This window comes from Takifugu rubripes, chromosome 3 (assembly GCF_901000725.2).
Source record: "Takifugu rubripes chromosome 3, fTakRub1.2, whole genome shotgun sequence".
NCBI lineage: Eukaryota > Metazoa > Chordata > Actinopteri > Tetraodontiformes > Tetraodontidae > Takifugu > Takifugu rubripes.
Window position 1 is genome coordinate 8,399,152 of NC_042287.1, and position 60,948 is coordinate 8,460,099.

The 60,948-nt window shown below is 44.0% G+C and overlaps 4 protein-coding genes and 1 long non-coding RNA gene across 27 annotated transcripts; 2 read left to right on the forward strand and 3 right to left on the reverse strand.

The window, feature by feature from the left end:
* Window positions 1-5,323: 5,323 nt before the first annotated feature.
* On the reverse strand, window positions 5,324-8,976 carry ciroz (ciliated left-right organizer protein containing ZP-N domains). The gene is made up of 12 exons (XM_011602423.2): window positions 8,944-8,976; window positions 8,612-8,680; window positions 8,458-8,534; window positions 8,250-8,348; window positions 8,006-8,130; window positions 7,768-7,908; window positions 7,659-7,697; window positions 7,438-7,572; window positions 7,258-7,342; window positions 6,936-7,132; window positions 6,740-6,857; window positions 5,324-6,445 (listed from the first exon to the last, which is right to left on the reverse strand). Exons 2-12 carry the CDS (start codon window positions 8,638-8,640, stop codon window positions 6,078-6,080), a joined length of 1,413 nt encoding a protein of 470 aa, XP_011600725.2. The 5' UTR covers window positions 8,641-8,680; window positions 8,944-8,976; the 3' UTR covers window positions 5,324-6,077.
* LOC115249081 (uncharacterized) lies at window positions 6,327-7,638 on the forward strand. Of its 2 annotated transcripts, none has more exons than XR_003887787.1 (3): window positions 6,327-6,447; window positions 6,799-6,966; window positions 7,500-7,638. It is a non-coding gene; the product is annotated as an uncharacterized lncRNA (long non-coding RNA). The 2 variants fall into 2 exon arrangements; XR_003887786.1 differs by having other exon boundaries at window positions 7,432-7,558.
* A 216-nt stretch (window positions 8,977-9,192) lies between the features above and the next one.
* tardbpa (TAR DNA binding protein a) lies at window positions 9,193-12,925 on the forward strand. 8 transcript variants are annotated; one of them, XR_966402.2, is made up of 7 exons: window positions 9,194-9,956; window positions 10,095-10,306; window positions 10,413-10,553; window positions 10,682-10,840; window positions 10,920-11,040; window positions 11,712-11,857; window positions 12,308-12,925. XR_966402.2 is itself a non-coding variant. In XM_003963127.3 (6 exons), exons 1-6 carry the CDS (start codon window positions 9,716-9,718, stop codon window positions 11,804-11,806), a joined length of 885 nt encoding a protein of 294 aa, XP_003963176.1. In that variant the 5' UTR covers window positions 9,193-9,715; the 3' UTR covers window positions 11,807-12,925. The 8 variants fall into 8 exon arrangements, 7 of the variants coding, with proteins under 7 accessions (XP_003963176.1, XP_003963175.1, XP_029689228.1 ...); XM_003963127.3 differs by having other exon boundaries at window positions 9,193-9,956; window positions 10,143-10,306; window positions 10,920-11,004; window positions 11,712-12,925; XM_029833368.1 differs by having other exon boundaries at window positions 11,712-12,925.
* Window positions 12,926-14,361: 1,436 nt separating this feature from the next.
* Window positions 14,362-18,747, reverse strand: pgd (phosphogluconate dehydrogenase). The gene is made up of 13 exons (XM_003963125.3): window positions 18,603-18,747; window positions 18,133-18,208; window positions 17,878-18,057; window positions 17,719-17,784; window positions 17,519-17,637; window positions 17,329-17,398; window positions 17,115-17,249; window positions 16,835-17,024; window positions 15,947-16,077; window positions 15,719-15,852; window positions 15,187-15,286; window positions 14,934-15,056; window positions 14,362-14,847 (listed from the first exon to the last, which is right to left on the reverse strand). The coding sequence occupies exons 1-13, from the start codon at window positions 18,608-18,610 to the stop codon at window positions 14,728-14,730; spliced, it is 1,452 nt and encodes a 483-aa protein (XP_003963174.1). The 5' UTR covers window positions 18,611-18,747; the 3' UTR covers window positions 14,362-14,727.
* Window positions 18,748-19,243: 496 nt separating this feature from the next.
* kif1b (kinesin family member 1B) lies at window positions 19,244-60,694 on the reverse strand. Of its 15 annotated transcripts, none has more exons than XM_029833351.1 (51): window positions 60,415-60,694; window positions 59,120-59,273; window positions 49,745-49,821; window positions 49,465-49,644; window positions 49,289-49,357; window positions 48,821-48,999; window positions 48,171-48,282; window positions 47,984-48,061; window positions 47,827-47,892; window positions 47,656-47,673; window positions 47,273-47,348; window positions 47,000-47,078; window positions 46,775-46,917; window positions 46,518-46,559; window positions 44,690-44,901; window positions 43,956-44,035; window positions 43,454-43,529; window positions 42,270-42,349; window positions 41,554-41,660; window positions 41,342-41,425; window positions 41,069-41,249; window positions 40,907-40,979; window positions 34,349-34,454; window positions 34,238-34,255; window positions 33,251-33,399; window positions 32,896-33,074; window positions 32,636-32,773; window positions 31,644-31,895; window positions 30,116-30,234; window positions 29,787-29,872; window positions 29,500-29,629; window positions 29,129-29,279; window positions 28,891-28,981; window positions 28,686-28,804; window positions 28,503-28,558; window positions 27,275-27,383; window positions 27,135-27,201; window positions 26,926-27,010; window positions 26,563-26,668; window positions 26,200-26,226; window positions 25,388-25,502; window positions 25,159-25,292; window positions 24,981-25,042; window positions 24,747-24,892; window positions 24,397-24,648; window positions 24,216-24,287; window positions 22,938-23,059; window positions 22,679-22,831; window positions 22,282-22,474; window positions 22,015-22,133; window positions 19,244-21,928 (listed from the first exon to the last, which is right to left on the reverse strand). In XM_029833351.1, the coding sequence occupies exons 2-51, from the start codon at window positions 59,223-59,225 to the stop codon at window positions 21,886-21,888; spliced, it is 5,517 nt and encodes a 1,838-aa protein (XP_029689211.1). In that variant the 5' UTR covers window positions 59,226-59,273; window positions 60,415-60,694; the 3' UTR covers window positions 19,244-21,885. The 15 variants fall into 15 exon arrangements, with proteins under 15 accessions (XP_029689211.1, XP_029689218.1, XP_029689214.1 ...); XM_029833358.1 differs by having other exon boundaries at window positions 44,690-44,823; window positions 60,415-60,580; XM_029833354.1 differs by lacking the exon at window positions 47,656-47,673 and having other exon boundaries at window positions 47,830-47,892; window positions 60,415-60,580.
* Between the last annotated feature and the right edge of the window lie 254 nt (window positions 60,695-60,948).

Genomic DNA, 60,948 nt, shown 5'->3' on the forward strand with positions numbered 1-60,948 from the left:
TTGTTGTATTTCTTCTTCTTGTTTTTTAAACGCAAGCTCGTTTTTCAGGCTTGACTGATTGAAAGTGGTCCGACTACTCAAGGTAACAACTAAGTGTGTGTGTGTGTGTGTGTGTGTGGGGGGGGGGGGGGTCCTTTTCTTTCCTTCTTGTATAATGCAGTCTTTGGCAGGCTCTCCCTTTGTATCAAATACATTAGGACGCAAATGCGCGCTAACTTAAAAATGCTCATGTGAAAAAACACGGAATGTATTAAATTAATGGTCTCTTTTGCCTGGGGGCAGTAATGAAAAGGGACCCCCAATGAGTTCATTTTTCACGGCTTTGGTTATGCGCTCAACACTCTAATTGAATTTCAATGTAAGTTTTACAAAGTCTTTATTACGCCGACTCTTGATGTAAATCACATGTGATCTATCGCGGGACGTCGGCCCATTAAGTCCTTTAATTGTGACATGCACTTCCTGCGCACCTCATGCTTTTATGCCTTTTCCTCCTTATCAAAATTGTCAGTTTCGTCTGTTATCCGCGACTCTTGAGCGCGGGTGGAGGGAAGGGGTCGCCGTGCACTTCCATGAGAACAGCGCCTTAAAAGAAGTAATTGCTCATCTCCCCCACGGTGGGAGAGGGAACAGCAGCCGACAGCCTGAGTAGACTCACGGATACACCAGTCAGAAGGATTTGCCAGATGCTGGCAGACGGCTGCACGCTGCAGTTTTATTTGGGAAAAGTGTGTTATTAGATCATCACGAGAGGAGGAAAAATGACTTCCAAAGACCCGATGGGAGGCTTTTAGACAAATCTGCTCTGCGTTTCCAAATAAAAGACAACACATTCAGGGTTTCCTCCATGCTGGGGAAAAAACCGAGGAGGCTCCGGGCGGGCGAAGGTCTCGGTCACTTTTCTACGTCTCCATCTAGTGTTTCTGCCTCTCGAACATCCTGAGAGGAAAATAGGAAACCGCGACCTCCCTTTTCCTCCACCCTCAAGGAGATAAGTCTAAAAACATCAAACACACGGATGGACGGAAATCTGATTCAGTGTCTGTATGTTTTTCATCGACAGCGTAGCTGCGTGTGGGTGCGCACGTGTGTCTGAAGTCGCGGGGCTGAATCGAGCTGATCATTAGAAAGGGGAAGAGGCTTGACCTGATATTTCCTCTGTTGTTTGCTCAGGAAAGGGACGTTATTGTAAAAGGGCCGTAAAGATAAATAAGCTCGCCATTTCCATGGCAAAGGCACAAACAGCGGCCGCCGAAGACAAAAGAGCAGAGGACAATAAATCCAGCACTGTCAATTTTGTTTAGTTTTCGGAGTGTTTTTGAGGGAAATATGGTTTCAAAACAAGAGGCCACATCCATTTTTCCACAGGGAAAGGGAAATCAGATCATTTCGCTGTGCTTTTTTTGTCTGACGGAGCCTCGGTTCGGTCGTGTACATTACTTTCCAGGCCGCGCCGTCCTGATTGGTAATAGGAATATCTGACACCATTTTGCCTCCGCTTCAGGAAGCTCCTTGTACAGCTGTATACATGTTTTTATAGCCTCTGAAAGAAAGGGTATTGTCTTTAAATTCCTAAGAATACTCTGTCCAGCCCTGAAATTTTAAGTGGAAAACCATCCCAGGTCCTGTTTTTTCACAAGCTGAACAATCAAGAGTGACCCTCCCCGGTGGGGTCAGGAAGAGTTCATCTGACCCCATCAATCCATGAGAAAGCTACCATGTTTATTACCCCCCCCCAAAAAAATAACCATCCACTTCAGTTTTTGACATATTGCTCAGTGCTGGATGTTTATCATGGAGGAACTGCCCCTCGAGAAGGTCTCATCACTCAGCAGAGGTACAAAAGGTACCAGAACACCATACTGGTGGCCAGTACAGCTCCACAGGACCTTTCCCATTGACATTTTTAGGATCCTAGATAACCTGGATTGAAATAAACTCTTCTGTGGTGTGTCCGCCTCATTTTTCCAGATAATGCATTGAAGCCACCGCTCTGGTCCTCCAGCATCGTACAGACCAGTTTATGTCTCCTCAGCTTTTCACAGGTCTGTTTCTGTGTGTGTAACATCCAGCCCCTCTGGTCTCTGCTGTTCTTCCATCGATCCAAACACAGATGAAGGGAAGCTTGTTGACATGAAATAAAGGGTCCTTCAGCCCACATCCCCACTCCTGGAGAATTCTGGAAAAGCTGAATCTTTCCTTTTTTTTCATTCAAATTTGGGGGTTGAGAGAAAGTTTTACTCTGGTTATTTCGGTGGAAAAGCAGCAAAGTTTTCCAACATCTTGATGATGAAGTTTCTGTGGTGGGAAAAAAAGGGTTTCTGCATGAGCAATGCTTAAATATGGCTCCCCTGCACCACTTTTCGTCATTCTTCATTTTAAAACGTTCTTCCAGGATGTTAAATAACATACTTACTCAACCTGGAGCTGTGTTTTAGATATCTAACCCCTTTAACTACTGGCCGCTCAGTGAAACGTGTCACCTTCATGCACACTGCGCTTTTTTTAAAGGAGCAATCGAGACCAGAGATTAAGGCTGAAATTCATAGATGACGAATTTCTCAATGAGGGAGAAAGAATTGATGAGATTCCTGTACTTTTGTGGAGGTTTAAACCTCTTTTTAATGTAGGAAGGCTATCAGGGATTCCACAGCGTCATAAAGCAAAACCTCTCCGTCGCTGCCCTCTCCGACAGCTCGCCCTGCAGTCTCATCGCCGGGGGAGACGAGCCCCCCGTCACAAGTGAGGTGTGATGAGGGACCGGCCTTATCGCTCCAATACAAGAGCAAACAGGGGAGTCTTTCCAGCACGTTGTCTCACAGAGCCGGGATCACTGCCCTCCACAAAGCCCCGACACACCGCCAATCCCAAACACAGCTTTATCTTGACAGTTTGCCGCGCTTTGTTTGCCTTTTCTGTGAAGGCCGGGGATGAAAGCGCCGCCTCTGTGAGCCGTGTGTGATGAGATGTAATTGTTAACGTTCCCTGCCTCTTTTTATTAGCCAGGCATACACAGGCGGCAGGTACGGGCCTTCGCAGTGATGTGGAGGACTCTCCCCTCGCTGCTCCTGTGTGTTACTCAAGTACTAGTTAGCGCTAAGGTGGCAGGAGTGGAGCCCCGAGCTCGTTGACATCGGCAACAACAACAACAACAACAAACAGGAATTGATGGCGAGTGTTTATTATCTGGTTTAATTGCTCCTCATTTGGAGGATCTGACAGTTGCGGTTAATGAGAGAGGGAGAGGAGGCATGTGCTGCTGGCAGCGAGCGTCATGGTGTACGACATGTATACATGCACTCGCGTGCCCGTGTGTGTGTGTGTGTGTGTGTGTGTGTGTGTGTAACAGGAACACAGGAATGTTGAAAGTGTTTTGTGAATTATTAAAACAGACCACTGAATCAGGATTATTTAAAATCCAACCAAGAAAGGTCTGAACTTGTGACATCTCACAAGTCAGTGTGCTCACGCACACACACACGCACGTGCGCACACACACATCCACACACTCCTGCAGGGCCAGATCTTTGCTCCTGCACAGGCCCAGACCCCAGAGCCAGAGCAGAACAGCCAAATGGAGCCTCTTCCTCGCTGTTTCATCTGGGCCACAGCAGCTCTGGCTCTGCTCCAACTAGGGACCTCCCTGACATCGTGCACTGTCACGCACACCCACACCCGATCACGACCCAACAGGGAGAAGCATCAACGCCAGCAGGCCTTGTGGTGGGAAGCAGAACGTGCATTGATGACATGGCCAAACGAAAGCGCCACCTCCGGCGCCATCTGATGCTCTTCTCCCCCTCCATTCATAAATTGCTGTTGGAGGAGGACGGACCGAGTTAAACGGGCCGTACCCGGGCCTTTTACTGCTCCAGCTCAGTGGGCCCACGTGGGAACAATTATCGGTGTACGGGAGTTTGGCGAGGGCTCCGTAGCAACGTCTGCGTCTGTTTTTGTTTACCTTTGGCTGCTGCTGGATAATGTCACCAGCACATCTGCTACTGTGCAAGGCAGCCGTGGTTACATGCGTGGTTGACCCGTGATTCTGTAATTACTCGCCAAACGAGATGAAGAGGTCCAGCAAACCACTCAAAGCTGCACAAAGCCTTCCTCCCCACCCCTCCTCTTCTTCTCTCCAGTGGCATAAACCCCCCACCCCCACCCTGAGAGACGGAGGGCTGGCAGCCAGCAAGCAGAGGATGCTGAAGTGGCATTTAATGACCCAAAGTTGTCCACAACAGTAATTCTGACTTCATTTCGGTGCCATTAAATTGTCAGTCAGTTAACGATGCTCTCTTCCTATTACGCGGGATCAAATGTGGTTATTCTCGAACGAGCCGAGATGAGACGCACTTATCAGGTTTCCTGATCTGATCTGGTTGCTCGTTTGCGGTCACGTGGCAGCTCGGTTTGTCACCCAGGGCCCGTTCACCCCGAAGACGCCCACCATTCTAAATAGTCCATCAAAGCGGCCCCGCAGAGGGAGACGCCATAAGAGGGGTCCGATCGGGACAAGCATGCCGGGCCCACATGGATTTATAACAAGACAACATCTAAAGACCAACAGTCGCGTAAACAGGGCTGCAGTCGGTGACACGAGACAAAAACCTTCAAAGTTGATCCTCTGAAAGTTCCAAATTATTGAGCGTTTCTTTTTTTTTTGTTGTTCCGCAATCAGAAGGAGGGCAATCAAGACCGAACTTGTTTATAATAATGATGAGTAATTATGAATAATAACAATGAAGACCATATATGGATCACTACACAGAGGCGGCGTGTGCGGGGGCTGGGTGCCACCATGCTTAGCATCTCCCAGATGTGCAAACCATATGTTCTGAGAGAAATTAAAAGAAAAAAGAGAAGAAAAAAAGACAGACATGAAAGGAATTTGCAACTTGGAAAAAGCAGCAAACAGTCAGTACAGATAGCATTATGGCCAAAAAGAAGCCACATGAAAGACGCTATTTATTTAAAAAAAAAATTGCACCACTTATTCCATTTCCTGTTCATAAGTTCTCCCAGCAGATGGTGACCAAAGGCACGTGGAAGTTTGGAGTTTCTGCCTCACAGCCCGACGTATATGATGCATGTAACGGCGTGAAGCGGCGCCTTTATCATTTACAGATGCTTTGGTGCGTACCAGGAGGTCACTACAGCAGAGGTGAACAAAAGGGTGGAAACAAAACCGAAACACGCCATATTCAGTTATTTTAGTAAAGAGGATCTGTTTCAAATCTGCGGTTTCGTATGGAAAAGTGTTTATTTCAAATCACAGCTGGCAAAGATCCCACTGTATAATCAACAGTAACATTTAGATAACCTCTTGCAAATTACAGCATCTTGACAATTAGGTTCTTGTGGCTGCTTATTTTTAACTAGGCATGAGATATTTGTGTTTTTAAGGTAAATTCATGCCGAAGTTAAGGTTTGTTGGGACAACAGCATTGCAAATATGTATTATTTATTGTCTTTTCTGAATAAATCATGTTTCATCAGGCACTTTGCTTCCATGTGATTTTATGAGCTGCATATTGTGGCAAGTTGCCCACCAACTAAAACAGCCTAACAAGGTCAAATATATTTTGTTATAGTTAGTAGTGGTGATTCGTCAAGCATAATTCCTTTTGTCCCCCTTGTTGTTCACTTCTCATTCCCCAAACAAATAAAAAAAACTATTTTTCACTCATAACTACAAATAAAATCAGTGTATGTCCAGTGTTATTGAACGTAATGCTGTTGGCAGACGAAAAGAAGGCCATTTTCATCGCGAAAATAGATCAAATGTGTTAATTTCCAACATCTGCAGACAAGCTGTGGGTCCATCTTCAAATAAGACGGAAAACGCGTTGAACGCTGCCCTCTACTGTCGAGTCGGTGTACTGCAGCAGATACGCGAAACTCAAGGGCAAACGTTAACAGTTGTAAAACAAATGCTGGGAGTCTTTTTTATGATAGCATAAAGACATTTAATTGGTCAGCATGGCTGTCTTTCTATGTCTTATTAATACTATGCATTAGAATGTTCACAATAAAAGAGGTGTAACTACATTGCTGCTCACTCACTCAAGTTTCTAATTCTACCAAATGAACTTCAGCTGCTGCTGATGGTCTTTGTCTCCACTGGATGTGGTGAATTGTCGGTATTGCGGCTCAGCTAATGACTCTGAACGTTCGGCTGCGGTCGGTGGCCCGAGCAAGGCCGGCTCTGCATTCATGGTCGCATTTAGAAAATCCAGCTTGGTTCTTTCAGTCGCATTATTGGAGGCGGCGCCGTCGCCACCAAACACCACAGATGCATTTGCAGCTCGCCGCGCAGACGTAGCATCCATGTGGAGGTCAGGAGTGCTGTTCTCCAGCTGCACGCGCGTCTCTTCGCGTCTCTTGAGCAGGGGCCCATCTGAGGGCCCAGGAGAGGTCATGACCCCGTGTGACACAACAGGCCCAACTGTGAGTATAAAACATCAGATAGATAGATAGATAGATAGATAGATAGATAGATAGATAGATAGATAGATAGATAGATAGATAGATAGATAGATAGATAGATAGATAGATAGATAGATAGATGCAGCTTAACATTAAACAGCTTTAATGTGTAAAGTTAGATGATGACAGATCGACCGAGCAGCAAACAAAAATAAGAGTCTGGCATGTGCAGTAAAATGGCCATTGGATGAATCATATCCTGCAGTAATTAATCACCACTTTAGTTTTATGTGTTAATCAGCAGCAGGCTCACCTGTGCATGGCAGTGTGTTCTCTATGCTCCACTGCATTTTGTGATTTGTCTCTTTGAAGGAGAGCAGCACACCGACCCTGTAGAACGGCTGCAGGAGGCGTTTGCTGTCGGGGCAGGCCTGTAAAACAAACCCCCGGCTCAGGCTCGGACCCTTATTGGGGAAGATGCAGTGAAAACAGGAGCCCGTCCTGCTGACCTTTGTCTGGAGTATTTGGGCCGAGGGGATGGTGAGTGTCACAAACTGGCTGGTCTCCTGCACAGTGAAACGATCCGTCTGGTTCACCGACACGCTGCTGACTGTCAGCGCTTCGGGGTCATGGCTGCCTCGTTTGGTCAGACCCACGTGCCTTTTGAGAATGTGCAGCACAATGTCCTCTTTAATGGAGGTGGTCACTATAATACAGGGCAAAATGTCCTCAAAAGTGTGTATATTTATTATAATACTTTTTTTTAAAAAGTATTAGTATTAGTATTAGACAGGTTGTAGTTTCTTCTTGCTACTAAAGGCAGCAGATTACCTGTTGGACATATGGCTTCCATACTGTAGGCATACTGGCCGCTGACTAGCTTCAATGCCAGGAATTCTCCTACATTTCCCAAAACCTGCATCAACAACAAACAGGGCAAAATTATCCAACATCCGTTGCGATGCGTAAACAGACCACTAGATGGCGGAATTGAACGTGTTAAAGATTTACATCGACAGGGCTCAAGACCTCCGTCCTCCTGCCCTGAACTGAGACGTTCGTCCCTCTCACAGCGGTGCTCATCTGGATCAGGCTGGCATCCTCCAGAGCAACAATGAAGTCGCCCAGAGACAGAAACCACTGCAGCTGCGTGACCAAACACACGCTCAACAAAGATTTACCTCCAGACGTCCAAGCAAATAAAGGATTGAGGCATCAAAATAAATTAGTACCTCATTTCCCCAGTTGACATTGGGAACTTCTCTGGTCACCTAATGATGAGAACAAACCTGATCAAAATCTCTGATTGAAATGATCCAAATACGACCATGGCATGCTTACCTGGATAAACTCTGGGTCACACTGGATTTGCTCTCTGCAGGGTAGCACAGAAACCACAGGACACTTCATTATAAGCCTTGGAGACCTGCTTCTGAAGCCGTTTATCCTCTTCAGATTCAGTACAAGTACATGGTATCCACGCTGAATGAGAGCCAGAGATGTACCAGTGATGAAGCTTGGCCGCAAATGTCAAAATCTGTGAATGCAGACTAGAAAATGCTCCGACAGTTTGACAAACCTGATGCTGCACCGAGCAGCCAGAGTAACTGGCTCTAAAAAGGAAGTCATTGTTTGAGTCTTTGTGCAGTGAGAATCCACAGGCAGACAGCTGGAGGTTCAGGTGATCCAGAGAGGCAAGACTGACTGTTGGGAAAAAACCTGATATTCAGCTTGTCTTCAGTGTGTGTGTGTGTGTGTGTGTGTGTGTGTGTGTGTGTGTGTGTGTGTGTGTGTGTGTGTGTGTGTGTGTTGGGGGGAATCACCTTTGCTCTGTAAGGTCTCCGACATCCAGACTCTCAGTTCTTGTGCTCTTGCACTGTGGATCGTCGTCTCCATATATTCAGAAAAACACGTCACACCTTCTGAAAAGACAAAAATACAAAATACAAAAATGCACCACATCCTGCGAGAACACCGGGAGCAATCGTGTCAGTCAAATAAATCGGTTCAATAACATATACAGTAGATGACCTGATGATGTCGGCGTCTCACTCAATTCTCTTTTTTGGACAGGAGATGCATCCCCCAGAATAAAACGCAGTACAAAACTGTAGAAAGAACCCTAACGTGAGATGTTATATCAATAATAATAAATTTGATGATGCTTAAAATGTATTGTACTCACACAAGTCTGCAGAAATGTGTCTTGTCCATACCGCTTGCCCTAAAAGAAATGCCCGTAAGAAGTCTGATCCTGTATTTGTAGGCAGGTGGGGAAACAGGTGTGTTTGCGTTGCGTTTTTATGTGTAAGTGACAAAAACTTCAAAAAGAACCATCATTGTCTCCAAAAGGTCTTTAAAACGATTTAGCTGCATCTATTCACTTCCTTAGATCTTACTTCTTTTTTTTACACCCACATTCCAAAGGAGAAGAATTAGGTATCATAGTCGTGCACTATAAAACATTTTATTCCATTTTTAGATGTTCATTTATTTAACATTATTCCCAATGCATACTTTTGTTTGGGTTCAACGTTCCGTTGAGCAGTTGGGGGGAGATCCAACAAATTAATCTTTGAGGGTTGAAGGATTGAAACGCTCGTTCAGCAGAGATAATTGTACAATATTAGAAAGTAAAAGATTTAGCTATATTACAGGTGAATACACCCTTAAAGGCAAACTACTAGTGAAATTTATTTTTAAAGTAAATTTCTCCACCCCTACCAAAATTCACAATGTACTCTGCCATCGGCATGATGTCATCTGTTGAAGCTGGCCGGCCATTTTGTTAGCTAGCGTGTGGCGATAGGGTTAGCTTTGCAGTCACTTTTTTCTGATGCTTCTGCTGTTATATTGCCGCAAATAGCATTCCCTATCGACATTTGTATTTGAGGGTAATTTTCGACAGCACTTTGTTAGACAGGAGCACTATTTGGGTGTTTGATGTCAGTAAAAACGCGTCAAACTGGATGGTCATTCATTTTTTCCAAGCTGTCTTGAGTTTGCTAGCTTGTTAGCGAGCCAGCTAACTTGCTTCAACGTGCTACCAGTGACGAATTTTAAAGAACTTGTAAGTTTTCATGGCCGCAAATATTAAACATTGGGGCAATCGGTGGCGGTGCGTCTTCTGCGTTTTATAAGATTTCGTTGTCTGCCTTTGAGTGCCCTTGCAGTTGAGTTGCGTCACCTTGCTAACTGGAGAAACTTCGCTAGAAACTCGCGTGCATCGTTACAGTGTTTACTGGTAACTTGAGCTCTAGCCCGGACCGGCCTTCAACCCCCTGGAGTCATGCCGTATTTATACATTCGTGTGGCCGAGGATGAAAATGAAGAGCCCATGGAGATCCCATCGGAGGACGACGGAACGGTCCTCCTGTCATCCGTGGCAGCGCAGTTCCCAGGGGCGTGCGGGCTACGGTACAGGAACCCGGAGACGCAGTGCCTGAGGGGGGTCCGGCTTCTGGAGGGCGTCCTGTACGCACCGGAGAACGACTGGGGAAACCTGGTGTACATCGTCAATTACCCAAAAGGTGAGACCAGGTTTGGTGGCCGGGACTTTGTCTCTTTCCAGCTTAACTTGAAATATGTAGCCTAGACAAGAGTGTTCTCATGAAGAATGATTGCTTGTTTCTACGGTAAACCTTAATAATTCATATTCTTTTCTTCAGTTTCACCAACATCTGATGCATCTGAGGCCGCGTCGATTTATGTTTCAGATAATAAAAGGAAGATGGAGGAAATAGATGCTGCCTCTGCAGTGAAAGTTAAAAGGGGCTTTCAGAAAACGTCGGATCTCATTGTTCTTGGGCTGCCGTGGAAAACGACAGAACAAGATCTGAAAGATTATTTCAGTACCTTTGGAGAAGTCATCATGGTACAGGTAAAACATCCTCATGCTGTTGGATATTTTTAGACCGCTCATTTGAGGATGTGCAGCTTGATTTAGTTTTTTTTTTTTTTTTTAAATTGTATCTGTTTCGCTCCAGGTCAAGAGAGATCTAAAGACCGGCAACTCCAAAGGCTTCGGCTTTGTCCGGTTCACCGACTATGAGACGCAGATTAAAGTGATCGCTCAGAGGCACTTGATCGATGGTCGGTGGTGCGACTGCAAACTTCCTAACTCAAAGGTAGGCCGATAATGATGGCTGGGATTCAGTTGGGAGTGTTTTTATTTAAAACGGAAAATTGTGAAAGTGAAAAATAGCAAGATTCCACAGCGGCAGCTGATCCCCGGCTTTTGTTGTCTGTCCTGCAGGCGTGTCCCGATGATCGTAAAGTCTTTGTTGGCCGCTGCACAGAGGACATGACGGCCGAGGAACTGAGACAGTACTTTATGCAGTACGGCGAGGTCACCGACGTCTTTATCCCCAAACCTTTCCGGGCTTTTGCGTTTGTCACGTTCGCGGATCATCAGGTGAGAGTCTGGAAAAGCGAGGAGCAACTTTGACCCGTTTGGGGTTCCGATACTAACGGTGCTGTGATTTGCTGTCCAGGTTGCTCAGGCCCTGTGTGGAGAGGACTTGATCATCAAGGGCGTCAGCGTGCACATCTCCAATGCCGAACCAAAACACAATAATAGTAGGCAAATGACGGAAGGAGGGCAGTCCGGGGCTGGTGGGTTCAGCCAGGGCTACGGCAGTAATCGTTCTGGGGCTAATTTAGCGGGGATGGGGCTTAACCCGGCCATGGTAGCCGCTGCTCTGCAGAGGAGTTGGGGGGTGATGGGCATGCTGGCTAACCAGCAGGGTCTGACCACAGCGGCGGGCACAGCCAGTACCACCCGTGATCAGACCTTCAGCTCTGCCAGCACCAGCTACAGCGGCCCCGGCTCAGCGGGCGTCAGCTGGGTCCCAGGCACTAACGCGGCCTCTAGTGGCGGCTTCAGTCCTGGGTTTGGTAACTCTGCAGAACCCAGCAAGTCTTCCAACTGGGGCATTTAGAACTTAGCATTAGCCTTTTCTTTAGTCAAGCTAGGTCAGTCTGGTAAGTATAACTACAGGGAGAACTCTTTGTACCTTATTTGAAGAAAATATCGCCTTTTTATTTTGTTTAAAGAGAATTTATATGAGACGTTTGAGCAGTTTTTGTAGTTGCACACTGAATGTGTCGCACTCTGTTAATGCGCATTTATGTTACATGTTGTGATCATGATCAAAAGAGCCCCTTTTCCCCATAATTCCTCATGTGTATGCGCCTGAAAGCATCATTTATTTTAAAAAAAAAAAAAACTTTTTTTTTTTGGTTGTCATCTTTTGGAACCGACCTGATGAAAATCTCTTCTGCAGTTCATCAAGCGTTCCCCAATTTCCCGGGAGGAATGGCCACACTGGCAGCAATGTTCAACAGATCTCAGTATCAGTTCCCCTCTTCCCATGTGTAAATGCTTTGACATCAAAGAACACAACTTCACTCTGCATTTACTGTGTGGACGGTGGGTGTCGTCTCCTTTCCATCTCCCCTTTATTAGGAATTAGTGTTTGGAGATCAGTGGTTGGTGAGAATGAGCCGTTATGAGAGCGAGCATGCGAGCGTGTGCTTGTCAGAGGAGACGAACCTGTGGATTTGTGCGGGCGCGGGCGCATCACGCCGCCGCTGTTGCCACCAATCCTCTGCAAGGTTCAAGCGCTGCGCCCGTCTGTACCTGGTACCTCTTGACTGTCTGAGTCTGATGTGCGTGCTGGCTGTCTGTGCTCCACTTCCTCCTCTGCTCTGTGTGGAAAGGCGACTCTGGAGCGAGCTCGGAGGATGGCGTGTTGAGTGCTTGTTCCTCTGTGGAGGTTGTGTTTCTGACTCTGATTTGTGAGGAGAATAAACAGAACCTGACGTATTTCTGTCTATGTGGATGACACTGAACTGCCCGCACTTTAATCCACATGTGTAGGGGCCTCGGACACGGACAGCCCAGGTTTTCGTCCAGGTTGGAGTCACTTGCAGAGGAGCTGAAGATGTCGGCGGGACTTCCACTGGAATTGTTGCATGACTGCCTTATTCCTGAAAAGGACCATCTTCACTTCGCTAGCAAGACCCCCTCTCTCGCTCTCTCCCCGCCCCACCCGACCACAGCGCTAAGAAAATTCTAGCGGACCGAACCCAATTGGGCCGAAGGCATTTGTCTCCACCCACAAACGCCACAAATTGACCCAGACTCACTCCCACCTCCAGCATCGCTCCGACTTGTGAAAGACAAAACCTGCCTTAAATTGAAAACCCTGCATCTCTGTCAGCGAATCGTCTCTCTCTGTCCTGATTAATCACCGATAACAGGATCGTATTTACGGCTTGGTTTCCCTTTGGTGTGAATCCTGAGGAGGCAGCGTGCGTCCTTTTTTTTTTTTCTTTCTTTTTTTGTTTTTGTTTGTTTCCTTTGTAAAGTGGTTCGATGTACGAACTGAGAGGTTATTAAATGGATTTTAACAACCAACCATGCCAGCAGGAGATCACTTTGTGTTTTGAACTATTTTAGTATTGGAGTGTAAAATAAAAGTTGAGTTTGTAATCACCTGGTTTGTCTCAGTCTAGATGTGCATACACATACACAGGAGAGCGCGGGAGGACTTTATAAGTTTATTTCTTTTGTGTAGAACCCTGTCCATTAATAAGAAACAACACACATATATATTCATTATGATAAAGCTGGAAAAGTACATTTGATCCTACATACATTAGTCTCCCTCAATGGCTTAATAAATAAGCTTATTCTATCTCATTTGCAAGAAAAGGCCCTTTATTATTATTATTATGGAAAAAGCATTCAACGTTTTTAAATGTTAAATGCTTATTAGATGAGACTTTCCGCGTCTCAACATTTAAAATCTTCAGAGAAGCTGCTCGGACCGCGTCCGTCGTGACCACGTGATTCCAATAAAGATTTGTCATCAAAGGAAACCTTTTAGCTTTTCTGGCACATCAAACATCCCGAATTAAGCTCCAACACCCTGAAATGGGCTACGTCGTTTGTGCTGTAATGTTTTGGGGTTTTTTTTCGGGGGGAAGGGGGTCGTCGCAGTCGCCATAGTTACTGTTGCGTAGTATGACGTTATTGCCCCGCACGTGACCCGTTACACATTATTATTCAGACTGATCAGCTAAATCCAGATAAATGCGACGGCTGAAGAGCACCGACGCGCAGGCGGTTGCGCCAGGTGTTAAATGTGAAGGTTGAAGGTTCTGTGGCACGTGCAGCGATATGAGGCTTTGTTTGCCGTTAGGACGCAGGTGTGATTTCCCATAATTCCCCTCGGCATCCGGAGCCGACTGTCTCAGCAGGGATCAGAGGGCTGAGCGTTACGTTTTGCGTCTGAAGCCCTCATCAAATACAGTAGGATGTCAATGAATTACTGTCTTATACCTCTGCTCATTACTATAGCGGACAGGATCCATATCAGACTGTCATATGTTTAGAATTACAATAAAAACGAAATGTAAAAAAATGCATTTAGTAAGTTGTACTTTTAAAATGATTCAAATTCTCAGCAGCACCGATTGTATTATTAAGCGGCAGTGCTGTTTTGGTGTTTGGCGCCATCTGCCGGACATCGTGTGAATTGATGTAATTCCCGATGTCCTGTCATAAAGGTGTAAACAACTTTTGTTGTAAGTCTGGTCTTATTTTGGTGCACTTACTACCCCGATGACAACTCATATAAATTAAAGCTAAATTTTAAATGTTAAATGCTTATTTAAAATGATTTAAACATGTACAGGATTGAGAAATCTATATGCTAAACATAAATGTAATCATTGAATCCTGTGAAGCAGGAATTTTAAGTTCTCCGACTGTATAATTACTAGTTTATTATTTAATTCCTCGAGTACTATGCCAACTTGAATTTAAATGCATGAGAGATTTTAATCATCTGTTGCCCAAATTAGTGTCACAAACAAACAAAGAGTAAAATCCTGTTTACAGCAGAGAGTAAGGACCACACAAGCTAATTATAAAGGGATTAGATTCTTTATTTAGCCTAATACAGCACAGTGCACTGGCTAACTATAATCCAGTGTTACCACGGTGAACCCAGGGCCCACGGCACGGTTTGGCGTTAGCCTGAAAACCAGCATAAACATCAGGGTCTTCCTGATGGATCCAGCAGCGTCTCCTCCTGTTTCCATCATCATCGAATTTGCTACAGTAAATCTTTTACAACACACATGATCTATCAGTCCTCCTGGTGATAAATAAAGGTGGTTTTAAAGGAGTAGAAAGTCTAATTAAGGTAGCTGAGGTGGGTGGCAGAGATATTTATGACAGTATCTGATGGGTCATCTCGTGGCTCCTTGGTCTTTGGGGTGGCGTGGTCCTCATGCGTTGTAGGAGGAGGAGGAGACGTTTCCTCCGTGGCCGGTCCAGTTGGTGTGGATGAACTTTCCGGGGTTTGACAGCAGCTCGTACGTGTGCGCTCCAAAGTAGTCCCTCTGTGCCTGAAACGCAGAGCAACCACACTCGCATGAGACAAGAACAAGAGATTTGATGTTGTGTTCAGTTCCAGCGTCTCCGTCTGTCCCACCTGGAGGAGGTTAGCGGGTAACTTCTCGTGTCTGTAACCGTCGTAGAAGGACAACGCCGTGGTGAAACAGGGCATGGGGATCCCGTGCTGGACGCCCGTGCTCACTGTCCTGCGCCATGACGCCTGGGCAGGAACAGAAAAACAGGCTCATTTCATCAACAGAGGTTAAATCAGGAGAAGAGGAAATGCTTTGTTTCCTCGGGTGTGTGTTCATCTGGGTCTTACAAATGTGCGTTTGGACACTTCCTCATACCTGACAGTCCTGCACAGCCTGGCTGAAGAAGCTGTCCAGCAGCAGGTTCTGCAGCTCGCCGTCTCTGTCGAACGCCTCTTTGATCTTACCCAGGAAGACGCTACAGGGGGAGGGAGACGGGCGTTCAGCTCGTATTTCAACTGTGGAGTACGGCTCATTACCCAGCATGCTTTTCAAGCCGCCTCTGGTGGGTTTAAGCAACAGGCGTTTTCCCCACATTCAGTCTTCCTCATTTTACTTTTAGTCCGATTCGCACAACAGTTTCAGAGTTCATCACGTTTCTCATTCAAAGACGCGACAAAAAGGAAAGAAATGACAGGGTTAAATTGAGGCTTAGCATCAGAAAATGCACTGACAATATTCTGACACAACGGTGGACATGAAGAAGACTTTTGTCCTCGGGAAGTTCGTGCTGAACCCGACCGCATGTCTCACACTGCTGGTGAAAGATGCGTGTTGACATGTGGGAATATTGCACCAGGGACGGGTGGGGGGGGGGGGCATGTTCTGGCCACGTGAGGTTGAGGCGAACCTTCGGATGATGCAGCCTCCCCTCCACATCAGAGCGATGGCGCCGTAGTTGAGGGACCAGCTGAACTCTTTGGCCGCCTGGCGCAGCAGCATGAATCCCTGCGCGTAGGAAATGATCTTGGATGCGTAGAGAGCCTGCGGACACAGACGCACGCAGCCTTTTACGTCACTATATATTTGCCCCGAGACGGTTGATTGATGTTACTGTCTGTGTATTGATGCTTTTTACCTTTCTGATGTCCTCCAGGAACGCAGCCTTGTCGCCGCTGAATTTGACCCCCTGCGGCCCTGAAAGGCTGCGGCTGGCCTCCACTCGCTCCTCCTTGAGAGAGGACAGACATCTGGCGAAGACGGCCTCCCCTGAGACAAAGAGGAGAAGGGAGGGAGGAGAGGGGGAGGCGGAGGAAGGGAGACACCTTAAACCAGTGAAGAGTAACACAGAAACAGAAATGATCGCCGAGTCTCACAAACATGACTCAGCAGTTTTTTGGGTTTTTTTTAAAACATAACTAAGGCAGCAGGAGACAATGAAAATTATTTTGGCGATGTAGCGCTGAGACCAGAGGTGATGGGGGCAATCGGACAGAACGTTGTGTTGTCGTCCACCGTCCCCATAAAGAGTGCTTTTTCCTTTTGAGGGCAGAAAATGCAGCCGAGCCCACTGGTCCCTCCTGTCCTCAGCTCAAACAGAGGAGCCTTTTGTAAAGTCCCTCCGACATCCTACCGTCATCTATTCTCTCTCTCTCTGCGAGTGAGCAAACAGACCCCGGCTCTCCAGTGTCCACAGCAGTTGCAACACTGGGCGTTCTTTCTTTGACCTGGACATTGATGAGGGTTTTGAAACCATCATGCAGCCAGAGCAAAGCTCAGAGCTGCAGAGAGCGCACAAATCCCCCTTATGTCACTTGACATGAGCAGACTGAGAGAAAAGCCTTCAAATCTTCTTAGCGGCTGCGCATTTACCGCGTTCAGTCGAAGACGCCTCGGGGACAAGCTAAACAACTAGCCTCTCATTTCTGGAAACCATGTGGAAATCTCCCCGTGTGTTGTGCAACGGTTTTTGCAATGTCATTGTGACGGCAGAGGAAACCCGACACTTCCTCGTCTGTGACATTACCGATCAGAGTGACGGGTGTGCCGTACTCCAGGGCTGAAATGGCCGTCCACTTCCCCGTGCCTTTCTGCCCGGCGCTGTCGCGGATCTTGGGCAGCAGGTGTGTGTTATCAGAGTCCTTGTACTTGAGGATGTTCGCCGTGATCTCAATCAGGAAGGAGTCCAACTCCGTCTTGTTCCAGTCGTCAAAAGCCTGAACACGAACAAATAAGCTCGTACGGATTACCAACGACGTGTGTAAATAAGCAAACAACAACGACGACGCGGTCGTCAAATCGCTCACCTGTGCCATCTCATCGTGGTTCATTTCCAGGACGTCCTTCATCAGGTGATACGCCTCACAAATCAGCTGCATGTCGCCGTACTCAATGCCATTGTGGACCATTTTCACAAAATGCCCGGCGCCCTCGTCTCCGACCTGCAGCGTCGAGGCCGATCATTGTGAGGCGGGAGGATGATAAACACACCAAACCCCGAACCAATGAGGTGTCGCTCACCCAATCACAACAAGGCTCTCCCGTTCCAACCTTGGCCGCGATGCTCTGAAAGATGTCTTTGATGTGCGGCCTGAAAAAACAGAGAAATTTAACTGTGTATGCTTCATCCTATGGCAGCTCCGCTGTCCCCGACAGGTCGGGGTTTCATATTAGCAGTTTATGATGCATCAGAGAGTCTGTGAAGCCTCACCAGGCCTCCTTGTGTCCTCCTGGCATGAGGGAGGGTCCATAACGTGCCCCTTCTTCTCCGCCACTGACTCCGCTGCCAACAAACAGCAACCCTTTCTCTTTCAGACTCTTACAGCGCCGCTAAATGACAGAAACACCAGAGCTGAGAACAGCCTCTGTTCCGTAAGGTCCGCTGGTAAAAAGCGCTTCTCTGTCACCTACTGTTGTATCTCTGTACTCAGAGTTGCCACCATCGATGATGATATCCCCGGCCTCGAGTAGGGGAACCTCAAGGACAATACACGCAGCACAGACACACCAGTTAGGACGGCAGGCCTCATTCACGAGTGATTTTAATGCAGCCGAGGACGCGGGGCCTACCAGTTTATCAATGAAGTCATCCACCGCCTGGCCAGCTTTGACCAGCAGGATGATCCTCCTGGGCTTCTTCAGCTTGGACACCATGTCCTCCAGAGATTCGGCTCCGATCACTTTGGAACCCTTCGCCTCATTCTTCAGGAAGTCGTGCACCTTGGACACGGTTCGATTGTAGGCACAGACCTGCAGAGAGAGGATTGCTGATTACTGCGAGGGAAAGCTGAATTACCAGGAGCGGTGCACCGGTCATGACCTTACCACAAAGCCGTGGTCATTCATGTTCATGATGAGGTTCTGGCCCATGACAGCCAAACCAATCAGTGCGATGTCTGCTCTGTGGAGAGAATGGGAGAATTTACATTCAATGTTCCGTGGAGCACCGGGTTACAGCCAGAACACGGCAATAGAAATTCCCCACCATTTCCTCCATTGTTGACATTCAGACTGTAGAAACTTTTTTCATTTAGAACGTATTTTCAACGTTTAACAAGCACAGTGTAAACTAGTCAGAAGCTGCTGCTTATCGGTTAAGCAGCTAAACCATACATCAAACGGTATCACTTTTATTTACTAAAAACTAAGGTAGATTAGCTTGCACGCTGCTAGCTCAATATACTAAACTGTCTACCCCAAATATTCACGCGGAAGAAAATCGACAAATTCTATATTCTACAAAGACCACACATAAATCATCACAAACTCTCTAATTCCCGAATTTTTAAACTTACTCAGCCATGATGTTGTACGTGTAAAACTACTGTGAAGTAACACTGTTCGAATGACAGTCGAGCTCACTTCTCTCCACCTCAGATTTCTCTCACTTCCTCATTCTCCTCCCAGTGTGACGATCAACGGCGCTCGCGCACACCCACGTAGGGTTTCCACCAATCAGAGAGCGCTGGTCAAGCCGTCGCGAGCGGTTTGCGGATTGTGATTGGTCCATAGACCTGAGCAGAGATCTCGCTTCTCTTATTGGCTGAATGAGACGCTGCACGCCTCAGGCCACACCCACAGCCCGATTTCTGTCGTTTATCGTGAGTTTAACAAAGATGGTGGCTGTAGTTTTCTTAAATAAAACATTTAAATTCGTCAAGCTACTCTTTTCCTTCACACATATATTAACATGAAACCCGCAATGTGTTATGACAGCACACGTTAAACGCGAAAATTACATGACCTTTCATGTTATTTTTGATTTTCAGGTTTCACCTGATGGATCCGTGACAAATTATTTTTGTTAGTTAAATATAAAATAAATAGGGAATTCACCGCCACCAGACAACACTAATAGTTCACCAAGTATATTTTAGCAAGTGACTCGTTTAGATCATGGTATAATTATAAGTTGTCATTAGTAAACAGGCAGGAATTGATCTGCTGAAGCACAGTTTGCACTTTTATTGTTGCCTTAGTTCACTAAACAATGGTGCAAGATTACCATACACACAATTAGGAGAGCTGCATGACACATCTATGCTATACAGCGAATGGATTATAATAATTACAAATACAGTAAACATATTTACATTTTAATTCAAGCTCCATACGACACAGATATTTACAAAATAATTATGAAAAAAATGAAACAGACAAATAATGTACAGTGTTAATATCACGGTTTGTCTTTTGGTGAATGAATTCAAAAGGGAAAAGCAGCTAACTGATATTTGTCAGAGGGGTCAGTGGGAAATATAACTGCTAATTTAGTTTTAAAGGCATCGAAAAAAAGTGTTGAGGTGAGGAAAGACAACCAGCACAGCAATGACACACTATCGTTTTAGATTTCACTAGCTACTTTATATTTTATTCCCTGATATTAGAAAAAAATAAAAGAAATTAAAAACCAGCCTTACATTGTTAGAATTCAAGTGACTAGCATGAGCAGTGAGGAAATATTGTTCAAAAACTAAAGTCAAACTTGCACTAAAACCCTGAAAAGATGCAGTGGGTTACACATCACTTCTCTTTATAATCCTCTTTGTTAAAACAATGGGGGGGAAAAAAACATCTTCCCAGTACATTCGGCACTCTCCCAGTAGGAACTGGGAGAAGCTGTCACACCGTCATTTGGTTCCGATTCTGAGTAGAACAACTGAACTGCGCAGACTTTATTAGATCAGTTAGTTGAACCTTTTATTGATATGTGCAAAGAGCTGCAAACTAATATATACATTGCAAAAGATAAACACACACAATCCAAAATAAATTATCTGTGGAATGAAAATGTTTGCTCTGACATGCACATTGCACTGAGCCTCCATCAGTGCATAGCTTTTTTTTTCTTTCTTAATTTACCTTATTTTTAGGGGGATAAATATGCTCTTTTTTTCCCAGAAACTGAGCAGGTTTTAACTCTCTGACCTACAGGTTGGCTGACCTGAGACAGGCACGACAATATGTTGTGATATGTTGCCAATGGAGCCGCTGGTGCTCGTAACAGGCGGCGGTCGCCTCCGTTTATCCCCATTCAACCCTTTTGTCTGATGAAGTAGGCAAACGTCTGGTTGACCGGCCAGAGTTCTAAATGCCCAACTCCATGTCCCAAATCTGCCTGGTAACCGTTGAAACAGAGACGACGAAAGAATGTTACGACTCACCGGAAGCCAGATGCAGCAGCTACAATACAATCCACAGAGCAAATAATTTCATTAGTAATATTAGAACTAAAGTCCTTGTGTACATTTCATCTCTTTCATATCACTTCTCTCTTTTTGAGGAACATCTCCTGTGTAGCCTCGATGTGCGCTCGTCGGTTTTCCTGCCACAGATATAAACGTGTCATCTATCCGTGTTTTGCTATAGATATGTGTTAATGTGCAAAATTAAAAACCAATAAAGTTGGTTAGAAATTAATAAATAAATGCCCTCTGTTGCATTTCACGTCAAACCTCCCAATGGAATGATAAAGAAGATTCTTTAAAAAACAAACAAAAACAAAAAAAAATATCAACCCACCGAGCTGATAGCTGAGTTTTGTGGTTTCAAGTCAAAGTAAAGTGAAAATGTACATGATGGGTGACCTGTGGTGCACCTGAACAGAAAGTACTTTATTATCACAACAGTGCAAACCATCATCCGTCCTACAGGCTACACGCTAGCAGCTTCAGCAATTAAATACTGGCTTCAAGGCTAAAGCGTTGCAACTTTACTCTCTTAACTTTCACTGTGTAGTTTGGTCTTCTGTGTCGGAGTAAATAAATTAAAACACCACATTGATCCTGGGACAGACAGTATGTACAGATCACGTCTGTCCTCCACATCATCACTGTTTGAAAGTCTGTTTTCTAAGCGAGAACAAACAAACACTGTTGAGATATTTTCATGTACCTTCAAATGACTTAAATTGCTGTGTCGCCTTCAGGCTTCGGTATTTTGAAGATGTTTTCAGCTGACTTTATCAGCAGCAACAGATCTTTATGAGCCTTGTTTTCTGTAACATGATAACTGAGAAGTCAGTAACTGAGATATCATTATTTTCCCTTCAGTAAGCATAGCTACTATTATTTTTAGCATTTTTTTTAACAAGCAAACGGGGTGTTTTCCTGCAGGTGGTTGCACTGATAAAATTAAATTCTTAAGACGAATGACACTTAAATAGACGTTGCTTTACAGATGATTGGCAAACTAAAGATTAGTGGTCTGACAGAACAGCTCCGGAAGAATCGTGCACACACAAGTAGACTATTACAACATGCTACTAGTTAGGGAGTTTGGGAATGACAACGAAGCGGAATCAAAATTAGACCCAAACATTGTCGAACGAAAACACCAAAAGCTGAGGAGGAGGAGGAGGAGGAAGGGTCTCGGAGAGGAGGTGACAGAGGGATGTTGGAGGGGGAGGCAAATTCCCCCGGAACTGAAACTTGTAGTCGCATGAACGGAGACTTAAGCCACAGCTCTACTTACAAGAGAAACTGTCAAGAATCACAATGATTAATAAGTGTTAACACTTGGTATGTTCAAAGGCGTTCCACGGAACACGGACGCCGTGGCTTCCTCCGTGTCGCTCCGTCAGTTCTTCGTTAGGCCGCTGCGCCTCCTCGCCAGCTTGGATCTGTGGGAAGATGAAGTTTACGGAGCGATGACTTGGGCATCAGAGGTAAAGCAACTGTCACTGATGGAGCAGGAGCTGGCGGGTACCTTATCGTTCCAGCCAGCAGAGGGTTAAAGGCGTAAAGCCAGTCGTTCATGTCTTTCTCGTTGAGGGCCTGGAGGAGGATTCCTCGATGCTTCGTGCACACAGCAAACGTGTTTGGAGTCTGAAGGAATAACAATATTTGCCGAACGTCACATTGTTATCTCAATCATCCCTTTTTTTTTTTCTCCTCGATGTTAAAAAGAAACAACTGCTTTTTTGCTTTTGCTTGTGAAGGCATTTTTTTCTACATTGGGGTGCTGCGAGGGTACCTTCAGCATGGCCTGCTGGTCTTCACTGTACTCCACCTGAGCAGTGGACAGGTTGAGGACGCCACGTTCCACAGGGTCCTTGTCGCTGTTGTAGATGAAGACGTAGGGCCGACGCACCACCACGAAGTGCTTCACCCACGAGTTGGAGCGCGGCTCCATGAAGCTCAGGAAGCCTTTCTTGGATACTACCGATCTACAAAAAGGACACGGCGTCTTAACCTTCCCAGAGGAGAGGAGACAGCTCAGGAGTTGGAGTCAACTCGGATGATTTCGGCTTCAGCGTGGAAACAGAAACCTCTGCTTTTGTTTGAGGTGTAATGTGGCATCACCCCAGCTTTAAGTAAAAAAGGAAGACTTGAAATCACCACCAACTGAACAAACATGTCTCAACACCCACCCTGGCCTCATCTCTTCAATATCAGGCACCAAGTTGAGGAACTCATTCTTTCCTGCCCGTGCAAGGTAGGAAGTCTCCACAGACGGAACCATCGGGAAGTTCTCGTAGTCTGAGTAGGAGGGACTGGAGGCACGGGAGTTGTTCTCTGGAGTCCTGAGGAACAAATAAAGTCAATAAATGTTCTTAAAAAGGAAGAAAGTCTAAGGTTCTATTGTATAAATTAGATTTGATATTTCAATCTCTAGGTCAAAGAATTTACTTTTGGTCTATGGAACCACAGCGGGAGTCGGCGAGGGAGGGGCACGTGGAGGAGGGGGTGAGAGTGGCGCTGCTGAGGCTGGTCACTGATGGGTCACGTCCCAGGGCTGAGATATCGGACAACTGAATATAAAGAAACCAGAGGGGAAAATAGTGGTGATACAGGCTGATGAGGCAGTTACACTCCGATAATTCACCTTTTTGTTGAGTCCAACAGCCACTCTGGACAAAAGCAGGATAAACTACAAACAACTACAACTGAGGAATGCTTTGGAACGGAACTCCTCGAAGTCCTGAAGCTCCTTCTGATTGTGGTCCAAAGTAAACTCTCTTAACTTACTTTCATGTAACAATAGCAGCTTTTCCCCCTGGACCATCAGTTTCCCCTTTAAATCATCCATAAAGATTTCACAAAATCATTTGAAATATTGAGAGTTTTAAGCCTGGAAACAAGACAGCAGCTACCAAGTTCCTGATCATTAATTATTTAAATCCATGCTAAAAATACTGAGAAAATGGACTCAACCCCAAAATGTACTCCAGTATTTCTGGGAAAGAAAAGAATCAGAAACCCCACTTGCTGTTTAAATCCTTAGCAACAGTGCTGATATATCATCATCTCTGCCCATTTTCTGTACTGTCTGCAACCCTTGATCCTGTGTGTGTGTGTGTGTGTGTGTGTGTGTGTGTGTGTGTGTGTGTGTGTGTGTGTGTGTGTGGGGCAGCGGGGGGGGGCAGGAAACTTTTTTATTGGTAGCAGCAGGCTTCAGCAATCAGAATCATGTGATGCTTTAGGAACACGGGCACAACAATAAACAGTCGGCCCGTCTTGAGGCTTCTGTCTTACGTGCACACCTGCTTCTCCTGCGTGTACAGTGGATGGGGTAGGATGTTAATTAGGAAAAATTAATTTATATTATTAAAAATAATCCTGAATTAGTTCATAATCAAATGTAGCGTTTCTACATTTTATTGCCTAAACCAAAGAAATGAAGCCCATTCTTTTGTTCATTCTCCAGCATCGGCTGCAGCCTCGGTGACACAGAGGCTTCTAGAACACACGACGCACACAGGCACAACTCCTTCTGTAGCCACCCACAGAAATGTGTTCTTCCATTAGACACGCTGTACAAACCTTTCATCAGACCTGCAGAAGGCAAGAGCAGCGAGGTGGAAACGCCCCACTTTTTTGCACATTACAAGTATAATTTGTGCATTTTTAAATCAGCCCTGTTGTGCAAAGTAGCAACAGAGCCTCACCAAGCAGGTCACAGCTCACCTTGCAGTCGCTGATGCTGTTGACCACTTGGTTGTATTCACTGTTGAAGGTGTGTGTCAGGAGGCGCAGGCACTGCAACAGCACAGAGATGTGACCGATCAGTTGACAGCAGGGAGCCAGTCATGGTGTGACGGCGTAGCGGCTCAGCCCGAGTCATCACCATCTGTGGCTCCGCTCTCACCTTTGTGGCCAGCTCCTTCTCACGATCCACCAGGCTCTCTATGTCCGTTGAGTCGTAGCCGCTGCTCTCGCTGGGGGTGATGGCACTTTCATAGGTGGTGCTGGAGATCTGGGAGGAGATGGATGTGGAGGTGGACAGGGTCCCCGAGCTCATGCTGGGTGACAGCAGCTCACTCAGGGATTTGGTGGAGGGAGCTGGGTTGGTGTCACCCAGTTTCTCCCTCAGCAGCAGCAGGTGGCGGGTTTTCTCCACCTGGATGATCGACGCGAGTATGGTGAGTGTATTTATGGTCCGTGGGGTAAAGGCGGGGACGAGACAGGCGGGTCAAATCAGGGATTTTAAAGACCCACCTCATGCAACTGCTCCATTTTCTCCAGCTCCCATTGGTGCTCCACGATCAGACTGTCTCCTCTGGGCCTCCACCCGGCCAGGTTCTCTTCTCCACGCACGTAAGCCACGGATGTGTCCAGCACCTTTCTCCTCCTCCGCTGCATCCCTGCAAAGGAAAAAACATCATCACTGCACCGACGCTCTTACATTGGAGGCCAAGAAGCTTCTACAAAGAGGGTTTGGGGAAGGCTCACCTGGACTTCCTGTGTCAGACATCTTACACAAGCTCAGCTCGTAGATGCCAGTGACTCGATTGCTGTAATGGAGGAAAGGTTGATTCGATTTAAGTCAATGTCGACCATGTAACAGGATCCCCTTTTTTTAAATTGGGTATTTAGAAGAACCTAAATATAATGGGTTAAAGTTTTATACCAGTCTGGGGTTTTGGAGTATCCGCTCACAAACAGGTTCCTGAGGGACCGAGGAGGGGAGATCTTAGCGTCTCGGGAGTAGAAGACCATGCAGATGTCTTTGGTAATAATAGCAGGCTGGATGCAATGGTCCAACTGTGAGGAGAGGACAGCATGTGTTCGTGTGTCGGTATCTGGACGGATATAAGACAACTTTACAGCATATAAAACAACACAGAATGCTTACTGACCTCGAGATATGCGGACAAAGTCATGTAAATCTTCTCGCCATAAGGAGTGACTCGGTTCAGCAGTAGGGAGTTGTGCAGGGAGCTGTCCCACACAGCCTCGAAGCGGTAGAAAGTCCTGAGCGGGTAATTGAAGAATTTTCAGGTGAAATTTTTAACTGTTGGCTAAACTTGCATGTACAAGTGTGCAGGATCCTTCTGGGATCAGGAGTAGTGACTAAGTTACAGTGTGCAGTGACTGAACTGACCCTCCATCCTATTGTCATGATATAATGTGAGAAACAACATGTGAAGTGCTCGACTCAGACTCAGGATTCACAAAAGATTAAAATAAATGTGCAGAGTGCTCCTTTAAATGTCCAGAGGACTGATTGTTATGAAAACCATCTTCTCCCTTGAATACTATAGAGGCAATACACTTCCTAGTGTTGGCAGCAGGGGGAGCTCTAAGCCCCAGATTAGCAGCCCTGCTCAGGCCTCAATGGCCCTGCTTGTTCCTGAATCACACAGTGAATAATAGCTGAGAAGAAAGCATTCATCCGGAATCTTTGGGCTACGGGAGATCCACATATCACGACACAAATGAATGCAAAATGGGGAGGGGAGGGGGTGCATTTGCATGTCCGGCTACCTTTATTTGAACAGAGGCTTGAAACTGAATTGCTATATAATAAAGAAAATAAAGGCAGACCGAATGCAACATTCCAACAAAGAAACACAGAACGACAAGAACTAATTTCTATTAATCTATGGGACTGAAGAGAAGCATAATGTTCTTTCAGATAAAGAACCTTATGTTCTCTGGTAAATTATACCTATCAATATCCTTATCAATAGAAAGCCTGAGTGCAATCCAGCCGCAGCAGGAGGAAGAAACAGAGTGTACAGAAAGAAAGAGAGAAGCACAGACAATCAGGCAACAGGGAAAATGGAGCAAAATAACAGCATGAAAACATCATGCAATGTTTACCCTCTGCCAGAGCAAATATTAAGACAAAGACACGGAAATACACCTGTTTCCTAATGAAAAATATCAACCAAAATATGGGGTAGTAATTTAACAAAAGGCTTGGAAATGAGAAAACAAACAGAATGTCAGCAAACATCCCGTATATACACAGTATATACTGCTCTTTGGGTAAAACTGGATTTCAAACAAACAGTGTGATTCCAGCTACCTGTTGGAGTTGTGAGACGACTTGATGTTCTTGGCAGAGATGATGTTGAGGGAGAGAATGCCATCAGAAGCGCTGTCGTCCACTTCAGCCTTGTTCCTGATGCGGCCTGGCGGCGCCAATGTTCGAGACGTGCAATTAATTCATAATAAACTAAATAAATGCTTGTATGAGCCTCTTGGAAAATAGTTTATATTCCAAAATGTGATGTGTCATTATTTCATCTTTTAGCCACAGCATGAAAGCAGTTTAAAGAATGATAAACAGAAACCATTGGAACCATGACTGAGGAACCAGTGAGAGCCTAACAAATGGATTTTATTTAGACAATAGAGGCTGTAGAGATGGTATAAATGGTCTGCTCACCTACTACCAGCTCTCGAACATCCTTCCAGTGTAGCTCACTTCCCTTCTCGTGAATGAGAGTCACTGTGATTCTCCTCTGGATTCCCTGCAGGACAGGATGACAATATGATGTTTAGCTAGAACCGGCTTAATATTTTTGTCCTATTTCATTTAAGATATACAGGTAATAAAATGCTAGAGTTGTATAGAGCTGTGGAGACTGATGGTACCTGGTGCAAGAGGTAGGTGCCATGGCAGGGCAGTCCTCCACTGTGATCCACTATAGCTGGGATGTACCTTAGAGAAGAAGTTCACGGTATTTTATTGTGTCAATAGAATGGCTAGTTAAGTCAACCCAGTCAACACTCACTCTCCTGTGGGCTCCAGCTCACTGATCTCAAACCAGACCAGAAGATCGTACTTGCTCACGCACTGACCCAGGTTGGACTTGGTGATGGTGTTCAACTTGGTAGCTGGAACTGATAATAACACAAAGACTTGATATTCTTATGCAGGTAAATTCCCCTTTTCAGGAGCATTTATCAAAATAAGAAAGAAGAAGTGAAACAAACAAGGTTTTAAAATGTGATGATGAACCGGAAACCAAACACAATTATAATCCCGGTCATTGAGGTAGCCATACGTGGAAAGAAAATATTACAAACTAGTGAAAAGCACAAAGATAACATGAAGAGTTAATTACACAAGCACTGGCAGCACAGCACCCTGCAGCCTGACACTTCAGGATTATAATCCTGTTCAAACAGGCTAATCTCTGAGCCACACAGCTACATTCACTTGTGTTAAAATTAATATTATTCCATGCGAAAACGTCATTAATTATCAGCAGCTCAGCCTATTAAGCTGATTTATGCTGTGACTGTCAGGCTTGTGATCTTCTATCATTAGAACACATTTTAATATATGGCTTAGGATTCTAAATGCACAAGAGATTTCCCTGAAGGTGTCAACTCAGGCAAGTTTCTGAGGTACAAGGGGGGTTGGGACTACACCGGGAGACCGAAGGAGTTCTGCAGCTAAATGCAGCACAAAGAGGCACTGCAGAGATCTGTAATGCTAATGTCTGCAGACCCCGAGCACCAAAGGGGCAAAGCACAGCTATGCTAATCATCACTTCACAGGAACTACACTGTTTTCTGTACCAACCATGGTGCCGGGGGACAGTTAGCACCAGGTCACATGGCATCGGGAGGAATGGGAAGTGTGAGAGCTGGTCAGCCTCGTCTTCCAGACTGGCCATGGCGGAGGAGGCCAGGGCGTTGGCATGCTCAGACAGTGTGTCCAGAACTTTGCCGTGCACATAGTTGCTCATAAGGTAGCGGACCAACTCTATCTTACGGGCGTGGTCTGTGTTTTCAAGTGCACAGTTTCGCAGCAATATAAAGAAAGGATGGAAAAGCATTAAAGTGAAGGCAGAGTTGAGTAAGAGGATTACATATGGTGGGAAAAGATGTTAAAAGGATAAATAACAAAACAAAGCAATTGCAAAAAATGAATCAGCAGATGAGGGATGCAAATAAAAGGCAGAGACACTGAAATGAAGATGGAAGCACTGTTGATAAGGTGAAAATCCCTACCTGGTTTAGACAGAGGCATTGGAATAGGATAGTATTTCCTCGACTGTGTTGGAGGACTGTGAAAAAATAGATACAGTTGCAATCAAAAAGAAATTTCTCACCTCTTGGGTGTAAGAAATATGAATTATTACAGCATAAGAAACATGAGAAAACATGAGGCATTTTCTTATTAACCCCACAGACCTGATGAGCTCCTGGCCATGAAGGTGCAGCGGGTGCTGCTGGTAGTGTCCAAACACTTCAAACACAATGGGCTTACTCTTGATGTACTCGATGAAGGACTCCGTGACCTCAACAGAAATCTGCTCCGACAACACGACAGCACGAAGAGCTGGTTAAAACTGTTGTTATTAAAGTACAGCTTCTTTGTGTTTGGGTTTACACTCACATTCTGGACGTGGTAAAAGCCCAGGGGAGCTCCTTTCCCTGAGTTCTTCAACGGCTCAGTGGAAAAAGCTTCATCGTGTCGATGTAGGAAACTGACAACAAAGAAAAGACTTTGTTTTTATTTTCTGACGAAGGATTTAATCAGGACTGGCATCAATTTCAACAAAACTCTTTAATTCAACTTTAATTGTCTGGTGGCTGCCATTTCTATATTCTCTTTCTGAGGAATGTTGACTTACTTGAACTGACAGAAGATGTCTGCGTACTCAGGTTGGACACCGCTAGCCTGCAGCACAGTGACACGGAAAGTAAAGATGCTTCCAACTTCCAACTGACCTGCCAGACCGTCACGGCTCAGTTTGGTGTCTGCGATGTTGCCCAGTTTGAGGTCTACGGAGTCACAGAGGGGGTGTTAGGAGGAACTGTGGTGTGATGCATTGAAAGTGACTGGTGACTGTTCTTTTTATAATCTGTATAAGAATTGTTAAAGCTGCAGGGAAGATTCTGCACACTCCCTCATAACCTTCAACAGGACCACGTGCCAAGTATATTTTTCCTTTTGAGAAAGAAGATCAAAATTTACTTGAAAGAGGAAAGTCTGCAGCCGTACCAATGTCATTGATTCGATTGAGCTCCTCTGAAGGTGTGATGACCTCCGAACTTTGACCCTGACCCTCAACAATGCGCAGCTCTTCCAAGGACATACCAGAGCGGGTCATGACAGTAGAGGGAAACTCGTTCTGATTGGAAGACAAGAAGACACAACAATAAACACAACTTAAATGAAACAGGAAAATCCCAAAAAACAGTTCCCCTCAACGTGTTTTCTCTCTGTTTCACAGGCACACACAAATATTTAAGACCATAAAGCAGCTTTTTATCTGCCTTTGAGCTTACCTTTTTAAAGTATTCGTCATCAAAAGAGATCTTGGCAGTTCCTGACTGTCTAACTCCTGAACCGTAGTCTGGAGCCTCCTCATCAGCTACAAAGAGCAAATGTTTCTCAGATCAGATCAAACAGTTAAAATGCCTTAAAAGAACAAAAGGAAATTTTACTGTAAATTAGTTGTATATTTGAATCTGCATCATAAACACATAGGATGGAGACGGAAATCATCATTCATTATCACAGCGAGAAAGCCTTAAATGAAGGGTTTGCTGCACACAGGAGGGCGTCGTGTGAACCCAACAGTCTTGCTCATCACGGAATCTCATTAATTACTCACCAGCTATAGCCTGGACTCCCACCCGCAGGAAACCACGCACCTCGCCCTTCTCTGTTACTATGGCAACACGGTGCACCAGTGGAACAGAGTATAGCAGGTTACTCAGGTACACAAAAGCTCTGCGAGTAAAAGAAAAAGGAGGAGAGTGAAAATCAGGGGATAGTGCAGAGTTGACCGACTTTTTTGGAATTTCTGAAACATGACACATCCCATCTGATGTATTTATCTACAGAGAATAAATCTGATGTCTACTGAAAACGCTTGTAGACATACATACTATAAAGGGAACAAATGTGTGATTAGGATATATTAATCACTATAATGACAAACGGTCAAAACAAATTAGTCACATTTGTTATGAAAAGAGGGAAAAAAAAGGACAAAAACATAAATTCAAGCATGCTCCAGGGTACAGAATGCAGCAGCATGTTAAACCATCACTTTATTTTTGAACTGTGGGGAAATGCAAGGAGACGGCAGGTCTCCAGGGATGCAGCAGTAATATCCAGTTTATTGCAGTGAGTTATGATGATGTTAGCCTGTCGCTAACATTTTGTTTATATAAATCTTGGCTTGTTTTGCTGCACCTCTGGTGACTGCCTTCTCTGTCTGCGCCCCCCCCCCCTCCCCCTCACAGGCTCAAGGACAAGGTGGAGGGGGGAGATCAAGCCGTAAAATCTCTGAAGTCACTGTGACGAAGGGAGCCGAGTCGTTTGAGAGTCTGGTCGGCTTCTAGCCCGCATCGATCTGCTGCCTCATTCTAAAGCACACGCCGGTTTTGAGTGAGCTGTGATGTTCACAGCCATGAAACAAAACGGCCTCAGCATGTGTGTCAAAATGTCGACCCCCGCTGCAGCCTATGGTTTCATCCGGATGAGGATTTTAAACAAAAACAATCATGATGGTCAACAACTACCGAGTGAATTTACATATGGTACATTTCAAAAGCAATGTTAAAAACAAGGTCACAGCTTTAAACAAAAATATGTTTAAAAAAAAAAAACTTCGACAGAAAATATATGTACTGGTATGTCAAACACAGATGAGTTAATACATCCAGAGCAGTGGTGGTGACTGGAGAGGAGACATCATGCTGGGAGGATGTGAGGAGAAAAAGATGTTGGCTTTTCAATTTTTAGAAAGTGGGTTCTAAATTAAAATCACACAAAGAACGCCTGTGGGCACAGAGGTACGGACTAATCATGTTAATGCTAATGAATGCATGATCTGCTTCTGAAACATTTTTATTTTTCCACTAAGGGGAAAGCTTCACTGATGAGTTAATAATCTTATGTTTAAAGCATTCCCTTGCATCTTATCAAAATACAGCTAAACCCAATACGGTATTAATCAATGTATCTTCTGGTAAGCAGAGATGTAAACGGTGAAGAAACATGTTTTCATGTTCCACAGCCTCCTTTGCTTTATGGGACGCTGCATTCCACATTAAACCAAGCCAGCATCCACCCCAGAGCACCGTCCCAGCCTGTGTGCAGGTGATGTGAGGTCAGCACTGCTGGTCACCAACCTTCCCACCAGGATGAACCAGGGGGAGCGGTCGTAGAACGGGTCCTGGCCATCGCTGAAGATGTCGGAGCCCTCCTCCGTGCCGGCGTCCGAGCTGGTGTCGTCCACGAATGCCTCGTCGTCGATTAAATCGGACATCTCGCTCTGACGCTCGTCTGCCATCTCAGTGATCTCCGAGTCGGTGGTGGAAAATGTGGGGGAGGGCGTGCGGTCGGCCAAGTGCTCATTGACACAACCGTGGAAGATTGGGGAGCTGAGGGGATGATTGTGTGGGTACACAAATGAAGGACAGGTGGGGTAGCAGAACAGTTAAACAGGCAACTGCAGCAGAGAAGAATATTACACTCTTAAAATGAACATAGAACTAAATAGGATTTATATACAGAATATGAGGAGGATTAATTTTGTAAGGAGCAAGTATCAAAAATGTGTCAAGGCAGTTTATGGAAACTATTACAAGGCAAAATGGAACGTAACTGTAATAGGATTAACACAGGAATCTAATGTACTAAAGAGGATAAAGCGCATAATGTTACAAGTTTTCTTTTCATCCAAATCTGCTGTGCTGTTCAGAACTTTTAAATGAAGCAACAGCATTAAAAAGATGAAAACAGCAACATAAAAAAATAACACAATGGGAAAAATGGATTAAAAAGTAAAAACAGACAAATGGACACTAATGAAAACTGAAGTAAAAACACCATTGAAGAAAATAAAAAAGAACATTACAACATAAAATGTTTGGGAACAGAAAATATGGAACATAAGGGATAAAACAAGATGACAATGACTTTTAAAACAAAATTGAGGATGAAAGTGAATCAACAAAACACGTTTTATTTGATGAAAAAATTGATTCCAAGTTGCTTAATGGAAACAGTGTCAAATTATTACTAAAAAAACCCAAACCTGACAAACAAGAAGCAGCAACCTCTATCATTAGTAAATTGGAACAGCAAGATGGAGACTTGTCTCTGTGATTATGATACGAACCTTCCCACCAGCTTAAACCAATGGAAGCGGTCATAAAACGGGTCGTTTCCTGTCAGAGGTCCTTCTCCCTCCTCCTGGTTGGTGGACGCCATTTCTCCAGCACGGTCATACATCTCTCTCATCTTCTCCAACCGTTGCCTTCAAATGATGGGAGAAAGCATCAGCATTGATAAAAAGCAAAACAGGAAGAAGCACATGTCCAGAATGGTTACAAACAAATGCAACACAAATGAGATAAACTCCTAGCTTTAGGTCATTACTTGAGTTTATCCAGTGACCAGTGGTGAGTGGCTCCATTTTTTAGATCCTGAACCTCCACAGCTACCACAGTGCGGGGGAAAGGCCTGGAGTCACGCTCTTTTTCAGGCTCTTGTGATGCCAACTCAGGGGGCAGTGGTGAGTACAAGGTCTCTGTCAGGAGGACAAACTGGAACTGAACCTGGAAATGGAAGACGCAGTTGAGATTAGATAAACAAATGACTCTGGAGCCACCTGTGTTTTCAAGCGTGGCTCTGGGTCAAATAAACCAGTACAACCCTTGATTTATTGGCCACCTTTCCAATATCTTAAATGATAACACACAGAATTGATTAACAATATTTAACAGTATTTTACCTTTTTCTTGAGCTCTACACTAATGGCATTGGCTTCCTTTAAGTAGACAGCGTTGCCCCACAGCTGATCACGGAGGGAGGTGAACTGATGGTATCTCCACTTCCTGAAGGCCCACTGAGCCAACTCAAACTCATGCAGAGTCCATGGAACTGCAGAGGTAAATGATGGGATGTTAAAACCTCAACATTTGCGCACTGTGAAAGCACTCACAGTAAAACCACTGTGAGCCATTTCAGAGGTTTGACCCCAAACACTCCGCCATGCCTGGAATTCCTGGTTAACCTTTTATCCTACTACTTTGAGTCAATGGCTGCATCAAAATCTAAAGTTCCAGAAGCACACAGAGTTGTAGTGCAATGGAATACATTTAAAGGTTTTAAACGTCATAAATGACTCACAGGAGAGTGAGATAGATTATGATCATTAGCAAACACGAGTGCAGAAATCCCCTGCGTATTTAATCTAAAATTATGGTTTAAATGGCAGCATTTAAAGTCTAATTTGAATATTGCAGCTCACAGACATACAGATGAAACCACCAGAGCATTTCAGGGGCATTTTATGACTTTTTAAGACAAGGCCCCACTTCCTTCAGCTCCTTCACTGTATTTATCTGTAAAGCAAAGTAACCCCTTCCGTCACTGTAGAAGGGAGCAGATGGGTGAAGTTTAAAGAGCCAAGTGATTTTTTTTTTCTTAAATTAAAAAAAAAACGTTCTCTTAAATTTGGACTAAAATTGATAGGAACCAGTGACTCTGGAAAGTAACCTGATTTATTTGATTACAAAGGCTTTGGAACTTTTGGTTGGAGAGCTTAACCATGTAAAAGTGCAGGTATGGATGTTCCACGCCACATTTTGTGCATTAGTAGGATGTTATGTGAACAGAATTAGACATATTACTTGTTAACTATAGTTAGTATATTTATGTCAATGAGTAATTAGGACTACTTTACATTATTGTATAAAACTGTAGGTATTTTACGCACATGACAGCTGTTTGGGCTCTGGACAGAGAAGTGAAGGACAAAGCATGTACCGTACATGTTATCAGATGTCTAATGGGAATAAAGAAATATCTGGTGATGTAGAGGACATACCTTCCTCTTTCTCCTCCTCATATAACTCCTCTTCATCGGGCGTCTCGGCCACCAGAGATATAGTCTCCACTTGTTTCTGCAGTTCCTGCAATTTGCTCTCGTACACCTGGACACCAACAAACGGGAGACAACGAGGACAACTGACCATCAGCTGCTGCAACCAAGGAGCTCTGCTCGCCATCTGCACCACATTTCACCTTGTCAGGAAAAATCATACAAGTTTAGGCACAAAAGAAGAGAAGAACAAAGGTTTTTCTCATTAAACTGTCTGATTCCAAATGACTAAAGAGGAGTTCTGTTTGTTGAACCTACCTTGGGTAAAAATGGGACAAAATGTTAATTATATTGAAAAAAAAAAAAAAAAAAAAAAAAAATCACATTTTTGTTATACACAATCACAGAACAAAACCTAAAATAAGGAAAGAAATATTATCAAGTAGTCAGTGGGATGTGGCTGGAGAGGAAGAGGAGCGGTGCTGGTTGAGGCTGAGTCAACTGTAATCCAATGAGGGGCGCCATCATCATCATCATCATCAGCGCAGTACTGCTGTGGTCTCGATGACCTCATCCTGCTTGTTCTGTGTCTTCTGGGAAGACAATGCAGCTCTTTCATCTGGCATTAACCTCCACGCCTGCTGAATTCCTACCAACAGGACGAAGGCTGAACTGTCCAAATCTAAAGCACCGACAAGTTCATCTAAGGAAGATTCTAATCTTCAACACAAAAATGGCCAACACGTTGGGCGTGAACACCAGCAGCACTTTAAAACATGAATAATTGATAAGGTTGAGCTGTGACGGGCTAAATTTAATGCTTGAGGTCGAGTTAATGACACAAGCTTACTGGTAATATACACAAACTACAGAAAGTGGAGTACAGTCAGCTCAAGCTATAAGGACATTTTTGCAAAGTCGTAGGAGTAAATAAAACTGCAGTAAAATTTCTAGAATGTTGCTGGTTTATTGACAACCATCATTCACACACACATATATAAAACTTCCTATAATTAACAGCATTCTGAGGAGCAGGTCGTTTTATTTAAGTCGTACCTATACTTAAAATAAACCACCAGCAGTACATGGATTCACTATAGTGAGAGTGTGTGCATGTGCGTGTGTGTACATGTATATATAATAAAGCCTGAAACACCTTTCTGGAAATATGCACAGTTGCTTCAGCAGCATCATTATGTTCAGACACGACGAGGCACTTTATACGACAAATTCAAAAAGCACGTGTAGGACACTGAAATAGTTTTAACTGAGAATAAACACTGACATGAATGTGCGCACTGCACATTGTCCTTTAGAGGTTGCATACTCTCGCCAGCAGCACCACCAGTGCATATGTAACAATTGTTAACGCAGCATTTATTAGGCATAAAGAAATATCAGGCAGCACGTGCAAGGATAGTCAGAGGTGAGGCACAGAGAGACTAGACTTGCATATGCAACATCATTTGGTTTTTTCCATTACAGAATAATAAGGCAGAATATAGATACTGTAAAATAGGTAGTGTAAAAGATTACTCCAACTTTTAGTTTTGAAGACTTCTCAAAAGTCTCTTCCAACACAGCTGATGGTCACTCAGGGTTGAAAAGCTGAATTCTTTTGAATTTAGAGGCACAGAGGAAACTAATTCAAATAAACAATAACATTCATCTGTCACTCGGATAGAATGACCAAGGTCATATTAGTGATTGATGCTGCATTTGATGTGGATACAAATTAGGCACTCTAACAATCTTCAGTGTGGATTGTTGTCCAATACAACAATAATGAAAACACTTCAAATCAATGTCCACCCTCCAAAATGTTTGAATATGAGTATCGATACAAAAAATGGCAAACTCAGCAATTACTGACGAATGAGAAATAAAGTAATTTCATTAAAACCAATTGTCCTGCTCAGACAATAAGTAGTAATATTTTGTTGAAACAACACATCTTTATGTAGACTGTAAGCGAATTAACTCTCAAATTAACGTAGCTGGGAATTCAAAATGTGCAAAACAGTGAAATGTTGGGGACAGTTATATATTTAAGATAAATGAAATCAAAATCAAATGCAAAAAACAAGTGTCATAGCAAGAATCGAAATAATTCAGTAAATTACAACTACTGCTTTAAAATTGTGTAAGAATGAAAGTAAAAGGAAAGTAAAACGTGAAGAAAATTAATATAATTAGTGCGCAGAGGCACCATTTTTGACCACTTTTCCAGGCAGCTATCCCACTAAATGATGCATCAAATTCTCATATTTTATCCCAATGGGCTTCTGATTCCAGATCTCGGCCACTGGTGTGAAAAAATGCTTTTAGTTAAATGCAAAACGTCAAACTGCAAATAGCTCCCTCCATCTAAAGATTGAGATACAAAAAACACAAAATATAGGAAAACATTCACGATGAACCAACATAACACATGACGTCAACTCAAAGTTAACCATGAAAATAGTTTTGACAAATTAAAGCACGGTTGCTGATCCGACACAAATGCCTCAAATAAACAGAGTGGGCTCGCTAAAAACACGTATCCATGAATCATTGGTTAGCTACAGCTGTCCCAACACTTGTGATGGCCGTGCACACAAGGCAACAGTTTAGAATAAAGACGATACTTTTGAAACGACCCACGACACACTGATGGAGTGCAATGGTCCGGTCTTAGCAGTTGGACTCATGACTGAGACCTGTTGTGATCTGTAATGTGTTTTTGCCTACTTAAATTATACTAAAGTAGTTCAAGTCCCACTTAGACTGTCGTCTCCCTGCTGGCTTTTAGATTAGGCGCAGACATTTGCCTGCGCATTCTTGGTGGCGCCTGGAAGTGGACTGGATGGTTAGCATGTTCGGTGGGATGGTGATACTGGAAGCCATTGAATCTACCATCGGCATACATCATGCCACTGTAGTGGTAAGGTTGTTGTGGATGATGTAGCAGAGGGTGTGCAGGTGGATTCTGATGGTAGCGAGGATAATAAAAACTCTGCGTATGCCTTCTGTTGCTCTCAGACTGCTGCAGGGACTCTGTGGAGCCCATTGGCCGCTGGCGGAGATTAAAAGAGTTGCTACGGCCTCGTTCCTGGGGTGACTGATGTGGGTTGTTTCTATAGTTATGTCTGTGACCCTGACTTGGGCCTTGCTCCAAGTCTTTGCTCCTGTGCTGGACTGGTGGGTTTGGTAATGGGGGAGTGATCTGAACGATGGAAGCCGCCACTTGATCTCTGGAGGTCCCTCCCTCTTGAGGTGGGCAGCTTTCTGCCTCTTCTTCAGCTACAGCTTCTTTAGGCACCTTTAACTCAATGACCTGCTCATCAGTAATTATGATGTGAGTGCCGGGGCTCCAGGAGTTGCGATGTTTAGGGTTGCTCTTGAAAGGGAAGCGCAGCTTGCGGTCTTCTGGAGGTATGAAGCGGTGAGGTCCAGTATTCCGACGAAGCTGCTTGGTGATCTCTTGCTGCTGAAGGTTTTTGAGGCGTAGCTGCTCCTGACGCATCCAGCGCATTTGGTTGCCTCGTTTCAAGGTTGTATCATCTTCTGCACTTTGGCCTATTTGTGACTCTCCAGTCTCTCCCTCAGGCTTTACGGGCACAGGAGGTTTTCCTTCTACGGGACTTGGATTTAGGGTGGAGCTCGGAGATGTGCTCACATTAGGAGGATTTTCGTGCCCCTCTGGGGTGATGAGTGGCAGAACCTTTTCCATTTTGACCATCTTGGTTCTAAGAGCACGTATCTCCTCATCTTTCATATTATTCTGTTTTTTCACCTCGTGCAGGATGTCTTCAAGTTTATCAATGTGCACCTTCAGCTCATCCATGACGATCCCGCCTGGTCGAGACCCGTTGGTGATGACGTCCTCGATGCGCTCATCGCCAACCCCAACAGTGTCCCAAACATCTCGAGCTACTGCTCTCCAAGAGTCCCGCTCATTAGGGTCTTTCTTAGTATAGCTTGCGCAGAGTTCCTTCATCTTCACAATGGCCAGAGCCTCAATCTCCTGCCGCGTGTGGCGGAAATCGTTAAGTGCGACTTCGTAGCATATTTCTTTTACTGCCTGAATCTTCAGGTCAGAGATGGTCACCCATTTGGAGTCCTTGGTGATGCGACGTCGCTGGGGGATCTGGTACATCTTCACAGGCTCTCTTCTCTTGCCACTGCTGGGTAATCCACACTTTCTCACAATGGTTTGTAGCTTGCTTGGGGGCAGTTTTTCCCTCAAGGAGGTGATGAGTCTCCAGCTCTCTTCGCAAGACCTCTTATCAGAGTCATCACCACTATCAGAGTCTCCGTCCTTAAAACAACAGAAGGAAACAAAACCAAAATGGTTCCCAAAAAAGGAAGAAATTAAAATGGGAAATCAAAGAGAAGATGAAAGGATGGCTTGAGGAAGAATGAATGGAGATATGAATATGCAACATGGGATCTTCAGCTATGAGCAGTCAATTCAGAATAAATACTTCTGCATCAACAGAATATTGCAAAATATTGATTGAACAAAGACCTGTATCACTGCCATAATTTCCATATTTTGCATACATCTTTAGTGTACGATGTATGGCCACATGCAGCTTTTAGAAATACACATTCACAGAATTCAGTTAAAAATTAAGATACATAAACAAATGAAAATCAAATAGTGGCTTCCATTGACTTTCCTGTCAGTTTGTCATTCGTAATTTTCCTTCAACAAAATGGCGTTGCAGATATGAATATTGTTTTAATCTTGTTTCCCAATGTTGCATATTGATATTAAAGGATAAAGGCAAAGCATGAATATCATGATTAGAGGCAAAAATATCAATAGAGGGTAGTGGCTGATTGGAGCTCATCTGTAATATTTGTTATATTCCTCTTCTTAATGGAAAATTTTGGGATTTCATTGCCGATCCCAACGCATGCTACAGTTGCATGCATGTAGGTAGATGGATTTTGGAGATTTCCCCTTTTTGTCCAGAAGGTCTGAGTGACTTTAATATTAGCCGTGAGTTAGAAGACAGTGTGTTGTGCCAGTTGTTCAGAAAGCCAGTAGAGGAGAGGCAGAAGTGAGTGTTAATCCACTACAAGAAATATGTTAGTTGGAAAAATGCAGTTTCTCATTCTTTTTCCAAAAAGTACATTACAGATCACAACCATTTGCTAGTTAATTCAGATCTTGTGTATGGTGTTGCATCTTTGGCTGTTGGGAGCTGGAAACACAGCAAATAAAACCATCATCGTGTGTCTGATCCACTGATTCAACCGTAAGCAGTGAAAACTGTTGCCGAGCCATGCCCTCAGTGTGCTGTACATTTGCCATGTTGAGGCTAGAAGTCAATGAGAAACCACATTGTCATTGTCTCAAAAACTACAGCAGGATTCTTTTGTTATCACAATGCATTGAACATGTCAGCAACTGCATTGAGGAGATTAAACTCGGGTCAAAACAGAGCAAGAAACTAGAATAGAAATCTAATCAAAGCAAATCAACAGCCACTTCAAAACTTTGACCAGCTTAATGTCAAACACTGCATCTTAGTCCAGAACCAGTACCAAGGGAGTTAAGAAAACATGCTATTAACATGAACCATGCAAAAGCAGCATCACAATAGTAAATACAAGGTGATATATTTCAAGAACAACTTATGGCATATATATAATTAGTATTATAATGTTAAAAATAGCAATATGTTGCTGTTTTGCAAGATTCAGATCCACTACAGAAGACATAAGAACAGTGAAAACAGGGATTTGAAAAAGGGGAAAGCTTTACAAACTAGTTCTCAATCAATAAAAATACTAGAGAAAATCTGTTATAATTTAGGCAGAGAGGCAAATAAAATCTCATTTGTCCAAACCCAGACAAACAGCCATGCAGGAAGAACAGACATGCGGCGAGTTGAAAATCTTAGACCCACACAACCCAAAAGTATCCAAGATTAAGTAGACTCGGAACTAGTAAGATTTAAGGCTACATCCACATTATTACAGTTTTAAACAAAAACTGTGTGGAATAAAATGTTCATGATGTTGTATAACTAAGTATGTAACTGTAACTGTGCCAGCAGTCCATGAAACTCCTTGTTTTTTCTAAACTGAAGTGGAAATTTGTTCTCATCTAGGACTTGGGTCACATTACAAACACAAGATGAATCAATGAAAGGCTGAAGTCATAACTGTCATAACTTCTAACAGCCAGTCACAACGTGTTTTACTTGATCAGTTTTAAGCGTTTATCCTGTCACCATCCAGTGGGCGACACCTTCAAACGTCTATCTTCATGGCCTTGAATTTTGTTTGGATTAGTGTAGATGAAGCCTTAATCTCACAAAATCCATAGTGCCATTTGTAATTGATCATGGAAGAATCATTATATCTTAATCTAAGTTATGTTTCCATTGATTATCCTGTTTTACATTTGCATTTCACACAAAGGTACCCCAGTTATCACATTCTGATTAACTCAACTACCAAAGGTTAGATTTAATCCAATAAACCAAATCTGAGGTTAGTCCTAACTATTCTACGTCACGTTCCGATGAGAAAATTCTAATGAAAGAGCAGTATAACTGAACTTACCAGTCGCTGCTGTTCCAGGAGTTGGTCTGCTTCTTCTTTTTCTTTTTTGTACAGAATTTCCATTTCAGTGAGCCTGCGCGAATCAGGGAAATACAAAAGATCAATTAAGACCGAAGAATGACAAATGTATAAAACGAAAATTGCATAAACACAACTGCTAACCGTTTCTCCATCTCCTGTTTCATGTCAATTCCCTGCTTCTCCAAAAGTTCTCTCTGAGCAAAGGTCCAATCCACCGGCTCCATGGGAGTTTCAGCAGAGGGCGTCTTCTCCCTTTCAGCTCTGGCCTGTTCTGGGTGGTTGAACCGGAACACGTGGTTCTTCCCCATAATGATCCGGTTACCTGGAAGGTAATAGTATTTTAGCAACAGCATCGAGATGACACAAAAAGGGCATTTAGAGATTATTAACAATCAAATTTGGACACAAACGTACCTGAACGAAGCTGGATTGCGTCTTCAACACGTTTGCCATTAACATAGGTCTCCGACCCCTCGCAGGGCACCAGCAGGACAACAACTGAGAAGATGAATTTTAAGTTTATTTGTGCAAAACTTAAAACTAAACCAATGACAAAAAGGAATTCTGAGGCTTTTTCCATTCACAGTTGCCAACATAAGCAATCAGTCTCATAAATGCTGTCTCACCATCTCCGTTGGCATTCCTCTCACTGCGGAAGATGCAGTGCTCCTCTCTGATGTGAGCACCACTTAAAACAATGTCCTGTCGTCTCTCAGCATCAGCTTGACCAACCCTGAAGACAACAGGTCACATTTGACAACACTAATCTCTCACTGGCAGCCATTTGATAACAAGCAGTGACAAATTAAAATCGGCCCATCACTTTCTAAAGGAAAAGTGGCTCATTTGCTTCTCTCTGCTGTTTTTTTTTTTTATTACCCTCCTATTATGTGTCACAGGTAACACAATCAGAAAGGCCACCTAAGAAAACTCCTGGGTTCACTAGCAAATTTCAGACAACGCATGAATAGGTATTATGCATTGATTCACATTTTTTCACTTCCGATACCAATACCTAAATTTGGATATCTGCCCATAACGATACTTTTTACCGATAATTTATAGAGTATTATTATTGTTGATTTCATGAGACGTAATAAACTCCTCTATACGGGCAAGTATATGCACGTATGCATGTACCATATGTCCTAAAAGGCACGCGAGGCCCATCTTGATTTGCGGTGTTTTGAGCGTAGATACAGTGGATATGTTGTTTGAAAAAGTTTGCTACCCCAAGTGCTGCTCAAAGCTACCCTGCTGGCTTCCTAGCTGCAAAATGCGAAACAGTGTTTCCATTCTCTCGTGCCAAAAGTCAGGATTCTACAGTGCACATTCATTTTACCTTGTAATTCCGTCTTTTATGTAGTAGAGCAGACACTCTGACATTAGAGGATCCTCATTCAGGTTAACCAGGTGTGGAGTCTACAGAAAAAGGTAGACCAGTAATCAAGCTTCTTTTTGTCAATACCGGGTACAAAATTGTGGTAAAATGGGACAGAGGTGGTCACATTCAGACAGAGCCAACACCTGTCACGTCTAACAGAAACACCACTAAATATACTAGCAGATGGGCCTAAATCCACCAACCTTTTTAGGGGAAAACACCCCGTTAAAGTCTGTATACAGATCACAAGGCTTCTCAACGAAATGCTAACCCGCGGCGCAGCAGAGAGTGAAAGAAAAGAAATAAATGAATGCAAAACAAATGGATATAAACAAAACTGAAAGAATAAACGAAGCAGGGGAAGGGGGTCAAAGCACGCCTAAGAGAAAAACTGTTTTTGAAGAGAGGAATGCGTGACCTTCGATGATCTTGTGATAAGCAGTGCATCATCAGTTTGGTTAAAAAAACAAAACAACAATTCTCTTTCTATGTACAGTCAAAACAGCAGATCTACTGGCTTTTATGAGACTATCCAGAGGACACTGGGATGCTTAGGGGAGTAAAGGGAACATCCAGTGTTGTCCCATAAAATTTAATGAATTCATGAAATTCAGCACTAATAGGTCTAAGCAGCTAAAGGAACGTTTGAATAATCCCCATAAAGCCAAGAATAATATTCATGCATCGACTTCAAAGAAGCTTAAATGCAGAATCACTTGTCAAATCTAAATACAACAAATTAATTTAAGAATTCCAGCAAATATTCACTAAACAGTCAGAAAATGTTTACAGTGGCTTGTAACTGTTATAGTTACAGGTAAACTGTTCACCAGAAATAGACAGGAGGAACCACCTCACTCAGCTCAGTTATGGGGTCACATCTAAGGAGTCAACTACTTCAGCTAAACAAACCTTGTTGGCAAACTGATCAAACTGCTCATCAAATGTCATTTCATGACTAAGCTGCAAGGAAAAAAGGATGTGAAAGACGAAAAGAAAAGCAGAAAGATGGAAGTGAAAAGGTGAAAAATACAAGGAAGGTTTGTATAAAACAACAAGATGCTAAAACTGAAGATAGAAAGTGAGAATAGGACATCCCCAACCATAGAAAACCAGCTGTTCTTAACATCTGTTTATTGTACCTTTTTAGGTGAGAAGACACCTAAAGTGCCTCCATCTTCACGAATTGCCACACCCATCTCAGCCAGTAAGGCCTCCCTGTGGTGAAGGGGGAAAATAAGACAGAAAAATGTTTTATACCAGTATCTTGGAGACAGACATAACCATCTGTGGCAGGGTAGGGATGAGCAGCGAGGAGAATGAATGGAGTAACACATTTGACATCTGCAGAAACAGATGACTGAACAATGGGGAGAAACTGTGCCAGAGCATCATTTGTGCAGCAGAGTGCGATGACAGGAAAGACAAGAGGAAGAGACAGAATGGGTTCACAGGAAGTGAGACAGACAGGTGGTGTGAGGCAGGCAGACAGCACAGGGGAGGAAGAGACAGACTGAGCTGTGATAAAGTGGTCAAACAGGTGAGGCTGACTGAAGGAGGCCTGGAAGGAGATTTAAGATCTACATTTTAAAACACTGGCAGGTGGAGATGGAAAGGAAACGGCATGGTTCCACTTCTACTGACCTCTCCATGCGAATGGCCTCCGTCTTTCGCAGTTTCTCTTCCCAAGTTTCATTGAGCTCAGCGATGATCTTTTCGGATTCCTGAGCACCAGAAGTGTGAGGTTAACATCACAACAGTGTTTGCAGCTCCATAATAATGAAAAGACCAGCAGGGGATTTCTTTCAAAAGTGCTACTGACAATGATCCAGTGGTCACTTTTATATCCTGTTTGTAAGTCAATTTGTGAAGCTGTTGAAAAAGTGTGTCTGTATAAAGAGAATAATGCCGAAGGTTTTGTTATGTCAGGAGATAACGAACAGACACTTTTGTTAGCCAAAACAGCTTTATCGAATAAAGAATGTAATTCTCATGAGTATCACTGTCCAAGCTTGTAGGAGACCATTTCCTCTGTATGTGCGTAGGTGCTTGACGTCACTGGATGATAGACTGGCCACCATGGTTACCACGGAAACTGCAGCTCATAAGGGCTTGCTATGGCTATGTGGTCCTTTATCAACAGCGTGAGAGGTCTACAGCAATTGGGAGAGATATTACTTGCTAATGTGATAGTTTATATTTATAGTCTTACATGTGAAAATGTGGTTTTGTACAGCAAAACATTTGGCCATCTTAGCCGCACAAGCTGAGCTTTAGGTTTTTCACCGTCTCCAGTGAGTGCTTCCAGATAAAGGCTGACTTGAGGACTCCAGCGGGCTGACAGCTCTGGGCTTTGGGTGCACACTGACAATCCCTACCTTGAGTCTTTCAATAGCTTCCTCTCCTCCTGGCGTAGACATGATGCGCTCCTGGATGCTGGTGACTGACTGCAAGCCCACCTGGCTGGACAGTGAGCCAGAAGATGGAGAGGCTGTCAAGGAACCAAGAGGTGCTGTGGAGAAATGGCCAGGGCGTTGGTTCTCTGAAGCTATCAAGTATCTATTCTTATTGTTCTGAAAGTCTTTGAGATCTAAGCCAACGGCAGGAGAAAGAGAGGGAGAGGGGAAGGATACGACACACAAAGAAGATGGATGGAAGAATAAAATCACATGAAATGGAAGAACCAAATGTCAAATTGGAGGAAGGGAGAGAAAAGGGTGTGGAGAGACAACAGGGAGAGAAGACTAATGTAAAAACACATTGTAGGTTGCAGGGTTAAGACAAACATCCCGGTACGATGATGAATGCTGAGGAGCAGTTTTCATTGCAGATAGCTGATGTTTGCACCAGCCGTGCAACCCTGCAACATTTCAGCATGTAGAGCTTCCCCACTGGTTACAAGTGGGTAAGAATTTCAGTGCAGGGGAATTAATTCTGAGCAACCCTGATCCCCTACCTTGTAGCTTCAGTTATGAATTACTAGATGAAAACTGCTCTTAGCATATCAAATACAGGATGAGAGGGGGATTGAGAGAGCTAGTAGCCCCAGTGGGAGAACAGATGAGAGTTGATGACATGCTGCCAAAGTTCAAGCTGCAATTGAGTAGTATGTTTCAGCAGACACACTCAGTCACACAAACACACCTTTGTGTTGATCTTTCTGAGGAATTTTGAGACATTACATCCCCCAGCCCTTTACCTCAACCTTAAACATCACACCTGAATATGCCTAGCTCTAACCCATATCACAACAATAATCAAATCCAACCATAACCTGAAAACCAAGTTTATACCCTCAAACAAAACCTGATTTTGCTTGTTAAATTCACTGCACTGGTTGTGCTGCAGCTGCTGAATCTGAGTCTACTGCATTAGTAACAGTAAATAAAGTTGATTTCTTGCAACAAACTATACATAATGATTCATCCAATTCAGTCAGTTGCACATTTTAATTTGGCTCTTAAAACCTGCCGAACTATGAGAAACACCTATTACTAAAACATGTCTATTACATGACTGTTAAGAAAAACCCTCCTCCAAAAATATATAAACTACCTTTGACAATACCCGCGATGAGCTGGCAGATGTGTGCAACTAGTATTTATGCTAAAAACTACAGCATACATACAGCAGGGAGGAAAGCGCTTTGAATTTTTGGTAATACTAGACAGGGAACTAACCACTCAATAAAAAACAAATGTCTACATACATCTAAGCACTATTCTAATTTGCCTTTAAATTTGAAAAGTGGCACCTTTCCGTTTGCAGACCGTTCTAAGGCTTAGAGAATTGTCACCTGTGGCAGATAATTAATGATAAAAACATGAAGCAGAAAGAAATGCTCTGGTACTCAAGACAATAATGTAGAAGCATTGAGAATGAAAAAACTATTTTTCTAAGAACGGATGTTCCAAAATGAACATGTGATACTGCACATACAGCTGCCTCAACCCCGTCAGTCTAAAAAGTGGCAAACACAAGCACCAAGCATACTAATCTAATGGCATGCTAAACTTAGCATAGCAGCACGCTTGCATAAGCTTTACATATTCAGAAAACTGTTGACTTAAGCGTTTAGCTCTCCAGCAAAGACATGCAAAGCTAATGGCAGACATACTATAAAAGCTGATCACTCGAGATAAGCAATGTAAGCTCATTTTAGCAGAGCCAATAGAAATGAGTCACTACTAGCACACATATACACACATTTGATTCCACTTCCTGGGTAATCATCCCCCATAGGATCAACTAAGGGGAAGCAGGAAGAGATGAAAAGGGTCAGAGGTCAGCAACAGTAGAATGAGAGGAAAAATTTATAGATTTTTCTTAGTAAACTGATGAGAAAGATAATGAAGTTAGAAAGAAACACAATGGAATGAATTCCGTGACATGCCATTTGGGAAACAGACATTTGTGAGTACACTGCAACCGATTATGACCTGCTGAGCCAGCATTAAACTCACTATCCAGGATGTCTCCCAGGCCCTGGGCACGAAGCAGTTCCTTCAGACGAGACACCTCGTCCTTCAAGTCCCGCACCAGCTTGTTGTTGGGATCCTCATTAATAACAGCATTGCATTTGATGTTCTTTGCTCGGTCAGCATACCTAAAAAAACATTTAAAAAAATAAATAATAAAAATCAACATAGTTGTTTTCAGATATTTAAAGCTCCGAACAATGCTCATACCGGAGTGTGCTGAGAGTCTCATCATAGTTGACATCAGCTGGACTGAGGGCCGCTACCATGGCTGTTCTCGAATTTCCACCTGTTACAATGTAAAAAAAAGCAAATCATGTGCCTCAGTTAGCTAAAAGATCATTGTTACCACACACTAATGTTCTGTACCACTGTATATATTGCATGACGAATGTTAGATTCATTTAATTTATGGTAGCAATTTTATAACCACGAATGAAAATAACTCCAAAATAATTCATTTTTTTTCTTCTGTTCTCCTACCCAGATTTTCTCTCAGTAGCCATGTCAGAACAGAGTCTCTGTATGGGATGAAGTCAGTCTTCTTCTTTTTCTTGCTCTTCAAGTGAAGCAAAACAATAAAAAAACTGTCAACTGATGTGGAAAGAAAGACCATTGACGTCAAAGATTTTAATAATCGGGGATCTAGCAAACAGTCTGACGTCACATCACAAACAGCTTTTATGATAGAAGCTCAAGTAAAATGAACAAAGGTCTGATTTGATTGGCCATGGTTACGACACTACAACTGAATAGTTTGCTTTCAAAACCATCAATGCTGACGATGAACTTTAATACTAAAAACAGGGCAAAGGACCTGAGAGGGGGGAGTCAAAGGTTAGGGGCTGGGCTGTCAAAGGGTTTACCTTGTTGGTAGAGTTATCCTGTATAAGCAGGCATTATAGGGGAAAGAGAAAACAGAAGGGCAGACATTACAGCATGCTTGTCTACAAACAGTAGTGCCTTTAGAAGAGGGGTTAAGTTGTAGAGGAAAAAAGGAGGAAAAGGAAGGACCAGAGAAAGACACAAACACGTACCACCTCCGCCAAAGCTGAGATGACTTTTCCTAAAGTGGTGAGAGATTTGTTGATGTTTGCTCCCTCCTGCATTCAAAAGAACAATATTGATGAGCCATCATGCTAACATGGTTCAGGGATTATTAATGTGGTCTGCATGTGCTAAAACGGTTCTTACCTTTAGCCTGGTACCTTTAGCTCCAGTGGAATCTGCTCGTTCACTTCCAGCCAAGTCTACCAGACTAATTTTACTGACCTGTAGATGGATGCAAATGTATTTTAGGGGCATCTAGAATAACTTATATGTTAATAATTCAGTCAGCAAAACTAAATATATAATGAATATGCTTCGAGCATCTTCTGACCTTTTCTGTAGAAAGGTCTGTTTCGCTGTCGTGTTTTTTCTGCGTGAAGACGATTGTGAAAACGGCGTGGGACCTGCTGCTGGTCTCGTTCATGTTGGTGGCAGCCACAGTTCTGGAGGGTGGAATAAAGTTAGGAAATAGCACAACTTGGAGGCAGCTGCTGCGTTTATTATTGAAGTCAATGGGCTTGGTCATACGTATGGAGCTATTGTTACTGGGTTTATGTGTATTATGGTGAGAGTATTGCTTTATGTATACGGGGTATTTAATAACCTGAGCACAGCAGACACATGATGTGGTCAGAGGGAACGTCTCGGGGGAGATACTGGCTGTTCACGCCATGTTCTAGAAATAAGCCTTCTGACTCAGCAGGAAGACTGAGGCAGGCTCTCTCCTCCCAAGAGGAGGTCTCATGACACATGCATGCAGCAGACCCACTTATTTTAATGAGTTCTTTAGGTTTTAGCCCAGCCTAAACTTGCTGCTACGGATTAAGTTGTCTTTATCTGTGCAGTAAGAGCACTTTCTGACTTTAAGCCAATATCTTATTGTCGATTGTATTGATTAATGACCTCATTCTGGCATGTCAGTCGTCCCCCGATTCTCCTAATGATCTTTGCGTGATCACATGATCCCAGGGCTTGACTCACCTGGCCTTGTTGCCTGCATCCATGAGGTCAGCGATATCTGTGTAAGAGGTGACAGCGAGCTTGGACAGGTCCTCCACATAGGGGCCCATCAGAGGGTGCTCTCGTACCCGCAGGTTCCCTTTGTTCTTGGGGTTGAGCAAATCTCTTACTCGCTCACAGTAGATCTCCATATAACTGACCTGGAAATGACAGTAAAATGAATATACATTACACCGTCAGGAGGAGGCAAATTTAAATAAATGAAAAGCACTACAATGTTGCAAAAAAGTCGCATTTTGTGCTCCTCTTAAAATGTAATGGTGTAAATTTATTTTATTTCAAAATTCAATTTCTAACCCATTTTTATTATTATTAGAAGCTTATTATTTCTTTAAGACTGAAGTTCCTTAAGAATATAATAATAAAATGGCTGAGCCCACAACTACCGTTTGATACACAATAACAACCAGGATGACAGATGATGCTCACCTCAACTGAGTAGGAGAGCCCTTCTTTGTTGGTCTCCCCATTGATCTTCTCAAATAGATCTTCACAGAGCTGAGAAGCAGAGCAGGAAGGTGATTAGCAGTAGCTACCAGTATGTGAAGGGGTGAAAGAGAGAAGGAAGGGGAATGTTATTGGATTCTACGAGTTATTGAACAAACCATGGGAATGATTCCTTCCTGCCCCTCCTCCTGCTTCCCCATCATAGTATACGATTTGCCTGCTCCTGTCTGTCCATAAGCAAAGATGCAGACGTTGTAGCCCTCGAAAGCGTGTTGCAGCATCTCTTTGCCGATGTCATTATACACCCGGTTCTGAGATGCAAAGTTGGGGTCTTCCGTCTGTTGCCAAGAGAGATGAATTCATCGAATGAGACGATTGCAGATCCTTTCTACTTGTCATTACATTGGATGATGGAACAAAGACAATGCTGAGACGCACCGTTGTGTGTGACCAGTAGGAATAATCAAAACTGAAGTTCTTTGCTGGCTCCTTTGGGGCTTTGGGGTTGGCAATAGCTGCGAGAGAAGAGAAACAATTGTTTAAGTGTCTCAATCAACTGGAAACATGAACATCAGTGCACAAAAACATGACATGTAATTTTAAATCCATCTCTTCTTATGCTGCACAACTGTATCTGCGCAAGCTTTGATGACTAAATATCTCCACTCTAGCCAGCCTTCCCCTGTGGTCACTGGCCACAGACATTTCTTAATGAATAAGAATCTGCAGCCATGTCTGGCATGCCATCCCAGCCATGCAAGCCTGTCCCCGTGGGACGACTGTCCCCGTGGGACGACTGTCCATGCTTTCCACAGTGTCCTGGAAATGTGACAGCGATAGCGCACAAAAGATCTCCTCAGCCTCTCCTCCAGCCTTGGTCACTGCAGATATTTCCACTTGAAACACTCTTTAAATATGCTGACAAACTGGACTTTTATTGACTAAACGCTCCTTGGGTCAGTGCAGTTTACTGGAGAGGTGAAGATAAAGGAGAGTCTGGTTAATAAACGGTTTGGCCTTCACAACAAAACAGTGCTACAGCAGGAACAAAATCATGAGCGTAGTGAAAACCAGCACGTTTCGAACATTTTACATCTAAGAAAATCTCCCACACGACTCAAAGTATTTAATGTGCTTTACTAAAAAAGGAAATTTATAGGGCGAAGTCTGGCATGAAGGTGCTTAAGAGGGTTTTTGCATTAAGATGTTTCAGGGAGAGTGCCTTATGTGTTCAGAGGATTGCAGCACACATCAATAATTCAGGAGATGTGGAGAGACAGGGATTGCATATCGCCCTCCACAGGTCACATGCTGGCAGAAAAGCACAGCACGTCCTCAGAAAACAGAGCACCAACTGCTTCATGGGTAATGTGCTGATGGTAGCAGCACAAAATGCACTTTAACTGAGGGGGCCTACTATGTAGAGGTAAAACTAATGCATCTGTGTGGAACCTGCAGGTAGGTTAAGGTGCACAGGCCTTACAGAGGGTTCCATATTGGGCACTGGAAAAGGATATAGCAAGACAGGTGGCTAAATAAAGCCAAATTTCACCTCTGACCTGCCTCCAAAGGGAAATTGGATCCTGCGCATGAAGAAATGAAGTGGGATTTAGGTTACCGGTGCCCCTACGCCCCTTTCCTGGAACAATCTACAGCAGCTATTAATGAAGGGACAGTCTGATACACAGCCAGCCAAATCCAGTGTCACAAAAAAAACACAGACAGATGAGACAGTGCCATGTGAAGGGGGTTTCAGAAGGGGAAGCCCAAGAGAGGCCGGCAGATACTCAGCTGTGTTCAGGTAAATAAGAAAATAGATGAACTTTGCAATCTCCTGGTTATCAGCTGGTTCTGAATGGCAGAGGATGTAAACAGCCGGTGGGAGACAGGACATGAATGAGCTTCTCTCAGAACAGACACGTCCATTCCACAATAAAAGCCTTAACAGCTTTCCATTTATGGCTAACATTCCCACCAGAGTGACGTCCTACTCTCAAAATGGAAAACATTTCCTGATGCTGAATAAACGTCATCACTCAGTCTTCCTCAGCCATGGCAACAGGTACAGGACCAGATTCTGGTTGCCATAGCAACCTCAACTTGGCACAGACGGAGCACACAGAGTTCTGTTTTCTCTTGCCTCCAGCCTTCCCAATTATGATGTTTTAAAACGCAGGAACACCTTTTCATAAGTTCATAGCATTATTTACATTTTGGGGTTTTATTAATCGTGATAGTTAACGATCACCGAAATTCATTCCCATTTGTGAGCAACAGCTCATAAAAACATCAACCACTCAAATAAATTGTTAAATTGGGCTAAACAATACCATTATTTTGCGCTCCATCAATTATTTGCCAGATAAATTATGTCTTATTTGTGTGCACCAGTGAGAAAACTACTCCGTGCACGTCACACATGGTCAGCCATCCATTCCAGAATAAGATGACATGCAAATCTCTGTGGGAAAGGGTGTAGAAGAGACACTTTCTCCATAAATTTAAATTGAACAGCCAGTTAACGCACACACAATCTAATATGGGGCATTGTGCAGCCTTAATGGTCAGTCCAACATCCCATAGCCCTGCCATTTCACTTCCTGTTGACTTGAATATGGAATAGATATGACGCTGGCACTCCAGAGATTTCCTTTTCAAGGCAGGGTGGAGACCAGCTAACGAACCACATCCTGCTATCCGAAGAGCATCACTCGGCTGGTTATACCTGGCAGACATTTTGTGTTCGCCTGCTCGCTGTGGCACGTATAATCTGACCAGGGGTGGAAAGGCACCCTGCTGTAATGACACTGTTAGGAGGTCTTTGAACACCAGATGGGGACTAAAAGCTAGGCCTATTCACCTGAGACTAGCAGAGAGAAGCAGGGTTTAAATGGCAGAGTGGCCGCTCCCTAAAACCATCTAAGGACTGCGGAAGGCTGTTAGCTGGAGCTGATCGATGCTCGTCTGAGATCACCAGAAAGACCATTAAATAAACGTGTGAACTGTCAATGCTGATGTTCCTCAGACTTCCAGAGAAATACAATAACTACTGGATGTGCACCTTCAGTATGCCTGTGGCATCTGAACAGCGTTCCCTCATATTCTTCTGCTGAGGAATATTTCACTCTGAAGTCAGTCGCCTGCTGCTGTGAATAGATTCATTTCTGAAGGCACCTCCAAAATTATGACCGGTAATCTGAATGCAGCTTTAGGTTACCCACTCTATCATATGCCCCATTTACATTGGGCAACAATTATCTTAGTATTAATCGGTCTTGCTAGCATAGCATGTGGCGAGATTAGTGGCTGTTTATCTGATGACAGCCTGCCCACATCACATGCTTATATCACACATGTAGCTTACCTGGGCAACCCGCCTCAGTCTGATGAGACTTCCCATCCCAGACAGACACAAACCACACTTGCAATTTGGTTCAGCCTTTTTTCAAAATAGACCAAGACAGCTTCTGGTGGATTTATAATGTTTTCTATCTTGCCTCTAAAGCTATTTCCTTAAATTAAGTGAAACATCAATCCTGTACATCCCCACTGCCAAATGCTTTCTTTTGTCACAGTTTGTGAATAACTCATGAGCCGAAGCAGCTGCTGACATGAGCCGATTACTCCAGCAACGCCATGACGGTGCTGATGAGGTTATGGAATGCAGACCATAACAACAGGACAGTGAGGCTTCTGTGTGTCGTATCCAGCGTCTTGTGTGCGATGCCTCGGTCTCCAGGGCAACGGCACAGGTGACAGAGTTGTCAGTGGATGAATCTCAAAGCTGCAGGCTAAAAGTAGTGACTGAATACTGCTGTGCTGCATTTGACTGCTAAGTTTGTCACAGCAACGCAGCTCACACAAACATCTCCAAAACAGAAACCACAACACTGTGTGACACCTCCATCACCCTGCTGGACCAAATGACAGCTGTGTCACAGGCTTTAAATTCAAACATACGGCAATTAACAAATCCAGACATTTCTAAAAGCGTCAGGACAGCTTATAAAGCAAATATATGACACTTGGGCAGAAACTGATGTTAAGATAAGGTTTTTAAATGGCAGGAATCGCTCTATGGTACCGGCTTGACCATAAAATAAGCAGAGTTCCATGACCCAACAAATGATCTCGTTCTACTCAGAAGGCTGATCACGTAATTTTTCTCTTCCTAAAGGGAGAGAGGAGAGGGAAAACACACAGGAAGACACCAGAACAATGCACTGAAAGCAGGGGATTGTAACAGGCAGAGTCTGCAACATGCATTAGGTAATCTGTTATGACAAGGCTTTATGTGCTCACATCCCTCCAATTCTCTCTGTAAAAATTATTTAGGCTAAAGTATTCAATAAGTGGATACATGCAAAAGAAAGGTAGGACTTCCAAAACGTGTCTGTGGCACTATTCCAATCAAAATGTGAAACAAGGACAGCCACATTTTTTAAATTAAACTGACTTTTGGCTGGTCTGGTTATCTTAAAGGGCACAGTCCCGGCCTGTGGACCAGCTGTTCCTGCTCCGACTACCATCTATTTATACAGCAGCAGATGGCAACTAGTGCTCTGCATGCCGACAGATTGTCAGTGACGGGAAGGAATGGCCAGATTTCAGCTGCCCAACCTTTCTGACCGAGCTCGTGGCGGGGCCATACATTGCTGGCCGCCCACAGACGCGGATAACCAGCTTTTGATGTTAGACGCTTGTGCTGGCTCGCTGATAACAGAGACTACAGAGAGGCTTCTAGAAGCCAGCAGGCAGAGAAAACACGCCAAGCCAGCAGGAATCCATTCATTAGCTAAATAAACACAAAACTTCAACAAAGACAGAGGCGTGTCAGGCAGACTCTCAGGTGATGACACACGCAGTCTGCCTCAGCAGCACACGCCAGCAACATGCTTTCAGCACTGAACCGTTTTATATCGATACACTGATGGGGCATCTGATCAGGGAGGAGGTTTCCATTGCAGGTGCACCAGTAAAAAAAAGGAAAAAAAAGAAAAAGAGGTCTTTCCCAACACATCCTGTGTCCCAGGAAGAAGAGAACAATACATCACTGAGCAAACTCAGACAGGATCCATGTTTGCTAGTTTAAAAATATCATGTGATGCAAATTCCAACTTGCAAGTGTCAGCAATTTCACAATGAACATAGAAGGAAACAGAAATGTATTAAAATTTAAAAAAAAAGGGGTTAGGAAAGATAAAATCAACAGTAATCATGAAGTGGTGCCAAACAGGAAAAAAGTGTTGTGTCATTAGCACTGTGTTACCACAGGCACAAAAGCAAAAAAAATAAAAAAAACTACCGTCACATTTTAAAATGCTGGCTCTATAAAATCCACTCAAAAAAATGACATAATGTTTGATGTGGTCCTGGTGGAGCGGGTAGTAACAGGAAGAGCAGACAAGGACCATACAAAGCCCATTTTATTCATAGCTCACAATCCATTTCATAGAGCAGTGACCTGGATTTCCTCAGCTAGCTTCAGCCCAAGACTGGGGTCTCACTTTAAACGATTCCCGGGGTTATATAAACAAAATGACGTCAGAAAATCACTCTGCCAAATGGGAACCAAAGTAATAAAAACTGAGCATTTTATAGTGTTAAATCTTTTTAATGAAAGTCAAGGTCACAAGCAATTAATCAGATTGTCAATTCGCTTCGGTCAGAGCTTCCAAAATAATACCGCCATGTCATGCTCTGTGTGCACGGAAGAATAACAGCAAATGCATCATCACCCAGCCCCGTGCTATCGTGCCGGGACTGCTAAGTCCTCCTGTTTGCTGCTGAATTCAATCCTCAGACCGTGGGAGGAAACAGAACAATGCAGGCTGGAGAGAAAGCGGTGTTGGACAGGACACATCCCTCTCCAGCAAGGTCCAACTAGACGACAACCCAGTGGGAAGGTAAGAGGAGAAAACTGGAATGGTGGAACAAACGTAGCATTCAAACGATAAAACTGTCTCACGCTGCATCACTCAATGTTTACCACCAATAAATCAACTGTGCTAACATATGCTAAATCATTTTGAGGCATTTTTTTTTTTACATAAATTTGGACAAAGAATATTCTGTGCACGTGTAATTTCATCATTTCTGGATGTAACGCGCAGGATTTAATAGCGTTTCTTTGACAGTGTGACCCCGTCGTCCTCAGCTGGGAGACTATATATGATGCTGCCTCACGCTGTCTCACACGTGAAATGTGCCTACACACAACTTCCGCTGTCTCTGCTGCGCTCGCATCTACCATCCCCCCCACAGCGCCGATCCCGCCCTCTCAGACAGCCCGTGTTTTCTGCAGAATGCTTCCTTTGCTCACAGTGGGAACTACGTCAGTCGGGTGAGAAGAACCCACCGATGGAAGGATATAATTATTCGATTATTAATTATTATTCTGCAACGTGAGGAAGAGAAGCAGGAGTATCAAGTCCCAAGTTGAAGTGAAATTAATATTAAAACATAGGACTTAATTGAACCTCTAAGGATATTATTCCTATAAACATACATCTTTATACAGTACAGCCTGATTTTTGATGATTCAAACACTTCTGAGAACAAAAAAAACTTGTGGTACTGAAGTGTAACATCAATACAAGTAGGCAGGTGAAAACCAAATGACCAGAGCACTAAAACTGCTCTTCAGTGTGAGGAGGCCTTTAGCACTCGTCCCCTCTGACCTGTGTCAGGTGCACGCCAGGCAGAGGTCGTTTCAGGCATTCATTGACTGATGGGGCCATAAACCAACATCTGATCGTCCATCATTTTCTTCTCACTAGTTTGCATTTTTGCTTTGTCGTTGACAAAATGAAGCAATTATTTTTGGGCTCGATGAAAGCTCGTAAAAAAACAAAACAAAAAAAGGCCTTTGAATTATTCTTTATTAAAAATGTCTCACATACAGAGGACGCAGCCAGAAACAACTGGACTCACATTAAACGACTACGGTTATGATGTTAAACATTGAGATCATTTCTTCACGTGTCAAAAACCTTGAATGCATTCCACACCCTCAGTGGCTGTAATGCTTTTAAGGACTAATGCAGCAGGGGATCGTAAAGACGTCCACCTGTCCTCCCGTGCTTGTGAGAAGCTCAGTCGGGAATATGAACGTCGAGGCGCACGGCTGTGAATTTCTGCCACTCCAAAAACAATCTTGGCGAAAGGCCACCAGGATGGTTCACATCCTGAGGGAGTGGGTTTGTGCGTACCTACGGGGGTCAGGGGGGATTACAGCAGCAGGGCGTGGTGACCCGCTGAGAGCCTGCAGATTACTGAGACTAATCAGGTCAATCGTTCCTGCCTGCGCACAGGCAGGGTGGCCATCCCTCAACTGAAACCATACTTCCCATATTACACCCCGGCTTCTTAATGGCCACCAATTGGTTCATTGTCTGGTCCTCTGGTGTGTAACAGAAAGTGGAGCCGAGCAGATTCTCCCCTTCAGCCATGTTCGAAGGTCATCGTGCATTTAGCTGACGCGGAGAGGACACTCTGCAAAATTGGCCCTGAAATACGCAGCTTTAATTTGAATGCTGACCTTTTGTTTGTTCCGTTTGGTTTACCTTTAGCCTTGGATGATATTTTGTAACATCGATCCACTGCAGGACCACTATTTGGCAGCACCTCTCTCAAAGGAGTGTATTTATGATAAAAATGAGATGAATGCGCGGCTGTTCCAATGTGATGTAATATATACATGGCAGATGATCAGCGCATGAAAGATGTGTCGACCATCTTTGGCTACACACGAGTGGAAGCACAACATGTGTTACATAACGAGACGGAGACCACCAATCAGGGTCCTAATGAAGGCTAGCTTTCTGCACCCTGTTATTACCCAACATTTGGAGAGCTAACACTAACCAACGCAGTGGCCCGTCACGGCCCCCTTTCTTATTCCATTAGTGCTAGTATGTTTAGGAGTGTCTGTTGAACAAAGCCGCTCCTTTCCCCAACCCGGCTCACTTTATTGAGTACTTACTTGGACACATTTCCTGAAAACCAGATCATCAATTTGCCACCCTGCTACCCTCAGTGCGACAGTGAGGAGGGGTAAGAGCATACCCTGCTCTTGCCCCTGAAGCCCCCTCGGTCTCTGTTGACGCAGATGCCCTTGAGGGAGACGTAATAGGGGGGGTGTCACGACTGCTGTACAGTCTGCTAAACACTTTCACAAATGCCGAACAAGCACTTCCAAACGTGGAACCCCAACTTTAGACCTGCTCTAAAATCCCCATAAAAATAAAAATTCTGCTCTTTCCCACCCTATATCAGGATACACCACTATGCTTCTGGGCTTCTTTCTTTGACCTTGTCGGTGCATGTTAGGTTTTTTAGCACAAAAATGCCAAAATTAAAAAAAATCTCAATGATTTTCAGGAACTAATGAACAAATCTAGGCACGAGTTCCAGGTAAACCTCTCTGATTCCGAGAACATTCCCAGCCTACCATCTTTAATGAAGCCCTGATGGAGGGAGAGCGTGGCCGTCTGCCAGCTTTCCTGTCTGCTCCGCAATCTGCCCATGTGATGCGAGGTGGAGTAGGCAGTGCTGCAGCCTCCTCGCCTTCTCTAGCACACCCCCGAAAGACTACACACTGCTGCGGTTCTGCCAAAAATCACGAGTCACACTTCACAACCCCAGAGTGACTTTGGCATAATGAAAACCAAAGGATATAGAGTCAAAGAAGCAGGGATTTGACACAAAGCTTCTTTTTCATTCAGTCCGAGAGATAAAGAGTCAGTATCTGATGGGGACGCTTGATCTTATGCAAGATTCATAAAGGCTTAGCTTAACGAACCCGATGACAGCGACTGAAAAAGGCACATGTAAATAAGGCTGCTTGTAACAGGTTTCTACTGGCAGACGCCGTCATGCTCCCGGGCGATTTAGTGTTCAGATGTGTTGAGTGTTCAGCGTCAGAGATGTTGGTTTGTGTTGGTTTGCCGGGCAAAATGGGACCCACAACTCCGTCCTGAAAAAGGAAAGAGCTGGCCGTTCACAAAACCAGATGAGTCACCGTCACAAGTAGGAAGGTTGAATCACAAGGCTACAAAATTACATTCAGAGCTCCTACTCTTCCTCTTCTGTCGTCTATTCTTCCCTACACTGTGCACTGGCGTCATTTCAGATTTTAATATATTCACTAAAGCTATGTAATAGTACTAAGTGTAGAAAATGGTTACACATCTAGTAAAAAAAAACAACAAAAGGACTACAAACTCAATCAGATTGTGTTGGTATGCTATATTTGAAAAAGCTTACAAAAATGTGTAAAATTTCTTATAATATAGTTTACAGGGATGTATATCTTGAAAAGTATTAACATTTAACCTCATGTGTTTCTAAATCACATGATATAAACAGTTTTCTGGACTCTTTATGGAAACTGAGATAGCAACCATAAACAGTGTGGTGACACTCATCCTTTCTAAACGCCAACTGTGTGCTTGAGTATGAATGAACTGGGGCTTTAGTGGGCCAAGCTGGCGACCCGTTGGCCTCCCAGTATGATCCAACTCAGCATTTCACACACAGACTCCCAAGGCATGCAGGCCCCTTGAGAGAAGGACTTTCACTCTGTAAGCCTTTTATTCTCTTTCAGACTGTTTGTCCCCGACCGTCCACTATTCAGTTTGCTCATTCCACTGTTCCCAGCTCAGACCACTGAAGGAAGGCCATGTGGGAGCCTGTGTGGTATACCAAGCATCCGAAACCAGACAGGCCAGCACAAATGTACATGCAGATACTATTCAAGCCATGCATAGTTTTACCAGCATGTCCGGGCGTGCGTGCCAGTGCACTACTTACTTGTAGAGTTGCCTTGCATGTGAATGATGCATTTTGCATCCATGTTCATCTCCCTGGAATTAAAGGGACGAACGCGGACCGCAACTTTCACAGAAGCCCCAGACATGGTGGCGGTTTTGGACTCCTTTCCAGTAAGAATCCCTGTATATCCCTCCTAAAAGAAAACAAGTGTAAATAAATCAAAATATCATTTGGCAATTTGTTCACAGTAACGGTACATACAAATGACTCTACTGTTCCAAAAACCTACACAAGCAGAGTTATTTAATAAACCCCAGCACATAATCCCGAAAATGTAAATTAAGCACAATGAAATCGACCCCCCCCCCCCCCCCCCCCCCTCCCAAAGTCATAACAGCCTACAACAAATATGGCCGACCAAACCCACTAAAGAGATTAAAAATGTTGTCAACACCGACCATTTAAACATCCTACAACCAAAAACAGGGCGAGGCATTTAGTTTTAGGATAAAAACCGACACATTATAACGTGATTTCTGACAAACAAAGATACCGGTGCATGCATCGGTTCCCCTGCATGAACAGGACACTTTTCCCCATCGGAATCGGACACACATTTAATTGCATAAAGTCCATTACTCTATACATCCTGCAGCCGGTGGCTACACATGCCAAGTACACGCTGTTTTTCCACGTCCTTGCAGTCAGCCATACTTGCTAAAGCATACGCCCATGAAATTCTATCTCCCCGGATCGGCGAGCGCTACAGTGGGACAGTGGTCGGGCTCCGTCTGCTACATCCATCACGGATCTTTCCGTGCAAAACAATGAGCTAAACGGGCTTTCTGAACACTAATTTTGGGGATGTCAAGAAGTGGGCTAATCCACCGCTGCTGGAGCCGGACCAGTCAACATACCGTGTTTATTTTAGCGACACATTCTGCAAAAAGGTCGCCCACCTCTGCGGAATTCTTAAGATTTAATCAGTCGAGGGTTGTTTTAAAAAGGACAAACGTGTAGTTTATTGCACCTTGAGAGATTCGAACTAATTAGAGCAGGCGACGGGCCCGGCGAGTGTCTGACAGGTTTATCATTTGCATTTGGTTAATAATTAAAGAGAAGGGACGCTGTAAAAGCCGTGTCTTTCTTCATAATAACTCAGATTACGGTTCGATATCTGATATTTGAAACGCGGGTGTAATAGCACTCCGCTACTCATACGGATTCGACTTGCGTTAGCTAATACAGACTGATGGCTAACTATTCGCAGCAGCAACAACAACAAAGAATGCGTTTAAAATGTCCCAAAAAGTGTCGTTTTACTTTTTACTCACGTTTCACGACTCTCACCACGAAAACACCACAGGACAGCAGCGACGACTGACGTTAGCTAGCGGGCGAGCGGATTTTCTCTATTTTATCTAAATCCGCGAACACGAAAGCAGGTATTCAGTCCACTTTCGTCAGAAACACCCATCATAGCGGTGTGTTCCGCCCGACAGACCCGTGTCTACCACCGGCGACTACAGTCGGGGTTTATTTTCCAAAGGAGACGGAGGGTGGACGTCTATCGCCACACCAGCGACACGAAGAATTGATGGATTGCCTTGATTTACCGAAGAGATTACGTCAACTCTCTCTCCGCCGTGCTGATTGACAGCGCGTCGGGCCAATGAACAAACGCGCGTTTGTGACGTGTGGGTCGCTAAGCCAATGAGAATGCTCAGAAGCCGGAGGGGCGGCACCGTTTCGCTACTCTGACGCCCAACGCTCGGCTCCTGACGCCACACTGCAGGATTTCTAACATGATTCCTGTGCAATGTTCTCCGCACCGCTGTCACTGCAACACCCAGGGTCACCGCGAATAG

What these genes read in the sequence shown, in the direction of transcription:
- kif1b (XM_029833351.1), bottom strand. Translation starts at nt 59,225, where the DNA reads ATGTCTGGGGCTTCTGTGAAAGTTGCGGTCCGCGTTCGTCCCTTTAAT. An exon ending in CAGACCTTTCTACAGAAAAG is followed by an intron (nt 48,062 to 48,170) that starts GTCAGAAGATGC and finishes ATCCATCTACAG; the next exon opens with GTCAGTAAAATTAGTCTGGT. An exon ending in GCACCTACCTCTTGCACCAG is followed by an intron (nt 27,011 to 27,134) that starts GTACCATCAGTC and finishes CCTGTCCTGCAG; the next exon opens with GGAATCCAGAGGAGAATCAC.
- ciroz (XM_011602423.2), bottom strand. Translation starts at nt 8,640, where the DNA reads ATGGACAAGACACATTTCTGCAGACTTGT. An exon ending in GGAGACCTTACAGAGCAAAG is followed by an intron (nt 8,131 to 8,249) that starts GTGATTCCCCCC and finishes TTTTCCCAACAG; the next exon opens with TCAGTCTTGCCTCTCTGGAT. An exon ending in CCCAAATACTCCAGACAAAG is followed by an intron (nt 6,858 to 6,935) that starts GTCAGCAGGACG and finishes TTTGTTTTACAG; the next exon opens with GCCTGCCCCGACAGCAAACG.
- tardbpa (XM_011621994.2), top strand. Translation starts at nt 9,716, where the DNA reads ATGCCGTATTTATACATTCGTGTGGCCGAGGATGAAAATGAAGAGCCC. An exon ending in GAGAAGTCATCATGGTACAG is followed by an intron (nt 10,307 to 10,412) that starts GTAAAACATCCT and finishes GTTTCGCTCCAG; the next exon opens with GTCAAGAGAGATCTAAAGAC. An exon ending in TCACGTTCGCGGATCATCAG is followed by an intron (nt 10,841 to 10,919) that starts GTGAGAGTCTGG and finishes TTTGCTGTCCAG; the next exon opens with GTTGCTCAGGCCCTGTGTGG.
- pgd (XM_003963125.3), bottom strand. An exon ending in ATGACTTCATTGATAAACTG is followed by an intron (nt 17,785 to 17,877) that starts GTAGGCCCCGCG and finishes ATTGTCCTTGAG; the next exon opens with GTTCCCCTACTCGAGGCCGG. An exon ending in ACCACGATGAGATGGCACAG is followed by an intron (nt 17,025 to 17,114) that starts GTGAGCGATTTG and finishes GTTCGTGTTCAG; the next exon opens with GCTTTTGACGACTGGAACAA.